General features: G+C 39.6%; 4 protein-coding genes across 4 annotated transcripts; 2 read left to right on the top strand and 2 right to left on the bottom strand.

Annotated features, from left to right (window-relative positions):
• Positions 1-5,667: 5,667 nt before the first annotated feature.
• Positions 5,668-7,315, top strand: LOC109419016 (uncharacterized). The gene is made up of 2 exons (XM_019693234.3): positions 5,668-6,684; positions 6,752-7,315. The coding sequence occupies exons 1-2, from the start codon at positions 6,615-6,617 to the stop codon at positions 7,141-7,143; spliced, it is 462 nt and encodes a 153-aa protein (XP_019548779.3). The 5' UTR covers positions 5,668-6,614; the 3' UTR covers positions 7,144-7,315.
• An 8,068-nt stretch (positions 7,316-15,383) lies between these two features.
• LOC109419023 (mite group 2 allergen Der f 2-like) lies at positions 15,384-16,230 on the top strand. The gene is made up of 2 exons (XM_019693241.3): positions 15,384-15,770; positions 15,833-16,230. Exons 1-2 carry the CDS (start codon positions 15,566-15,568, stop codon positions 16,222-16,224), a joined length of 597 nt encoding a protein of 198 aa, XP_019548786.3. The 5' UTR covers positions 15,384-15,565; the 3' UTR covers positions 16,225-16,230.
• Positions 16,231-35,081: 18,851 nt separating this feature from the next.
• LOC134287848 (uncharacterized protein K02A2.6-like) lies at positions 35,082-38,907 on the bottom strand. The gene is made up of 2 exons (XM_062850886.1): positions 37,272-38,907; positions 35,082-37,208 (listed from the first exon to the last, which is right to left on the bottom strand). The coding sequence occupies exons 1-2, from the start codon at positions 38,905-38,907 to the stop codon at positions 35,719-35,721; spliced, it is 3,126 nt and encodes a 1,041-aa protein (XP_062706870.1). The 3' UTR covers positions 35,082-35,718.
• Positions 38,908-39,201: 294 nt separating this feature from the next.
• On the bottom strand, positions 39,202-41,510 carry LOC115254828 (uncharacterized). The gene is made up of 2 exons (XM_062850887.1): positions 41,439-41,510; positions 39,202-40,494 (listed from the first exon to the last, which is right to left on the bottom strand). Exons 1-2 carry the CDS (start codon positions 41,483-41,485, stop codon positions 39,213-39,215), a joined length of 1,329 nt encoding a protein of 442 aa, XP_062706871.1. The 5' UTR covers positions 41,486-41,510; the 3' UTR covers positions 39,202-39,212.
• Between the last annotated feature and the right edge of the window lie 30,579 nt (positions 41,511-72,089).

Raw genomic sequence — 72,089 nt, 5'->3', positions numbered from 1 at the left:
TGACAGATAACTTACAAACACTATCAACTATAGTTTGTTTTCATCGTGAAAACAATTCTTGCTTGCAAAACTCTAAGAATCTGGGACAGAGTGTGTAAAATTCGAAGATTCAAAATGAAAATTGACATTCTCATTTTTTTTCATTCGTGTTTCGCCCAATTCATTGTCAATGCCTCTCTTTTTTCCATTCAATTCCCTTTTATGAGTATTTTCTTCCACATCGTAAAATAATCTATTTCCGTTTACAAACACAAAATTCGACTTAACGGAACAGATGGTTAGAATTCCAATTGATTGCTATATCCAAGTTTTGTGGTGATTGGAAGTTTAATTAGGAGTTACGGTCTAGTTTTCTTTCTTTGTGAAAATTGTGAGTGACAGAAAAACGATTGAATAAGTGAAAAAATTCATTTATCATTTTTTTGATCCCTCAGTTGTGAATTTTCAAAATTCAAGTTGACTTCACTCATTGTAAATTAATATTTTCAACTCTGATCTGTAAAGAAAAAACAAATCACAAAAATTTGGCATAAATGACGGTTTTTTTTTTCAACGGGCCGATTTGAACGTGCCATTAATTGCTAGTCTTAATTTTGATCCATAAGATTTGTTTTTATTTTCATCAGGGAAAAAGCGTTAGCATATACGCTCCTTCAGTTAAATTGTTAGTGGTTGGGTAATTATCGTGTAAATCTCTGAAATAATTAGGAAACACGTTTCAATGTGTATTAGGCAACCCACTGGCAGAAATCACTATATGCAGAACTAGGTTTCGGCAATTCCAGTGTTAATGAGTAGCATATTTTTTGGAACTATTTTGACTGAAACTTTGGAAATACAAACGACCATTTCTTTGAGAATTCCTTTAGCTTTAGCATTTTTCATTTAAGAACTGTTTCAAAAGTTTGAATTAAAAAAAAACGCTTCTTGAAATTCTTTCAGCAATTTCTTTGAAAACCTGTTTTTTAAACTTCTTTGTAAACTTCTCTGGATACTTCTTTGGGAATTTTACTATTTTTATGGCAAATTCTTTTTAACTCCTTCTTTAATTTCAAATTACATTACTTTAGAAAATCTTTCTGGATTTTTTTTTGTGAATGCCTTGAGAAGTTCTATTGGAATTTGAACGTCAGTTGTCTGGATACTTTTTGGGTTTTTCTGTGGCAAATTCTTATAAATTTCCTGAGCAATTTCTTTCTGCAAAACATTGCCATTGTTAGATCATTTCATCACTTTTTTTTTTGAGAATTTCTTTAGTTCCCTTATGTAAATGTAAATGCCACTGAGGCAATTTGTTTGAATGTTTGAAAGTTCTTACGGATATTTTTTATATTTCTTCGACAATTTATTTTAAAATTCTTGTAGTAATTGATTTGGATTTTTTGGATGGTTTTTTTTTTTAATTTGCTAAAGCATTACCGAAGGCATACAAAAGTCATCGATATCCGAAACGGAATTTTAGAATCAATTTTCATAGAAGTTTCGGAAGAAATGAAAAAAACAACCTAAAGAGATCTTACATGAATTTTAAAAGAAATTTCTATTACAATTTCCATTTCTTCAGTAGTTCCATTGTTATTTGTTTGACAATTTTGGTAATTTATTTTTTGCAATTTCTCATCGTAATAGGCTATTTTACCTCACGCAAATCTGCCAGGAAAAGGCCTACTTTCCCACACCAAATCAGCAGTGCTGTAATGGTTCATTACAGCACTGATTTGCGTTGCGTAATGAACCATTACAGCACTGTTTTCAGTTTTGATCAAATTCTTGATGGTTTCTGGACGCAGGTTTGAAAAATTGTGACAACTGCACAGTATAACCTGCTATGATCAGACTTTTTTAAACATGACTATGAACATCAGTGTGCAATTTGATGAACAATTTTTGTTAGAAACTATCCTCAAGTGGTAATTTAGAAATTGCAAAAAACGTTGTACGCAACTCGGTGCAGAACTCGATTTTTACAGCATTCGCCGTAATTATCCAACTCGGCAAGCCTCGTTGGATAAATGTACGACTCGTGCTGTAAAAATCTTTATTCTGCACCTTGTTGCGTAAACTACTATTACAAAGATGGCAATTTATTTGAAATTTCAGCGCTACGTTGAAATGGTTTTCGGCTTATGCAGTCGGAAGACCAGCTAAAACGTTATTTTTAATTCTGCACTACGTTCCATTGTGGATTTCTTCAACAGTTGGCAGTTCCTTGGAAAATTTATTTTTCTAATTCATTTTGCAAACAATCAGCCAATTATTTCAAAATCTATTTGGATTTGCTTTAGGATTCGTTACTCGCACCTGCCGAGCCCATAATAGAATGGATCATAGGAAAGCAACAATGGAATTTATTTGCCAGAGCATGTTTTTCCTATTGATTGTCTTCGTTTTTACCTTTGAATGGCAGTTTATACGAATGATAGTGGTTTCTACAGCCGTGGCCCGTAAATTAGAAAGTGAAAATGTATTGCGGTTTTGCAACACTCATCTCTCTTAGCAGTTTTATGGCAATAAAGTAGCAGTCATGATGCCTGTTAACCAAAACTTACCGTGTATTTGAAATGATACGCAACTGCTAACAGATTTTAAGTAGCATTTAAATTGTTAATATAGGGCAGTTTAGCAGCCGACTGCTAAGCAGGTCGAATGCAGATATGAAACAGAAATGCGGCTGTTTCAAATGCTTATGGGTTACCTGGGTGTACGTGCTGTGAAGTGGAAGAATTGAGTTCCGGTTGTGATTCTCGGTCGTGCAGGAACTTAAATGGCATCGAAGGTCACCATGATGACTGGGGTACTTGCATAATTTCCGGTGAACGTAGAGAAGGATCGTGATGGGTGAGCTCGTTCCATATTATTGTTAAACATTCATGTTTGGATTTAAACTATCAATACTTTTTCTGCTGATGTTTATTATAATATCTGTTTTTTATTCGTATATCTCATGTATATATTTGACAATTTTTCATCTAAATTGTTAGGTTCGTCACTATGGGTATCGACTGGGCCCATATAGCCGAGGTGGTAAACGCACGGGTATTCAGCATGACCATGCTGAGGATGGCGGGTTTGATTCCCGGTCGGTCCAGGATCTTTTCGTAAAGGAAATTTCCTTGACTTCCTTGGGCATAGAGTATCTTCGTGCCTGCCACACGATATACACATGCAAAATGGTCATTGGCAGAGGAAGCTCTCAGTTAATAACTGTGGAAGTGCTCATAGAACACTAAGCTGAGAAGCAGGCTTTGTCCCAGTGAGGACGTTACGCCAAAAAGAGGAGAGAGGAGGGTATCGACTTGGTTTCTGTTTGAATGAATAAGTATTGGAGTGGTGAGGGTTATACTAATAATTAGTAATATAAACTCTGTTTTCTCATCTATTTGTATTCTCTTGTGCTTTTCATAAAATTTACCTATACATTTGTATAGTCCATCACGGTGCTGGCCATAGTATTTTTATTTCCTAAATTATGTTTCAGTATTTTTCATTTAGTGCAACTGTCTTTATCGATGTCAGCATAAAGTTTTGTTTAAATATCTTGATTTCATGGCAAAAGTAGGTAACATTGTATAATGATTCACCAGGCCTCCCAGTTGCGAGGTGACGCAAGATCTCCTGTAGCATAAGACAATTCCCAAATTGTTATTCTGATTCTTCAGGGTCTCGTCATTCTTCCAAATTGTGAGGCGACTCAATTGATTGTATATGTGTTTTGTTAACCTAATGAAGTTTGAGCTCTCAGAACGTACACATTGAGGATATTGTGCTAATCCCAAGTCTCATCTGCTGGTTCTCTGTGCAATTCCGATGGATCTGGTCAATCACGGAGTAGCAACTACGAAGTGTATAATCACCAATGCTTATGCTCAAATTTCCAAAGGAATTTTCAAACGCAATTTGTTTATTTACTTCGTCTTCAACAAATGTTGTAAAGACTGATTAACTTAACCTAATATTACATACATTATCGTATCACACATTGACATATTTTGCGGTTTACATATCGAAATCATCACATTGCGGGGAATTTTCGAAATATTGTTACAATATATAACCGAATGAGTATTCCAAAGGAAATTCTAAATTATTTGCTGAATAATTTGAAGAATAAAGCATTGCTTGAAAAATTCCTAAAATAATTGGCGACAAAGCTCCCTTCTTCTTAAAAGAATTGTCGAATTTTCGAGAAATTTTTAAAAGAAGTGCCTACTCAAAGCATATTGCAAAAAGTTTTTTGATAAAATTTCTAAAATAATTGGCGATTCAATTCCTAAGATAATTTTTGAAACAAATTTCAATGAATTCGGCAAGGACTTTCTAAAGTTATTATTGAAGAAGTGCCGATGGCATATACAAATTCCGAATGAAATTTTCACAAGAACGAAGAATTCACAAAGAGATTATTTTAGAAATAATTTCCTAAGCTATCCAATTCATTTCCGAAAAAAATATGGAGGGAGTTCCAACGGAATTACTGAAGAACTTGCCTGGAAAAATCCCCAAAAGAATAACCGAATATATTTCCAAAAAATAGCACATGGAATTTCCATATAAATTAGCGAATAATTATCAAATAAATCGACAAATGAATTACTGTTGGAATTAAAGGATTGTACAGGATTTGTCATGAAGTTGTTGGTTCTTCTTCTTCTTCTTCTTTATGGCTCTACGTCCGCACTGGCACTTGGCCTGCCTCGCTTCAACTTAGTGTTCCTTGAGCACTTCCACAGTTATTAATTGAAGGGCTTCCTTTGCCTGCCATTGCATGAATTTGTATATTGTAAGGCAAGTACAATGATACACTATGCCCAGGGAATCGAGAAAATATTCCCGACCGGAATGGGAATCGAATCCGCCGTCTCCGGATTGGCGATCCATAGCCTTAACCACTAGGCTAACTGGAGAAGTTGTTGGTATCCTGGCCGATTTCACGAGGAGGTAGAGAAAGAAGTCAGTTGTTTTACCAGAGACTGATTATGCCTATTTTACAATCATTCTACCATGGGCAGGGTAGAGAGGTGACAGCAGCGCAAAGGCAACCAGTTTGATATAGTGGAATTAAAATAGAATACATTTAGGTGCTGTACAAAGTGTAAGTGCAGTTGTCCATTTTAATCGCTCACGGTAGCTTCACTAACTTTCACAGAGCGTTTCAGAGGGTGTTTAGGGGGCCTCACAGGCTTTTCGATGATTTTCAGAAGCTTTTAAGGCGTTTCAAGGCCTTAAAAATGCCTCAAAATCGTTTCAGAGTTTCAGAATATGTTAGATGCTTTACAAGTTTTTAGGTGTGTTCTTGGAAGAACGCTGAGGTGTTTCCCAGCGTTACAAGTCATTTCAAAACGGTCCAAGAGGTTTCACAAGCCTTTGAGGTGAGCTTTAGGGGGTTTTCATGTGAGATTCAGAGGTATTTCAAGGAAAGGTAGTTCACATAAAAAATGTTGACACCAACTGAAAGAAAGTGTAAAGTTAAATTATCTGTGTTTCCATATTTTCGATAAAGCTTGAAATTGTTCAACCGCTCGTACTTGGAAATCCAATACAGCATCCGCTCGATAACTGACTACTGTTAACTGGACTGCTTTTAACTGGGCGCTCGATAACTGGGCCAAAGTCCAGTTAAAAAGCAGTTGTCTATCAAAAATAAACGTTAAACTCACATTTTGCAAATCAGTAAACAAAACAAAATATAACAATAGCCTCCGGCTCCGGGAGCTCAGTCCAGTTATCGAGCGGCGACGCTAACTGAACTGTCGTCAAAACCCAGGTATCGAGCGGAAGCTGTATCGCCAATTTGGCTACACTCACACAAAAATCAATGAGCCACACTGCTTGGAACGAACAAGCATCTTCTTGGTGTGAGTGGTTGTGATCATCTATTCTTAGGTGAAAATAGCGCCTGCTACATCTGATTGCATTTTACACTTTGCTGTAAAATTGGAAGAAAGGGAACAGCTCTTTCAACTCGTTTCTGGTTCTAGCGAGGGCTATGAACATTTTCATTAAGTGTTTATGTAAAGAAGAAAGAGAAAGTCGATGGAAAGATACAAAATAGGAGCAAAACGGACGGGCCAGGTGTTGAACCCAGGACCTCCTGCATACAATTTAAAAGCGGTAGCCACAAGACCATCAAGCCCGTCATTGTGTTTTTCACATTTCGGTTAACCTTGAAGAACTATAACGGCAAAAGTCCGTATTACGCTTCAGAATATTCGTAATACATTTTGAAAGATGTACGTGCTTCTGGATGCGTAAGCTACACAGTTACGAAAACAAGTCCTTAACCTTTCAGGGTTGAATTCAGCAAGCCCTGGGTTTGAGCTTTCCATAATAAATTACTTTACTGTTAATCAATGGATCGTTGTTGGGATTCAACTTGCCGTTTACCAAACTATTAAAAGTACTGCACACGCCAACGCATAATTCGCCCCTTACATCTATGCACATGTGACGGTCTGTACAGTGTGCTGCGACACTATCTTATACATACGCGTCTTGCATGCTGTCGACGACTGCAAAAGATAAGCCGATCAGCTGTGATCCGCACGCGTAGATATAAATTGGACGCCGACACCGATCGGCATCTTCAGTATACCCTAATCCAAGTTAGTTCCAAAATGTTCAAGTTGTTTCTATTTGTTGTCCTAGTGCCAGCCTTGGTCCTGGCCAACGTGAACTTCCGTCCTTGTAAGTGTACACCGGAATACTATTTTATAGCCTACATATCATGTTTTAAACTCGTTTAATTGTTCAGGTCCAAACAGGGCTCCAACGCCATCCCGATTGAGGGTGAATGACTGCTTCGGTGACAAATGTGTCCTGGTTGCCCGAAAACCTCTGAATGCTCAGGCCAGTGGAATTACTAGCCGCTATGACAGCGCGACGGCCACCACCCGAATCATTGCTCGATTTCTTGGCAAGGACGTCGGTTACAGAATTCGACCGGAGTTGTCCAATGCATGCAATGGAGGAATCGAAGGTGGCTGTCCGGTTGTTGCTGGGAATACGTATGATTTCGTTCTGATTGATGAGGTGCTGGAGGTTCCGGCGATTAACATACCAGTCGAAATCGAAGTCAGTGTAACCGGAGATGGTGGTGTGGTGTTGGGCTGTGTTAGGTTCAATGCCAGAATTGCGAGAGGTTGATGACTCTAATCTTCATCTGTAACGCACATGAACAACAGTAACACCATAATACCCTTAGTAAAATAATGTGAAAATGAAAATTGTTTGAATAATTAATGCTTAAATTCATCAAATGTACGTAAATGTATAGTTTTATTGATGATGACACGAAAAAGCACCGGTGCAGGACTTGCTATGTTGTATGATTTCTCTCTATGTGATTTATTATTATTATTATTTTTTATTCAATTTTATTTTTATTTATTTTATTCCTTATTATTTATTTATTAATTATTATTTATTATATTTATTTTTTATTTATTTTATTTGTTATTTACTAGCTGTCCCGGCAATTGTCTTACCAAGCTGTGGCGGTTTGACAACTGCTGAGGTCATCATAGCAACGCACTCTAGATTGATTTAAATTCGATCACGCTGAATGTCCTCCCGGCCCATAAGAAAATCAGTATTTTCACTATTTTCATGCTTTTTTAAATGATTGTCGTAGCTTTTTGTACATATAAACACAGCCACCACGAATACGAACCGAACCGTGAAAGAGTCTTTTTTTTCTTAATCACTTAACCTAATTTACAGCTCTTAACCTAATTTACAGCTCTATTGCCACTGGGGCACTACGTGAGCAATTTCAATTGACAGCTGCACCTAAATTTTGTACAGCGCCTAGATTCTATTCTACTTTATCGAACAGGTTGCCTTTCTGCTGCTTTCACTTTTTCTACTTTATACCTAGTAGAATGATGAGCACAAGGATGATGATGGATGGCCGTTGTTCCTTTCCAGTCCGATTGGGGGTCCATTATGAGAAGCAGTTCGCCGATGTCCAAGTATCCGGGTACGTTTGAGCCATGGGGCTCAGAAGAGGGTCAGTGTCAGTTGCTCTCGGAGGAAAAGCAACTGACGAAAAATTGCAAGTGCCGGGGCTGGGAATCAAACCCATGACCATCCGCATATGAAGCGAACGTGTGACCAACTACGCCACGGGCCCCGGCTGTTGTATTTCTTTATCACTATTGAAAAGGTATAAAGCATTTAGGTTTGTTGCAGTCGTCATTTTCAACTTATTCACAAGGATGGATTCTGACTGATAGGTTTCGCTTATAACACGATCATTTTTCAGTCAAAGTCGGATCCCTTGACGAAAAAGTCAAGAAATGATACCAATATTGACGATGTTTCAAGATCCATCTCGGCCACATGCAAACCGAGACCTATCGTTTTTAAAAAAGTATGACATTCAATTGGTTATGAACTAGCCATCTGATCTAAAAATCACCCTAATAAAGAAAAAAAAATTCAATAAGGACCAAAGTTTTTCCTTTGATTACTAAAATATGCAGTTTCATAGTTAGAAGCAGTTTGGACTAGGGATCGAGTGGTAGATCTTTCGCCGTACCGCAACCCAAAAAAGTGATCTACCCATACCCACGCTACGGGCTCCGTTAAATATCGAGCATGTTTTAAACCCCCTCAACCAATTATCCCTCAGCACTGGTCGCCCCCAGACCTTGGATTGGGGTTACCTGTTTGGTAGACTTTTAGCCCCGAAACAGGTGGTCCGTATTGCTATTCTAAGCTGGCAACTACACGGGCAATATTTTTCTTAAAAAAAATGTTTCAGCAATAATAAAAAGATCTCAAAAAATCACCTCAAAAAATCGGTAACGCAAGTGGGCTTCAAGGCAAAATATAAGCACATATATTGCGTCGAAATGGCTATCTCAGTCTTCATTTACGACGATTTATTTTATTCTACCCGACGTTTCGGCCATGGGTTTTGCCCTTTTTCAAGGGAAAAATTGTCTATCGTCCTTGTCTTTGTTACAATTTGCATTTGCGTTTGTCAATTTATCCGGGTCATTGCTTTTTTGTACAATTTTAGGGTAATTTAAATGATAATTTTGGTCGGAGTTTTGCTTACACATATAACGACTGTTTCAAAATGTCGTTATATGTGTAAGCAAAACTCTGACCAAAATTATCATTTAAAATTATACAAAAAAGCAATGACCCGGATAAATTGACAAACGCAAATGCAAATTGTAACAAGGACAAGGACAATAGACAATTTTTCCTTTGAAAAAGGCCAAAACCCATGGCCGAAACGTCGGGTAGAATAAAATAAATCGTCGTAAATTAAGACTGAGATAGCCGTTTCTACGCATTAACATCGAGTTCCAGTCGAAATATCCCAAATCTAAGCACATATAAGTGTAGAGATGTTCAAAAACATAAATTAGAAAAATCAAAAACCAAAATTCACAAAATCGCGAAAGAATGAAGATCGTTGAATAATGGTTTTAACCCTTCAGGACGCGCGCCGTTGTGAAAAGTACAACACTACCAAAAAACCTCGCTCGTTGTATGCAGCGCAAGCGCGGTACAGTTTCAGCTGCTTGATGGCGCGCGTCCTGAAAGGTTAATGAGAATATTATAGTAAACTGTGTACCTGTACCTATTCGTTTATCTTGATAGCGCTGATACATTCAACCACGCTTCTCTAAAACAAGCGGGAAACCCTCATCGCAACGTCTACGCCAGCAGATATCATTTCCAGCCTCAACAAGCTCATTGACCTGCCCAACAACAACGGCCGGCCTAAAAATAAACAGCCTCCAAACCCAAACATCTAAAAATAAACACCCAATGCTGCTGCTGTCGTCTGTAATGAGGTTAATTCGCATTTGATATCTGATTCTCGTGCAAGCTGGCACGTCGGAGGTATTCACAATTACGAAGATAGTGTAGTATCACAGACAAACAGACGTAACTCTTAGAGGCAATCTATCAAAAACTTTTGCCCGGTGTCATTTTCATGAGCACACTGCCACCTGTTGGTAGAACCGTGCGCGACACTGTCGGCCATGATGGATTTCGATTTGACGTTTTGCTGACACGCACACTACTACACAAATTGCCTGTAATTTTTGTTTGCATCATTCAGCAACGTGTACACTGCAAACGTCAAAGTGATCGAACACTAGCGCATCTGGTGGAACAATCACGCAAATCAAATGAAATTTGAATTGATCGTTAAATGCATGTGCCAAGCCGTTTCGAAGAGTGTTACGTCTGTTTGTCTGTGGTAGTATGATTGTAGTTTTTGTTTACGGACCAAGACGTCGCAAAATTTTCAAACGTCAGCGTCTGTACTACTACGAATTAAGAAACGTGACGCATTCACCCACCGCGAAGAAGGTAATTTTCTTAGTAGGGGATTTTTCTAATTATTCTTGAGGCTAGAAGCACAAAGTCTTAGTCTCTCTTATAATTTCTGTATTTTAACTTTTAGATTCTAGTCCTCATTTACCTTACTTAGGTTTTTAATGTCTGAACTTCTAGCTTCTAGTTCTCAGATGAAAGTCAATTCCAAGTAACATTTTTTTTAGTCAAGTAGACTACACACTTAGAAAAAATCACCGACTTCGGTATTTTTTTATCGAAATCTCAACCGTTAAGTTTTTTACCGGAAAAATTCGGCAACGTTTACTGAACTTCGTTAAAATTTGACAGATAAACGATAAAAGTTTACCGAAATTTGGTAATTTTTACAGGATTTCGGTAAAAATCCATTACCGAACGCTCAGCAGTTGAGATTTCGGTAAAAATTACCGAACGCGACTAGCTGTGTAGAGAAGGTTCTTACAGCCATCATGAAACCAAAATAAATGGTATGAGGTTTAATAATGGTTCCTAAAACATTTAAAAAACTAGTTGGTCATAAAAACCCCAGGCAACAATTGAATGCTGCACAAACGTTTTTCCAACCATTTTAAAGCAGCCTCCATTTGAACAAAAGCTGAACACAAAAGGTACAATCCTTTATTTAGCTTCATAAGATCTCATCGAAGGGCCCATATAGCCGAGGCGGTAAACGCACGGGTATTCAGCATGACCATGCTGAGGGTGACGGGTTCGATTCCCGGTCGGTCCAGGATCTTTTCGTAAAGGAAATTTCCTTGACTTCCTTGGGCATAGAGTATCTTCGTGCCTGCCACACGATATACGCATGCAAAATGGTCATTGGCAGAGGAAGCTCTCAGTTAATAACTGTGGAAGTGCTCATAGAACACTAAGCTGAGAAGCAGGCTTTATCCCAATGAGGACGTTACGCCAAGAAGAGAGAGAGAGAGAGAGAAGATCTCATCTTGGTGATTTTATTCCTCCTTTGGCCAGCTGGTTTGAGGGTAATTGACTGCTTAAAGCTAAATGTGCGTTTGATCTGTAATCAATCAAATTTATTTATAGTGATTAAAAACAATAAAAAAAAACTTTCGTAAGCTAATTTGTTTACCATTTGCGGCTTGAGATGTTAAGGAATGTATAAATAAATCTACGGGAAAACTGAGCATTGAATTCGGGTTCTTGATTTATAGCCACTTACCTTAGCACCTACACCACACACAATTGTATACATAACCAAGAAAACGAGAGCATCACTTGTTGAGGCTGAATAATCAGGAACATAAGTTAAACTAAGCCTGTATTGAGGCAGAAGAAGCGATGAGGACTATACGAAAACTTGCTTGGGTCAGCTGTAAAAATATATTTGATTAAAAGATGAACAACAGATGTAACTCTGCATGTTGGTGTATGTTTTAACCTTCCGGCAGTCGCGTGGTTGGCTACTACCTGCAGCACCACGCTAATGCGGAGTACAAAAAGCGATTATTTTCAACGTGTTGTACAAAATACAACAGAGCGATCGCTCGAGGGTTAAAGCTGATTACACAGATAAATTATATTCTACTCAACTTGGTATCAAGCCATCTATAGATTGCTCATTGAAGAGGTTGAACAAGCTATTCTTCAGACCAATGTACAGCTGTCATAGCGTTCAGCAGCTGACAACATTAACCAACCAATGTGCACCTTATACTTTCACTACTTACCATTAATTGTTACTTGTATGTCTTTCAGCTTCTGGATTACAAGTTTCTGGCTGTCAATTACTAGCATTCAGGTTCTGGTTTTTAGCTTTTAGTTTTAGGTTTATGCACAGCAAATAATTTTGTAATTTCCAGGCGCGTAACTTTTGGCAATGTATCCATTTTCGGACGTAATCTCACTCGGACACATCGTTTTCCAACAATTATCACACTCACCATGTACACTCTGGTTGGCACCGGAAAGTGTCAACAAACCCATTCCAGCGGTTACTTAGAAGCAGTATCAAATTTATCACCTTCTTTCTAACTTGGTGAAATATCCGAGAGGCAAGGGATATGCCCTCACAATCAACGGATCAGTGTACGAATCCATACCAATATTTAACTTATATATGAATCATCTATCGTTCCGGTTCTAGCGATTGCTAGACTCACTTTTAAGCCACGGCAGCTAATTCGCTGTGTGGAAAGGATGTAATTTGTACATCACTTTTACGACGCGACTGATGTGCAGGGAAAGTGACGTGATATCACAAGAATTTTTTTGCTGTGTTCGACTGTCAGCAGCAATGTATTCAAAATCAAGTTTCATACACATTTAGAGGAAGGAGCAAGGTATCTTCTAATTTTCCTGGTGAAAAATGTTTTTCGATTTTATACAAGCCATTATTGAACAAAATTTCGAAAATAAAAAAAAGGAAAAAAATTAAAAAAATATATAAAAATAAAAAACCAAAATAAAAAGCATCGAGTTTTTTAGTTTTCAATATCTGGCTATTGGCTTTTGGCGTGTGACCTTCAACTTCTGATTTTTAGTATCTTGCTTCCAGTTTCCAGTACTTCTGAATGTCAGCTTCCAGCTATCAACTTCAAACTTTCGGCCTTTGCTTTTTCAGTTTCTGGCTTCTACCGTTTGGTTTTCTGGTTTTCTGCTTCTAGTCTTAAGTTTTTATTATGAAGCTTTTAGCCATTTTTTGATATTTAGGGGTGGCACGAAGGGTTTACGTGAAATTTATGCTAGAGGCAACATTCAGAAAAATCAAAGATAACTTTTCTAGACTTAAGCTTCTGGTTTTAAGTTTCTAGTGTTTAGCTTGTGACTTTCAGTCTCTTGCTTTTAGTTTGTGCTTTTCATCTTCTGGCTGTTAGCCATCATGTCTAACTAACTGTCTATCTAACTTTAGATTCTGCTTCTTTAGCTTCCGTATTTTAAATGCTGGTTTTTATTTTTTGGCTTTCAAATCAAGTTTTCGACTTTTACCGTCTGGTTTTCAACTTTCTTGAAATTTTGGCTCTCATTATCTACATTTCAGCTATTTTTTCGCTTTGAGTCTATATCTTTTCTTTTTTGGCTTTTCCTTCTGACTATTTGCTTTTAGCTCTCAAGATCTGCCTGTTGGCGGCTGGCTTTCAGCTTCTGACTTTTAGTCTCTTGCTTTCAGTTTCTGGTTTTTAATTTCTGGACATCAGCTTCAAACTTTGAGCCTCTGATTTTCAGGTCCTGGCTGGTTTTCTGCCTTCCTGCTTCTAGTCTGCAGCTTTAATTCATAAGTATATTATAAGGATTTTAGCTTTTAGCATCTAGCCTTCTGCTCCTGATTTTTAGCTTCTTTCTTCAGAGTTCTGTCTTTAAACAGTAGGTACTGAAAATGTCATTTTGACATATCTAAATTCAACCATTTACAGCTCAGAAGAGCTCAGATTGTAGAAGCTGATCCTGAGAATATGGGATATGAAAAACTTGTGCGGATAGACCAGTTGTTCAAGAAATTCAAGGAAAACCCGCTCTTTTTTTGAAAATTTATGGTAAATTTTATGTCACGGACTACATACGCACAGGTTCAGCTTCTGAAATGAGCTGTAAGTGATTGAATTTGTCAAAATGGCATTTTCAGAACTGGCTTTTAGATCCTTGCTTTTATTTTCTGACTCTCAACTTTTAACTTTCCGTTTCTATTTTTTAGGCGCAGAAGTTCATGTGGTGGCTGCCAGCTTTTAGTTGACTTTTCGCTTTTAGCTTCAGAATTCCACCTTCTGTTCAAGTTTCCTGGCTATTTGATTCTGACTTTTAGCTTCTAGCTTACAAGTCTGACTTTTGGAGCTTATAGCTTTCAGTATCTTGCTGGTTTTCAGCTTCTCTGGCTTCCAAATTGTTTTCGTTTTTGGCTTTCAATTCTATCTTTCAAACTTAAACTTCTGGTTTTCAGCTTACGTCTTTCCGCTTTTAGTCTTCGGATTTTGATATTTAGCTTCTAGGTTCAAGCATCTAATTTGCAGCTTCTGGGTTTCAGTTTCCAACTTACTGTATTTAGCTTTCAGCTTTCAGCTTCTTGCAACTGGCTTTCCTTTTGGTTTTCAGTTTTTGAATTTCAACATCATCGTTTTTGGCATCTGTTTTTTAGACTGATGTTTTATTTTTTTTCCGGCCGTCGGTTTCGGGCTTCTTTATTTTAGCTTCTGGTTTCTGGCTCAAGGTTTTTACTTTTTGACTTTCAACATCTAGCCTTTAGCTTCCGGATTTTACTTTGTGTTTTTTTTTTAATTTTGGTTTTCTATTTCTGGATTCTATCTTCTGGCCTTAAGCTTTCAATTTTGAACTTTAAGCTTCTTGGTTTTAGTTTTTGACTTCAGTTTTTAGCATTCCATTATAAACTGTTTTCATCTTCTTGTTTCCAGTGTTAGCTTTTAGGTTTTGAACTTCAGCTCTTGGCTTTCAGTTAAGATTTCCAGTTGCTGGCTTTCAGCTTTTGGCTTCTGGGTTTCATATTATTACTTTCAGCTTCTATCTGCTTTATCTTTAAGCTATTTGCATTTTGATCAAAACTTCTAGCTTTCACTTGTTATTTGTTGTTTCTATCTTCTAGATCTTATTGCTAAATTTTAAGCTTTTGTTTCTAGTTTTTATTTTTAGCTAAAAACTTTGAGGTTTTTGTACTTTTTATCTTTATTTCATATCACAAATGTTTGGTGGCCAATTTACTTTTAGTCTCATTTAATTTCAAGAAAATATCACTTTTCCTGCTTTCAAGAAACCCACAGAAAGGTTTTCCTTTGGTAATACGTGCCAAAGGGCTCGTGTGGGATGGATGTTTCGTCACCGGCTCGTATCAAGAACACAAGCTGGAGACTGGTGACGTGCATCGTGCAACGTAGGAAACATTGTCGCGCAATGGCGGGTACCTGCCTATATCTTGGGGATTTGATAATGCAGAAGGATCAGAGGAAGTATTGATTCTTACTCGATTGGAAAATTGTCTGTCGTCATGATAAACTTAAATTACTGAATTGTTTGAGAATTTGTCATGTTAGTTTTTAAATGTTAGCAGAAGCCTGAACGCTTAAGCAGAAGTCAGTATTTCGAGGAACATGGTGGATAACAGATGTGAGCTACTGAATCGCTTCCAGTTCAGTTAAGAAGTTCTATCGATAAAATCAATGCATCGTTTGACATTTGTGAAAACTGTTGACATAACCGAAACGCTTAAAGGCGGTGAAGGGCGGTCCTGAGAGAGAGAGGATCTTATCTACACGTCATGAAGGCTGGTCCATCACTGATAAGCAGTTCAGCCTCCGATCCGAGCATAGATATAAAATGGGAACCAACGCCGACCGCTGTATTCAGTACTCGTTTCTCGATAACTCGTACAAGCAATTCCAAATTGTTCAAGATGTTCAAGTTCTTCTTGATCGCTGCCCTGGTGCCAGCAATGGTCCTGGCCAACGTGAACTTCCGTCCTTGTAAGTATCTATGCTCAAATCCAACAACATTCCCGATCAAATTATCATCTTCCCCCCGTTAGGCCCAAACAAAGCTCCAACGCCCACCACCCTCAAAGTAAACGACTGCTACGCCGACAACTGTGTCCTGGTGTCCCGAAAGCCCCTGTACGCCGTGGCCAGTGGGGTTGTCAGTCGGCACAACAGCAAGACGGCCACCACCCGGCTCGTGGCCCGATTCCTCGGTATGGACGTGGGCTACAAACTACCGGCTGAGCTGACCAATGCCTGTAATGGTGGGATTTCCGGTGGCTGCCCGGTCGTTGCCGGAAAGACATACAATTTCGTTCTGGCTCATGACGTTCTGGAGATTCCGTCCATTAATATCCCTGTAGAAATTGAAGTCAGCGTGACCGGCGACAGGGGTGTTGTACTGGGATGCGTTCGCTTTAATGCCAGAATCGCGAAGAGATGAGGGGAGTTTTTGTAAGCTCGGTGATGATTTTGTTTACAAATGAGGTTTGTAAGTAATGTAAGAGTGAACAATAAATTATATTTAGGACCCTGAAATGTTCGGTCGATTTTTTTAATAAAGCGAAAGTGATCACGACTACTGTAGTTATTATTTCGTTGTGCTTCTTGGATCGTGTTTTGAAAGGGCCTGTCCATAAACTACGTAGACACTAAGGTAAAGGCCAGAGAGTCTGGTCAAAGTCTACATTCCACACAAATTTAAAAATTGTGTTTGCACAAAAGTTTGCGAAGGATGTTTGAGATGGACAAATATGAGGATCAATCACAGAGAGCACTCTTGGAGACATCAAAGAACTTCTTGAAAATCTCAGAAGGAACTCCTTGTAGAATCACAGGAAGAAATTCCTGGAAGAATTCCGGAAGGAACTCCTGGATTAATTTCGGAATTATCAAAAGGGGGAATCTCAGAAATAACTCATTGAAAAATTCCACAAGACTCTTGAAGAAATCCTAAAAGGTAGGAGTGAATTCCGGAACGATTTTATGAAGGAACACCGGAAGAAATCACCGTTGAAATTCCCAGAAGGAAGAAATCCTTGAATCCTTGTCTACTTCTGATTCTTAAACATTATTTGGGTTCGAATAGTTCATCACCATGAGTATCGATATGAATTGTTGTTTCACTGTGTCACTAGAGCACTGCACGCCGCGGTTGCCGAGGAAAATTCTTCAAGGTCTTTGACGAGAGTTTCTTTAAGGAGTTCTTCACGCAATTTCGGAAGCAGTCCCTGAAAGAATCCCGGAAGAAGTTTTTGAAAGGTTCCGGAAGTTTTTGGAGGATTCCAGGTAGGACTCAAATGAATAAGGTCTGGGACACTCCACTTATTGCAGCAGTGCAGCTCATATATTTTAGATCAATACTGGCGCTGGCCAAATCTGCGCAGTCAGTTGGGAAGGGAAAGGAATGTTATGGTTGTTAATACTAGAGACCGAGAGCACACTGCGTCCCCTAAACCAGCACGGATGGGGTATTTATTAGTAGGGTAGGATGTGAGATCTAGAAGTCACCTTTGGTCGGTGATGCGATCCATGGATAGAGGATATATTTAGTTGATGGACTGTGTGTTGTTTACTCTAAAGAGGAAGTGCTACACCTCGCTTGGTTGCATATTATGCCTCTCAAGAAAAATCAGAATATGGCGATTATCTGCCTCTGGCTTCTGATATAAGCGCGACAGTCACTAATCATAACAGCGTCACCAGATTTAAAAGTATCTAATTCCACTATATGGGGTTTGACAGCAAGAACACTCATTCCACTGAGCTACTCTTGCCGTTCGTCACAAATACATTCAAAAACATCTGTCACTTCGGGTAACCCACGTGCTTTTGTTTTTGGCGGGAACACTGTTTATTTTGTTTTGCCTTGCGACTGTCATGCGGCGGTATGCCTTGCGAGCGTACGACCGCCGCAGGACTCTAATAAAAGATAAGCGCGACAATACTGCATTGCTTGAAGGCTATCCGATAATTTGACACTGTGCTGTGGAAGTTGGAAGGAAGGGAACAGGCTTTTTAAACCCGTTTCTGTTCTAGCGATGGCTATGAACTTATGAATATACATGAGTTGTATAAATATGTAGAGAAGAGAAAGAGAGAAAATGGATAGAAAGATACAAAGTAGAAGGCGAGGGACGGGCATGGGATTGCACCCAGGACCATCTGCATACGAATCAGAAGTGGTAGCCACTAGACCACCATGCCCGTTCTGAAGGAATTTTCAAAGAATTCTCAGAAAAAAAAGCCATAGAATTTCTAGAGGAGCCCTTTAGGAATCCCTGCAGGGATTTTTGAAAGCAGTTCTTGAAGGAATCCTGGAATGAATTCCTGAAACAATGCAAAAAATAGTTTCTGGAAGAATGCTGAAAAAAGTCCCTGGTGATGTTCCATCAGGATGAATCCCAGAAGAAACTCAGACGAAAGTCCATGAGGAATTCTAGAAAAAGTAATGGAAGAAACCCGTAAAGAAGTCCTCTAGCGGAATCTTAGATGGAACTGCTGGAGTAATTGCACAAGAACTTCTTTAGAAAATCCCGAAAGAAATCTCTGGAGGAATTCCGGGAGGATTTCCTGGATGAATCACAGGTGGAAACTGTTTAGGAATCTAAGATGAAATACCTGAAACAGTCCCAGAGGGAGCTTCTGAAGAAATTTGCTAATAATCCCCCAGAAGAAACTCATATCGAATTTCTTGAGAATGCCAGAAAAAAAAACTGAAAAGTGTGTGCGGAGAAACTGCGATGGAATTCCTGTGGAATTCCAGGAGGAGCTTCTAGAGGGGTACCACTAGCAAGTTTTCCACCAGAGTACTTTCGGAAAAAAAAAATCTCTGTATGATTTCAACACTCATGTAACGCCACTTGTCAATTTCTGTTGTAGAACACCTTATTACGATACCCGAGCAGGAGGGAATAACAACAGCATAAGGAGCGGTGTTATTTGGGCAAAATAACTGAATAATAAATTCGATTATTTTAAATTATTATTAATATTTATTAAAGACACTTTACCACTTATGTGGCATTCGTGTCTGATTATTTTAAAGTTATTAACATAACATATTGTGTTGTAAACTTGTCTGTCATAAGCGGCAAAATAACAAATTCCATAACAAAAAAATGTTCCTGGAAAACCATTTCAACAACTTGTTTTGTTAGCTTCAATAACAACTTAATAGCAGTGAATTCGTAAAATATTTCAATAACAAATTCAATAATCGGAGAGCAGAATTTGCTATGATATCAAACTCGTTACTAAATAAGTTATAATACTTATTATACATAAATTATTCGCTTTGTCTCACAAACCCGCCAATAACATGAGGTCCGTTCGTCTGACGTAAGAAATATTTCCAAATGATCGAAAAATACTATATTCAGCTTTTATTTCATTCTAAGAGATTTGAAGTCGCAAGATAATCGAACTTTAGTATCAAACTAGTATCGAACTATATTATCAAATACGACGAGCTTCGATTTCCACCTGTAATTTATAAACTGTTCAACTTTAATTGTTTTCGGAGTACGGCTTTGAAATCAACACATGTACTTGAAAAAGTTTGATCGTCGATAGCAATTTGTGATTTTTCTTTCGTTTTTTTTTTCAGCATAGAAACTGGAGAATTTTTAGAATGCTCAACAGTTTTGCAGAAAATTTTTGGGATATTTGATATATTATACAGATTATTATAATTTTTCTGGAAACTTTTTCGATTTTTCCCAGGATTCAAGAATTATGTCGAATATTCCTCCTGGATTCTACAAGGATTCCTCCAAAAATTTCTCCTGAACTTCCTCTGATGATTCCTACAGGACTTTCACCAGAAATGTTTTCAATATTTTTTTTCTAAAATTCCTCTATTTCTCTAAGGATTCCGTCAAAAACTCCTTTTATGTTTATCAAGTGACTTTGTTATAAATTTCTTCCAGAAATTCGTCGACAGATTTGGTCATAAGCTTTTCCATGAATGACTCCAAAAATCTTCCAGAAATTTCTCCGAGAGTTCTTCGATGGAATCTTTCATGGATTTTCAAAGACTCCTCTAGAAATTCCTCCAGAATCCTGCATAGAATCCCTTCAAGGATTCCCTCAGAATTTCCTGTGGTCATTAGTCCTGAAGTTCATCTTAAGATTTCTCTGAAAATTTGGAGTTTTTCCGAAGGATTCTCCAGGAGTTTTTCAAGACTCTGCCAAGAATTCTAATAATTGTTCAGAAGAATTACCTTCGGAATTTCTAAGAAAATTGCGCCAGGAGCTCTCTTGAAGACTACTCCAGGGTTTTATCGAAAGGTTCCTTAAGAATTTCCAAGTGCTTATCCGAAAATTATTTAAGGAATACTTAAAAGGAGCCGTTCAGAAATTTCCTTCTTAACTGAATACAAGAATGGAACAACACAAAGGGACAGGTCATAATTGCCATAATTGTTGCTGTGATTTCAAAACATGTTTCTGTTGTGCTATTGCTGATAAATTGATCAATAGTACAATAATAACTAAACTTGTACTTCAACGAAACATGTTACTTAAATGTAATTTAGTTAATGTATATCAATAGCTTGATTATAACAAAATGAGATTGCCCAATAAAATTTGTTATGGAAAAGCTATGCCTTGATAATGTAATAATAACAAAACAAGATATAAAAACAGATTATGTAATTTCGTAGTTATTGACTTGCTATTCTCCTCTGCTCGGGTAGATGCAGAATCGATCCCAGAATCTCATGGGAGGTTAGCTAGTTTTAAATTGCTAATGCAATGTATGCACTGTCATCATGTACTTGCTGATTTGGAACATTAACACGCATTAAGTGAGCACAGCTTTTGAACAGATCATCAACACATGACGTTCAAATGCATCTCTGGTCCCAAGCTCCATTCGTTGGTTCTCTGTACAGTTGCAATTGCTTCGGTCAATCACGTAGTAGAAACTATGAACATGTTCATGCTAAATAAATAACATCTTTCAATCCCATAACAACACCTCTGAATCCTCCTGAAGACACTCGAAATGCATAAGTTACTTCAAGAATCTCCTGAGATTAACAGAAACTTCTGTTAACCTCTGGGAATCCTTCATGAAGGCTCTGAAACACTTTGAAGCGCTTCGAATACTTTGAAACCTATATCTAACCTCCTTGAGAGCCGCAGGATGTTTCTAGTTTCCCAGGAATCCCCTTTGGAATCTTTAAAGTCACCTTATACGTATTGAAACGCCTACAAGCGCATTGAAAATCCACCGAGACTTTTCCCCTGAAGTTCCCTTGAAACTCTACAGAAACCCATCTCCCCTTGAAGCCCCTTCCCTAATAGAAAAATATGATACAACGTGCTTAACAACCCTTTCGGGCTATCATCTTGATCATACAAAGAATGATTCAATCATTCACCCTATCAGAAGTGTATGATACATTTTTATTAGGGTTGGCTTCTTCTGAAATCAACATGGCATCACCCAAGAATCGCCTAGCCACTCATCGTACTTAAACTCCTACGCAACCTTAATTTTAATATTAAACTGATTCCATCCATAACATGGAACGTTAAAGTCATATTTTGGATAAATTTACCAAGTGCTATGTTATGCAAATTTTAAAAATTGTGAATGATGAAGTGAAAATCATATTTCATTGCTTGAATATTCCCTTTTAAAATGCTTGTGTCACCTTTCAACATGCTTGTCAGAAACTCGAAGATTTACGATTCTTGTGTAAACATAAAACATCTCATTTATAAATAGCTTTTGCACTTTGGATTCCATTCTATTTGTTGTGACCAATCCATGATTCTAAACGAAAACTGTTGTGATACCTATTTAAAAATAATGCTCTCATATTAAAGTTTGTCGACAAATAAATGTTTTTAAAATAAGTGTAGGAATGTTTACACAGTTCAACAGAATAAATTTTCCCATCAAAACCACTGAACACCACATTATTCAATCAATCCCGTTACAACATAAAAAAAACTTTCGATATGCATCAGTCACGAATCAATCGTAAACCAAATCTCTAAACCACCTGTAGACAACTCTATCCAACCAACTAAGCCACAACCCATGGCCACTGCAAGCGGGAGTGATAACCGAGAAGCATGTTGAATCAAGGCCGGAACACATAAAAATTAGATTACAACCATAGCAACAAGCTCGTAAAAATAAAATATAAATGCACATTACGGCAAACCACCTCGCGCCGCATACCGGTAGCCGATCTGCCGCCGGCCACTGACTGCTGAATTCTAGGGCTTCGTAGCTGACCGTGATAATCGCATTCCACCCGATGACGACGATGACGCCAGCCAACAGCCAACAGCATTCCTCCGAAAATGCAACCTGTTGTTGAAGCCACCATGCCCCAGCCAGCAGACATGGGGCCAAAGATCACAACGATACGCGATACCTAATGAGATTTGATTCGTTTCCCCCCTTTTTCTCGGAGATTTATCTTGGTTTTCTTGCCGTGTTCTCGGAAATCATTGTAACGGCGGCCGAGCCTCTGGCCAAGGGTTCAAAAGCGGATTTCTACGATCAACAGCAGACGGACGGACGGACGGTTTGGTGGTAGGTACCTAGCCCACCTGGGTTTGACGTGCACCGTCTTCCGAGTTTGCTGTAAAAGCTGTTACAGTTTGAGGGTCGAACGAATGGCGGTTTGTGAGGTTTCTCGTTTATCCACGGGTGTCTGTGGCACGCTGATGTAAAAGCAAATGTTTTACGATTTCATTATTAATTCATTTATAGTTCCGATTTATGCGATTTGATGGCCATTGAGCCCGAGTGGCGCTTGGATTCGGTGCGGTAATCTAAGAGAAATGCTCGTTATTTTTGGTTGCCGTTTTGGGGCTGTAAATACATCTGGAGACTGTATTAGAAATGTAGGAATGGTTTTTTTTGGATAATGGTTTTCATGGTTATGGACAATGTGCAAAATTTGATGTGGCATTGTGTTTATCCTTTTAAGTCGTTTACGTAATTTATTGCTGTGGTCGTTGATTCCCACTTTTCGTCCAATCATGTAAGTTTGAAGCTATTGCTGTTTGTTACTTTTTATGGAGAATTGAAGTTGACAATAGTTACGCATACACGTAATACTTTCATTTTGCTCAACTCAAGTTCATTGACTTTTTTTATTATTTTCAAAAAAACATCTCGGAACTTTTATTAGTATTACTATTTTTGCGTGTAATCGTATAATTCAATAGCAACGTGTAATCTGTGTGATTAAAAACGAGAAAACTAGTTTTGCCCTAACCCAAACACCCTAGAGTAAACGAAAATTGTTGACAGCAACAAGTGACGTCGTAGACAGTGTCTAATCTCCTGATGGGCGGCACGTCGCGCAGTCTATTGCGATAAAAAGAAGCCTCATCCATGTTATCATTTTCCTTCCCATTGCGAGAAGGATGGACACACCCCCATGCTTATCATAGCATCAGAATCATAAACATTGGTCTTGAACCGTGTTAAGGTGTCAACGTATCGGTACGTTGCGAAATAATGTATCATAGGTAGGGCTACGTGCGTATAGGAACGTTCAGATTTTCGCTAGGTATATAGAATAAATTCCACGTATCAAATAATCAATTACCAATGTTAAACAATGCTGTGTTGAACCTGAAAATCATGTTTTTAAAAAATAGATCGAACAGTTTATTTCTAGTTCAATAGCATTTTTTAACATAATCATAGACACTAGGTTTAGATTGCTGACAAAAATTTGAGACCTTTCAAGTAATCAAAAGTATCGTTTGAATCGGTAAAATCAATTTGAAGTTCGAATAAAGTAATATGTAAAACTTTCTAGTTGCTGAAGAGGCTAAATTGTGCTCACGAATAATTTCAGGCAACATCAAGCAGCATTGGCACGGTAAAGGCTGGGTATGCTGCGCAATACAGATCCCATTGCAACCCACTAGCCTCTGCCCAGCAACTCCTATCCCTACCTCCTCGTTGTACAGGCCGGAAACTACGAGCAACCTTAGGGAAGATCGGGTAACCAACCCAGGTAGGAACTTCGTGGATTCGTGGTCGTGCGGCTAGTGTTACCAAGCATTTTAGTCGCATCGTGCTGAGGTTTGATTCCCGCCGCAGCCGTCAGGTAAAGTTTTCGGCTGTTCCACTGAGCGTTGCATGCTAGTCCGTTGTCTAGTGTCGTGCTTCCTTCAAAGAGCGAATAGCTCACTGGATGCATTGAACGTGTCTGTGTCTTAAAAAAAATTGGCCGTAGGCTCACAGGGAAAGAAGGGTTTGCTTCGGCAAACCTGAGCGTCTGTTCTCCTGGAGAAGCGGCTAACAACAGCGGCTGATCTACGACCGAGTGCCAGGGAAGGAGTATAAGCTCAACTGTGCACTATGGTCCTTCGGAAAGTAGGAGGTTGGTGTTCGGCCCTACGAGCCAGCCGTAAAAACCCATTGTAACGAAAAATCAGCAACACAATAATACGAACCGACACCAACGGCAACGACCCCAGCGAACAAAAAGGGCTTGCGATTGGAAACCCGGTACGTGGAACTGCCAATCTCTCAACTGTTGGAGTATCGCACAGTGGACAACACAACAGCGGACGGAAAACGAACACGGCGGGCGGATTTCACGGACCGGGACGAAAGCAAAAAACACCGGTGTCGAGACCGGTGTACTTCTTAACAGTACTCGAACGAATGATTTATTCACAATAAATATTTACATAAACAATGACACGATTCGACAACACACACTCACGGTGTATCTACATTACATAAAGGTCGTCTCGATATGAGGGTTGTCTGATTGCACATTTCATACACTCTCAACACGCCCCCTCAAGTCGACAACCCGAGTACTTATCACAGTCTCTATATCACAGATCTATCAATGACAGTCCAACACAAAAAAAATCGACAACTTGGTCTCTCACAAGTTCTTTACATCATCTGAACTTCAGTCTTGTCAACTTCTACAAAATATACCACCGCTTCCAATACACATTTACGGCATCAAACGTCAAAAAACAATTCTTCTTCACTCGGCCGTTTCTGCTCGCCAGAGGTCACACAGGTTTCTTATTGCTACGTCATGCTGCCAGCCATCTTCTTTCTTCTTTCTAATTCTCGCTCTCCATTTACGATGTACTCCTACTGGCCAGCATGGCTGCAACCTCCCTAGCTTTCTCGCACTTGCACAAAACATCCAACACATACTGTTTGCCATTGTGCTGTCCAACGGCCATCACCATTCCATTTCTCACTATGTGTGTCCTGTCGCCGACGAACCTAACCTCCAATCCCGCTCTTGTCACTCGGTTCACTGACAGTATGTTACAGTTCAATCCGGGGAGGTACAACACATTCCGAACTTCACATTTCTTTTTCTTATTTCCTACTGTCGCGTACAGGACCACATCACCACAATAATCTGCTCTCAACTTCTCGCCGTTCGCTACCAGCACTTCCACAGGTCGTTCCAGCCGACGCATCGCACTTAATACGCTGGAATCCTTCACCATGTGGTTCGTCGCTCCGGAATCCAGGATCCACTCCGCATTCCCCAGCTCTTCTTCTTCCTTCGACGCCAAAAACACAACATCCGCACCTCGATCCGAGCAACGGTCTTCCTCATTTGCAATATTCACTTTACGTTTTTCAAATTTCTTCCATTCATGGTCACTCGAATCGGGATCCGCCAACAGCCTCACACGACAATCGGCTCGCTTGTGCCCAAATTTGCCACACCGAAAACACGTAATCTTCCTCCTGGTGTGCCTGCTCACCATGGCAACGCCGTCACCATCGCCATCATTCTCCACAAGATTTCTTCTTTTTAAGTCTACATCGAGTAACCGCTTCTTTACGAAAGCCATCGTAACACCACCAGGAAGCGTCTCAATCGCGGTCACCACCGAATCGAACGACGACGGGAGGGTCAACAACAAGTGACAAATCGCATCCGAGTCTTCTACTGCTGCACCACTTTCTTTCAACTCGCGAATCAGCCTATCGAATTGCAACAAGTGTTCCGGCAAACTAACACCCGCCCCCTCAACGTAACGCAAGGTGAGGAGCTGTTTTCTCACAAAAAGTTGCCCGGCAACACCGCGACGCTCAAACACTGCCCTAAGCGTATCCCATATTCGCTTCGGGGTCGCGCAATCCTTCACCAACTCGAGCTGATTATCAGCGATGGCCGAAATTATTAGCGCCTTACACTTTTTCTCAGCACCAGTTCGCACAGTTATTTGCTTTTTCTTCGCTGCTTTCACTTCAATCGTATCGGCAGCCATCACTTGCAAATCTTCCATTTCGGCAATTTCCCGGTGCACACAATCCAGCAAATCGTACGTGTCCAACACGGTCTCCATCCGGAACTTCCAATTGTGGAAGCCGGTACCGTCGAACGCGGCGATTTTCATTTTCTCGTCCATGCCTGGGACCCACAACCTGTTGGAGTATCGCACAGTGGACAACACAACAGCGGACGGAAAACGAACACGGCGGGCGGATTTCACGGACCGGGACGAAAGCAAAAAACACCGGTGTCGAGACCGGTGTACTTCTTAACAGTACTCGAACGAATGATTTATTCACAATAAATATTTACATAAACAATGACACGATTCGACAACACACACTCACGGTGTATCTACATTACATAAAGGTCGTCTCGATATGAGGGTTGTCTGATTGCACATTTCATACACTCTCAACATCAACTTCATTGGGAGCACCCGCATACTCGTCAGTCTACTAAAGGACCGCGGGTTCGGCATCGTCACGCTGCAGGAGGTGTGTTGGACAGGATCCATGGTGCGAACGTTTAGAGGTAATCATACCATCTACCAGAGCTGCGGCAACATACGTGAGCTGGGAACAGCTTTCATCGTGATGGGTGATATGCAGAGGCGCGTGATCGGTTGGTCTCCGATCGACGAAAGAATGTGCAGGTTGAGGATCAAGGGCCGATTTTTCAACTTCAGCATAATAAACGTGCACCGATGATGACAACGACGCATTTTACGCGCAGCTCGAACGCGAGTTCGACCGCTGCCCAAACCACAACGTCAAGATCATCATAGGAGATTTAAACGCTGAGGTAGGCCAGGAGGAGGAATTCAGACCGACGATTGGAAAGTTCAGATTCAGAGCCCACCAGCAGATGAACGAAAACGGCCTACGACTCATTAATTTCGCTACCTCCAAAAATATGGCCATACGTTGCACCTTTTTCCAACACTGCTTCCCTTGTCGTGATTCCTGGAGATCACCATAGCAGATTTGGTATTACGACCACGTTCTGATTGACTGACGGCGCTTCTCCGACAATATCGACGTCAGAACCTATCGTGGTGCCAACATCGACTCCGACCACTAGCTGGTGAAAATTGTAGTGTCCACACTACTACTATTGTTAATATCTTGTGTAAAAGAATCTTAGAGTGTATGCTGTCACCTACCCGTAGTCGAATGACATGTAAATAAATAATGTTCAGTTCTGTTCAGACCAACATCGCGTGAAGACGTGTCTCTGCAATCGTATCCGAAGACCAACATCCAACATTACATTTGGCTTCGAGGATAATTTTTTCGGTGTTTTGTTTATGAAGTGAAAGATTGTTTTGCGTGCAGAATGGAAATAGGATTGTGGGGAAGCAAGGAATGTGGAGGTTTCAGTGCAATTTGTTGTAACGGAGGCTATCATGATGCTGCGCATACTGCACCAACGTGGATGGTAGTGTTAAATGAGGGAAGAGTGAGAGTAGCGAGTGTTGACACTTTGCTCAAATGTGTGCGTGGATACTTCTGACTGCTGCTGAAGATGTCAATGATTGTGTTTTATTTATGTTTAGAAGAGATGCGCAGACAAAGGGGATAAAGGCGATAGAGGCTTGTAGTAGAAACCAAACCTCATGTTTGTTTTGAGGGCAAGGATGGACCGACGCTGAACGAGAGAAAGAGAAGATGATAATGACACTTCACAAGCTCCCATTAGGAAATGTAGAAAGAGACGAAACATATTTTGTTATATGGAAGTGGTTGCGTTCCAGTAGTGGTATTGTTTTTCTGAGCGATATTAAGGCCGGACGGGACGGTGGTTGAATCGTCCGCCATTGCTCTGTTGCTAGTAAGATGCAAATCTAAACTTGTACTTCATATTATTGACTAGAAATTTGATCGTTCAAATTTCGTCTCGTGCGGCCTTAACAGTGGTTCCCACTTCGTTGCACATTGTGGTTCATAATTTATTTGCAGTGAAATTTTAATGGAATTATTTTTTGGCATTCATTGCAACAAAACAGAGAGCACTGTACATGGTCAACACAACATTGTAATTGCGGTGGAGTTGTGATGAGCGTTTATTTTTTTTGTGTTCCATTGCAAGGCGAGTTGTTCATTCATCGACAAACAGTGGGTAGAAATTTTGTATATTTCTAGCCTTTATTTCATTTTCAGCATTGAGAGGATTCTTACTGAGTTGATACAGATGCTTAACAGGACATATTGTGGAGAGAGGTTGGGAAGAGGAGAGTACTTTGTAATTGTAATTGCACTAGATGGCTTTTCTTGTCTTTTATGGGTGAAATAAGTGAAGTCTTTGCAGGGTGGAAATGGAAATAGTAACTTTGGTCTGATATTAGTATGTAGAAGCGAGTGTAGACGTGGTGGGGTGGAACGATTCATCACTCAGCAATTACAAGAGAGGTAAATGACTTTAAGATAGCTTGAACACCGGAGTGCAGTGAGGTGTATACTGAGAACTGGATTAACTTGTTCGTATTTTTGATCGATTAGAGTGACAAAGCATACATTATCAATTTCGATAAAAATCAAAGTCCGATCGCAGCTCACTTTGGAAGCTGCAAAATTATATGCACTTTGACGGTAAAGTACCCAAATCTAAGTAAAAGAATGTCGAAATGTTTTACACAAAAAACAAAAACAAGGAAATTTAGGCGCATATTCATTGTTGAGATACTTTTCAATTTAATTCATAACAGTAATGTTCATTATAAACAAAATTGAAACTGTATGATGTGCAATTTGTGCAAATAAAATGTCTGGTTGAATTCCTAGTTCCTGGTTGAACAATATTTTCTTGAAAATTGCCCTTTTTAGATTGGTGTGTAAGGCATTCCGTTGACCTGTTTGTTTACGGTTTGAGGACGTAGCTATGACGACGCCGCCGTCAGTCCATTGTTTTAACTTTGACATTAGCTTCGCATGAGATAACTTCGCAACTCTCAAGCAAGTCGCGATTTCGATTTAGTGGTTCGAAGATAATATTTTGTTATTCGTCTGCTGAGTGCATTGAACATGGCCAAAGTGATTACAATTAAATGAATAGAATTTGGAATTCATTGATAGATTTTGTGTTTGTGGTTCATTGTGTGGAGTATAATGATTGATAGTCGTGGAAGTGATCGTGTGAAAAACAGTTGAATGGGTCGTGTAACGAATTCACTGATGGTAGGGCGCTATGGAAAAAAGGGGTAAATGGTGAAATGAGTCGAGCATTCATCGAGGATTAATTGATAGTTGTTGATGGGTGTGTTGAGAATTGCGATGGGTCGATATTTGGAATCATTACCTAAATGCATTGTAGACAGTTGTTATGAATACAGTGAAATGGGTCGAGTACCGGATTCACTGGTGATTCTTACCCTTATAAAAATGTATTATACACTGGTGATTGGGTGAATGATTGTATCATTCCGTGTATGATCAAGATGATAGCCCGAAAGGGTTGTTAAGCACGTTGTATCATATTTTTCTATTAGGGTGGTGAAAGGTTGAATGAAGTAAAGTGGGTTGAGTATTATTTTTTTTTACCGTATTCGACTCCCTGCAGAAGTTTTTTGTCACACCACAATGTGTTCCCACCAATTTCAGCAAAATTGGTTCGTTTCACTGCTGCAAATGTTGCGCGTCGGTTACACTTTTTGGGTGGTGCATGGAATTATCGGTTTGTTTACTTGCTGCTTTCCTTGGTGTTTGACGTGTGAACAAATATTTTGGACGATTGAACATTTACACGGTAATCTATGAAGCAAAGCAAGATGCAGTGTTTGATTCACTATTTAGACTTTGTGATGAGAAACGAGTTTAGTTCTGGATTCATTGGAAATTTTGGATGGGTTTGTTGTTGATATGGATTCATGAATGCATTTGAATCAGTCATAATAAATACAGTGAAATGGGTCGAGTACCGGATTCACTGGTGAATTTCGTTGCGGGAAAAAATGGATGTGATGGAATTAAATAAAGTGAAATGAGTCGAGTACTGGATTCACAAGTGGTTAGGCGCTTCGGGGGTGAAAAAAAGGAATGGTGAAATGAGTCGAGTACTGGATTCACCAATAATTGCAGATGAATTTATTTAGGATGAGATGGATTGATTACCGGAAGACATTTGAGACAGTCGTGATGGATGCAGTAAAATGGATCGAGCACCGGATTCACTGGCGACAGTTGTTAAAAAAATGAATGAAGTGGAGGGGTTGAACAGCTAACTAAATAAAGTGAAATTAGTTGAGAACTGGATTCACTGATGTTACAAAAAAAGGGTTATTGGAAGGGGATGGAATGAGTAAAGGGGAATTAAGTGCCAGGTGTCAAGTGCCGAACTTATAGACGATTATAGATGGATTCTGTATGGAGTGATGTGGCATGAGTGCTGTATTGGGTGTCGGAAATGGTGAAAGTATTGTAACTGTCAGTAGCAGGCATGGTATGCGAATGCGTTTCGTGGCTGGTGTATCGAGTAATCGGTGTTCGCGTGTGAAAGGACATGGCACGATAATCTGTGGAAGGAGGAAAACAGTAGCTGCAATGGACTCGGTTAAGTGTTGGCTTCTTTGCCGGTGTTGTGATGACAAGATGTTCTGAGTCTGCATGCCAGGCTGGGCCAAGGTTCGGGTTTCCATGGATTTTGGGACCCGGGAACCTGTTTGTGGGTCGGTTGGCTGATTGAGTGGAGGTAATTTGTTGCATCGCTCTCGTCGGATTTTGTACTGGGCGATTCTTTAAGATTGATTTTGGGTGCCAAGGTGAATTTCTGGAGGGCTAAAGAGAGTCATAATGGCTAAGAGGGAGGTGCTTTTGCGTATAAAATTTAGGAACCATTAAGTTTTTTTTTAAATTTAAAACCCCAATTGAATTTACTTATTACCGTTATTGTTCATCAATATTTTGATAGAGCAAATCTTGATTAATTATTTGCAAGGTTTTCTACAGTTTGACAATAATGAGGGTAAATATAGGCAAAATCGATTTTTGTATTAACTAATACTCATGAGGAATGTTTGGTGAAGTTGAAGTGGATTCATTGAAAGCGTTGGCGAAACCGGTAGAAGAGTAGAGCATTGAATTACCTTTAGGTTGTTTGAAAGGGAATAGTTAATTCTACGTGAGAATTCGATTATTCATTATAACTGATTTTCGATTGAGCGTCACTCCTGGCGTCTCTCAATGTTTTTCATTTAACAATGTAGCATTTTAATTCGATGTAACCAGTACAACCAAAATTAAATAAATGTTCTCATATCGAGATGTACCCGAAATAGACAAACAAAGAAAAACAATTGAATTTCTCAGAGTTTTTGCTTTATATTGTTATTTTGAAATACTAACACCACTAATTAAGGTGCCACAGAAAACTGTATAACTGAGGTTGACGCTAAATTGTATCAACAACAGTTGACCTTAGAATGAGAGAATAAGATCGTACGCTGGTGGAAAATTATAAAAAGTAGGCAACAATGTAGGATAGTAGGAATATGTAATTGTCGTCCGGAACTCAACATATTTTCTAACTTTGTATCGATGAGTGTACAAAAGACTAATTTTTATTTACCACTCAACATCATGGAAAGCATTTACTTTGAAATGGAATCTATCAAAGACTTAGGTGTTAGTAGATGAGAACATCCGTTTGAATTCTGGAATATCTTGATTCGATTTTATATAGGAATTATCATAATCCTTGTACGAGTGAGAAACTTCATTGGCTAAATACCAAACTACTTCTATGAACAAATAAGACTTTCATATGTTTCCATTAGTTTGGTCGACGTATACTAAGATATCAGCCTAGCGGATATTGCACGGAGTGGTTGAAGAAGAGATCCAGCGATAAAGCAAGCATTAACTGAGTCTTCTACGGAACGGAGTAAGGAGGTAATCATTTAGGTGAAGAAGCTAATGTGATTCCTGCTGGTGCAGTGTGATAGCCGAAGTAAGCTGAAGTCATACAACTCAATCATGTAGAACATATGGTGCTGGAAAAAAATACTGTATGTTCACAAATGCAGGCTGGAGATAAGGAAAGTTTCAGGAGAACAGTACAATTATGTGTAGGATTAGTTTCAGTTCACTGTAGTTCTGTTCGTTTGGAGTATTTTCTTAGAATGCTAGGAGTTTGATATTTCTTTGATCATAGCAGTGCTGAAGTCTCTGGAGATATTTAATTAAACCAGTGTAATAATTGTGAGTAGGATCCAATCGTAGAAAGGTTAAAACAATTTAGGAGCAGTACAGCGTGAAATAAAAAGACCCTTGTTCCTAGGTTCTGATATATACTAGGCGGAAAGACAATATAAAATTTTTGCTTTTTTTTCTGATAGTAAACTTTAATTATTTTTATATTGTAGAAAAGTCTTCAACTGTAATTCATGAAGCGGTTTACATAAAATGATATACATACATACCAATTTAAGTAGAGTTTAAAGCAGATAGTGAAATCTTCGCAAGTGCTTTTCTCACTTTATAAGTCAAGCAGTTGAGCTCGATAACAATGACGTAAAATATTATTCAATTAGCAATTCCTTAAGTAAAGACGACATCATGAAGAACTGCAGGTAGTTTCGTGCTTATTTAGTTTTGAGATAAAAAAATGAATTGGGCAACGAATGACTATTCATAAAAAAAAAACAAATTACGAATCCTAATAATGTTACATTAGTTATATAATTCCAAAATTTTTAGACAAATAGCGATTACGTAGAAAGGAATTTGTTGACCTTCGTCTTTCGTTCACAAGACGCGACGCGAGACAAGACATAACACTTATCGTTCTTACAGTCGTCAAGGATTTAAAAAATTACCTTTTCGACAGAAAAGGTAATTTTTTAAATCCTTGACGATTGTAAGAACGATAAGTGTTATGTCTTGTCTCGCGTCGCGTCTTGTGAATGTCAGTTTGTTCTTACGTTAGCGCAAAACATAAAAATGAGTGTTCGTCTTTCGTAATGATAGGAAAATAGAAGAAAAGAAAGGCGAATGGCTTGGCCTAGTGAAGCCTGTAATGATCTGTAGAATATTTGAGTGCAACATACATACATACTATGGGAACTTATTGCTGCTGATTTTGTTGGGCTCATGCTGTCTGATAATATTCTTCCTATTTTTTTAGTTTTGCAGCTAATTTAACGAGGTCGGACAAGAAGCGGATAGCCATGCATCATCCCTTAACGTGAACTATTTAAGATGCCGGACTGCAGGAAACTAACAATTGCCCACAATCATTGTCAAATTGTAAATTTTGATGATAATGATTAACCTGGGCTTGTTAGGGGAATATCTGTTAAACGGATTAGGTGGTGATTCATCAACAATGATTCGACATCAAGCATTGGACTGTCTTCACACATGAGGTGGCCAAGGACGTTAGTCGTGGAGCAAAACCGAACCAGGATCGAGAAGGTAGATTTTGTTGTCATGAAGGGAAAGTGGAAGAGAATAATGCATTAAGAAACTGTTAGAAAACTCAAGAAGCATAGCCCATAATGAGCCTGTTATAACTGAGAGGATGTTACAAAATCAATCTATTTAAGGATAAACGGGACTGTGTAGACAATAACCGCCATTGCCCTGTTGTTACCAAGATGTGCGTAAGCTGATTGTTTTTCAGCCACTCCAGTATGATAGAAATTGAATACCGTCTTCAAAATCGGAAGGTTGATAGTTAGAAAGAGAGAAGAGATAGGAAAATTAACACGGCATCCCGTATCACCTTAACTGTTTGCGATGAAACGACAGATGGATGCAGTGGAGTAGATTAAAACAGCAAGGCAAGCATTCTTGTGACTACAATGAAAATAAAAATGGTTTCTTGTTTGTTTATAACAAGTTTACAGTAGCTTAAATAAGCTGTGTCAGCAATTTCTTGAGAAATATTCATTGTGTCAGCAATTTCTTTTTTTTTATAATAATACGTAAGGGTCCTCTCGCCCCACTGATTTAAAAATAATTTATTCTTCTTTTTTTTTTAATTTTAATCTTGGGTCCTCACGCCCATTTTTTTTTTAATTTGAGACCTCTCGCTCAAAGAATGTTCTGGAGTCCTCTCGCTCCATTGATTTTTTTCTAATTTACCTAAAGTCCTCTCGCTCAAGGTTTGGCTTTATTTGTTGTACCCTTTAATCAAGTCATATCGCTCCCTTATCTTCTGTTCTTCTAAATCAATAGTTTGCTATTTAATAAACCAAACTCGAGGCCCAAACTATTTCGCAGTCCACACAAACATTTTCCTTTTTTTTTTTACCGTGCCTCTATTTTGCCTAATTCAATTTCAGTTACAGCAATTCACAATCCCATTTGAAAAATCCCTTTTCTACCATTATCAATCACTATTACGTTAAGAAAAAACTTGACAAACCACTTCGTTGCTTCTAGAAAAAAAACCCGATCCTAGAATTTTATCAAATTTCCTTCTTTTACCGTGCCTCTATTTTGCCGAATTCAATTTCCCCCAGAGCACTTCACAATCCTTTTCGTACAATTCACTTTTCTTTCATTACCGATCACTATTACGTTAAAAAAAATCTTTACAAACCACTTCGTTGTTTTCAGAATGAAAAACTACTTCAAAATTTTACCAAATGTTTGATCGAATGTTAATTGCTTGCTCCTTTGTGTCGCCACGTGGGTTGTTCGCCATTTTGTTTTCGTAGTTTATCATTTTCACACCCGTACAATGTCCGCCATTTTTTCTCTACCAATTTCTTCACTTTTCCCGGAAATAGCCACTCCAGAATTTGCGTTTCAAATACTTACCGGACTGGAGCGTCCACTGCGCCATTGTCGTGCCGCTTACTGGCCATTTTCCGCAAATTAGGAAATTTGGCTTTCCAAATCCAAAGCTCCAAATCGGAATATAGAAAACGCCGATCCACCACTTTTCCAATGCACCCGCCAAGCAGAAAATTTCCACTTTTCAAAAAGCACCCGCGAATCCGAAAAACGTGCTGTCGTCTTAACAATAGCCAACAGAATGACGATCGACTTCGGCTTCAGCTATCGCGAACCCCACCGCTTTTCAAATCCGAGAGCAATTCTACACAACCCAATGCTGGACGTTTCTCACTCACTCGCGCCCGCTCTCAAACCGCCACACCATCGCCCCGTCGGTTTCACTCTCGGGCGTTTCTGGTTCGGTGTAAGAAGCGCGCGAATGTACGAACAGGTACGACTCACCCCGAACAGCTCTCCACTCAGTACTGTACGTCGTGTCTGTGGCATTGGGAGAGCGGTGCTCACAAGAATGCCGGGCATACCCCGCCGATCGCTCTCGGGTCGTATTATGCGACGAAGGCTTTCCTTTCGCTCACTTCTTCTTGCCGTACTAAAAGCGCGTGGATCAACTTCATTTTCATGTTGAACTGTTATACTTTCTCTCACCCATTGTACCCATTCAGAGCAGTATTTGTTTTCTCTCTAATTATCACTCATTTCTATTCGTTCGGTTTTCCGATTAGTTAAGGTGATCCCCGAGGAAACTTTGAAGTATACACCGAAACGAATCGCTCGCTTTCATTTATTTGTTACCAAGATGCTTTTATCCACTACAATATCCCCCGCCTCTACTCTTCTATATATATGAACACAAAATTCTACAGTTCTCAAATTTATTTATTATCTCTCATATTTACATAACCATTGCCGGCGAATCTAATGAAAATCTTTTCATTGATAAATGTTGTAGATGTAACAGTCATTGAGTCTGGCAGGTCTTTTTATGTTAGACCGCTGACGAAGCGAGATTCCGCTGCCGTTTCCACCCTTTTCCTGAGGGCGATTCCCACGCAAGTTGTCAGAGTTGTAATCCGAAATTGTTACCATTCCGCTATCTTCCCATGGTACGTTATCCTGACCTGTTCCGGAATACGCGGTATCCAGCTCCTTTGCAGGTGGTGCCAATTTAACATCCTGCACGTTTCGTGCATACTGCACTCCATTCTCACTCACCACAACTACTTTCGCCCCGTTGCGTGTAACAACCGTAAATCTTTCTGAGGAAAATGTCGGATCGCTTTTGGAGTTTTTCTGCTGGCTTACCAATACGACATCGCCGACATTGATGCGCGATTCCTTCGCTCCTCGTACTTCGTCCGCGTAATGCTTGCTGTTCAGTTTGGTCTCCGCATCTAGTTCCCGTATGTTCTCTCGGTCCAATTCCTTTGGATGTACTTCGTCCCAAAGACTGGGAAATTGTCCCCGATACTTGAACCCGACTAAGAGCTCAAAAGGCGTAACCTTGAGCCTTGCATGTGGAATCACAGTGTTGTGATTATGTACGAACGTTTCTAAGCTTTTACGCCAGTTTGTTCCGTCCAATGTGGAAGCTGATACTGCTTTAATTATGGATTGGTTTTGTCGTTCCACGAGCCCGTTAGATTGCGGGCTCAGTGGAATCGACTTGCGTACCTTTACCCCCTTATTCTCCCAGAATGAACAAAACGTCGAGCTATTGAAGGGCGGGCCGTTGTCGCTTTGCAAAATACGAGGACAACCCCATGGTTTGAAAATTTCACTGAGCGCAGCATTTGTGGCTTCTGCCGTTTTGCGTTTCACCTCTACGACTGACAGGTAGCGGGAATACGTGTCCACTACTGTTAAAAAATCTCCTGACCCGTAGCCCGGAATGGAAAGAAAGTCCGTTTGGACTATTTCCCAAGGGCCTTCCGGAAGGTTTCGAGACGAGATGGGCAATGGAGGGTTTCTTCTGGATAGCATACAACAGGTTTCACAATCCTTGACGAACTGTTCAGTCTCCGAGGCCATGTGCGGCCACCAAAAGAACTCACGCATGATTCTTTTCATGGCGACCTCCCCTACGTGTCCACCATGAGCCGATACCATGGCTCTTTTGCGCAAGGATTTTGGCAGCACTATTTTATCATCTTTGCACAGCATTGACCCGAGGTGATGGAGGCTATTTCTCTGCGCTTCGTATTTCCGCAATACTCGCGGCCAATCGTCATTTTTCAGAGCTTCAATAACCTGCTTCAGTTCCTCATCCTTATCAGCCTCGCATTCAATATCGGCCAAAGAAATATCCATGTTTCCCGTATCCAAAGCAAACAGAGCGTGGTTTTCACAGTTATCTTCAAATGGTACTGGTGACTGGTTTCTTCGGAATAATCTCGATAGGGCGTCCGCGACATTTTGTTCACCTATGTTAACAAATTTATCGTTGGTATTAAGTACCTGGTTTAAATAGTGCACAAGAACTTTACCTGGGACTCTCTCAATAGTAAAATCAAACGGCTGCAGCCGTAGAGCCCACGCTTCCGCTCGAGAAACCGCCCTTTTTCCGATGCGATGCTTTCCCCCAAAGATAAATTGATTCGCCTCCGCGTCGGTCCTAATGACGAATGATCTGCCCGACAAATAATACGCGAACCTCTCGACTCCCCACACAACTGCTAGAGCTTCCCGATGTGTTTGCGGGTATCTTTGTTCGGTGGTCGTAAGTGCTTTCGAAGCACACGCAATGATTCTCGGTGCTCCGTTGTCGTCGAACTGAATCAAGACGGCCCCTAGACCTACACCCGAAGCGTCGACGAATAGCTCTGTCCTGTCGGAAGTGTTGAAATATCCCAGCGTTTTAATTGTCTTCAGGGCCTTCTGTTTAAAATCTTGGAATTCCAAATCTTCAGCCTCAGACCAATAAAAGGTATCTGCATTGGCCAGCGCACGTAGCTTCTCAGTTTTCGTTGCTCGATGTGGCACAAACTTATCCACAAACGTAACAAGCCCCAAGAAGCTTTTCACCTCTCCAACGGTTTCCGGTGTTCTGAACTCTTCAATCGCTCGCATTTTCTCCTCCTCAATCTGCCATCCGTCCGGGGTAATCTTGAACCCAATGAATTTTACTGTTTGACTCTTGAAAACGCATTTGTCCTCGTTGATCTTTACATTATGTTCCCGAAGCCGAGTCATCACAGCGGCAAGGTTCTCATCATGTTCTTCGGGTGTCTTGCCGAACACGAAGATGTCGTCTAGATAATTTTTCACCCCTCGACAGCCTCCAAGGATCTTGCGCTCAAGCACCTCCTGGAAGATGTCCGGTGCGTTACAGAGCCCAAACGGCAACCGGACGCACCTGAACATACCGAATTCGGTGCAGAAATTGGTCAGATGGCGGCTGTCTTCGTCGAGCTCAATGTGGAAATACGCGTTGGTCATGTCTATAGTAGAGAACCATTGTGCTCCATGAATTTCCGCCAGAATTTTCTCCAGACTCGGCATTGCGAACGGGGACCTTTGAATGTAACTGTTAGGTCCTCTTAGGTCAATTACTAGCCTAATATCTTCCTTTCCTTTCGGTATTGCTAGCATTGATGAACAGAACAAGTTTTCCATTTCTTCAGTTACCTCTTCAATAATCCCCGCCGCAAGTAGCTGTTGTAATCGTTTCTCCACGATTGGCTTTAAAGCTACTGGGATGTTCATGAAGACGTTTCGGCATGGTGACCTTGTCCGGTCGTAATTAATTTTTACCGGCGGAATATTAAACTTGGGAAACGCTTCGTTCGCCGTCACCGTTGCAATTTCTGTAGCTTCGTACCAAGAGTTTGACAAACATTTTTCCGAATTTATCGGGACTTGCAAGCCCAGCAATAGGACACTATATCTGGTGGCGGTTGCTCGTCCTAAAAGAGATCGGCCTTCCTTCACTACATAGAATTTTTCTAGTAAAGTGGGTCGATTGTCGGAGATGTGCATGAAGGCTTCAAAGGTGGCTAGCACCGGGATCTCCCCCGATGTCGCGTATGCTTTTAAAGGATGATCTGCGCTGTCTCGAACATTGAACAGTTCACTTCTATACCTTTCGTCTCCGCACAGCACGGCAAAACGCTGGTCCGTCATAGTATTTACTTGAGCCCCCGAGTCAATGAGAAACTCACACTCCAATCCCGCTACAGTGGCTTTCACAATACCTTCATCAGTTGCAGTATCAGTCGCCGTAAACGCCGCGACTTGCAACTGTAAAAAAAAAGATCATTAAATCTATGGGAACCTATGGAAACGTATTGTTACAATGATATACTAGGAAATTCCCGATATAAAAATCAATTGTGCTTTATTCCAGTTATCGAATTCAACATATTGAACAATGAAAAAGAACAAAATCAAGATTTCCAATGTAAATCATAGAACTCAACGCGGGAATTTTACTTGGGAATGTCAACACCTACGTTCTGCTCATCCGCGTGCTCTTCTGCTTTGGCGACGACGTCCACTTCGATAGATGCCACCTTCTCGGGCTTGACGCTTCGATCCTCTTCTCCTGGTCTGCGAGATTGTTCAGTCTTGATTGAACGGCAGGCTCTTTGAATGTGGCCTCGTCGACCACACTTCAGGCAAGTCTTGTCAATAGCATAACAAGCCTCGGCTTTGTGGTAGACGCTGTCGCACCTAAAGCATCTGTAAGCCTCCTCCTTGTGGGTACTTCTCTCCCCTTCCCGATTCGATGAACGTTGTGAGTCAAATCGTGAGTGACCAGCATACGGGTGTCCAAATCTTCCCCGCGGAACCGAGCGACGGTTGAAAGTAGGGCGGTATGATTCGGCTTTCGGGAAAGCAGCGCTCACCGCCGCCACCGCCTTTTTCTCCTGCTTCTCGTGCTGCATACGATAGTATTCCTCATTCATTTTTACCGCTTCGATTTCACGGACTGCATCCACGAGCTCGGTGAAGGAGTCCTGTCGATTGAGCATTTTCAGGGCCACGATGCGAACATCCTTGTCTCTAGCGTGAGTGGCGACCGTGCTCACGATTTCTTCGAATTCCTTCCCCTCTTTGTAGTCGCACAATCGAGCAATGGAATTCACTCTCATGATAAACGACAAATCCGATTCCTCAGTACCCTGAACCATCAATGCGAGTTTCCGGCGTTGCAGCATTATGTCCGATGCTGAGCCAAAGTACAACTTCAATCTGCTTAATGCGTTGGCATATGGGAATTCTTCTTCCTTCGGGCTTTCCGGAGTCGATTTTGTGTTTTTGAATACGTCCAACAACATCGGACCCGCTTTGACCTTGAAAACCACAAATTTCGTCGGTTCATCCTCAACGCCGGCTAACTTCAGCGAATCCGTAAGAAGGTCAATCCATGACTCGTAATCGCGTCGTCCAATTTGCTCTCCGGCTACGGAGGGTTTGCACTCCGGGACGTTAATTGACGAGAGCGACATTTGGTTAACGGACGTCAAGAACCGAGATCGTTCCGCTTCAGCTTCGTTCCTGCGTCGCTGGGTACTAGACGGGCCTGCTTGTTGCGAGAACGCCGCGCTGTCCACGCTTTCGCTCCGTGGGGACCGCAGACTCATCTGTAACGCCTTTATCGTTTCGTTCGCTTTTTCGAGCTGCTTGCTCAGCTCCACTCTGGCCGACTTCTCCTCCGCTAGCTCCTTCACGATCGTATCCATCTTAGGGTTCTTCTTCTTCATTTTCCTAAAAAAATGAAAGAACAATAATTCTGCTCAGTTATCTGTTCAATTCAATCCTTTTTTTTCATAATACGTTTTTTTTAATTTCTTTTTTTTTATAATAATACGTAAGGGTCCTCTCGCCCCACTGATTTAAAAATAATTTATTCTTCTTTTTTTTTTAATTTTAATCTTGGGTCCTCACGCCCATTTTTTTTTTAATTTGAGACCTCTCGCTCAAAGAATGTTCTGGAGTCCTCTCGCTCCATTGATTTTTTTCTAATTTACCTAAAGTCCTCTCGCTCAAGGTTTGGCTTTATTTGTTGTACCCTTTAATCAAGTCATATCGCTCCCTTATCTTCTGTTCTTCTAAATCAATAGTTTGCTATTTAATAAACCAAACTCGAGGCCCAAACTATTTCGCAGTCCACACAAACATTTTCCTTTTTTTTTTTACCGTGCCTCTATTTTGCCTAATTCAATTTCAGTTACAGCAATTCACAATCCCATTTGAAAAATCCCTTTTCTACCATTATCAATCACTATTACGTTAAGAAAAAACTTGACAAACCACTTCGTTGCTTCTAGAAAAAAAACCCGATCCTAGAATTTTATCAAATTTCCTTCTTTTACCGTGCCTCTATTTTGCCGAATTCAATTTCCCCCAGAGCACTTCACAATCCTTTTCGTACAATTCACTTTTCTTTCATTACCGATCACTATTACGTTAAAAAAAATCTTTACAAACCACTTCGTTGTTTTCAGAATGAAAAACTACTTCAAAATTTTACCAAATGTTTGATCGAATGTTAATTGCTTGCTCCTTTGTGTCGCCACGTGGGTTGTTCGCCATTTTGTTTTCGTAGTTTATCATTTTCACACCCGTACAATGTCCGCCATTTTTTCTCTACCAATTTCTTCACTTTTCCCGGAAATAGCCACTCCAGAATTTGCGTTTCAAATACTTACCGGACTGGAGCGTCCACTGCGCCATTGTCGTGCCGCTTACTGGCCATTTTCCGCAAATTAGGAAATTTGGCTTTCCAAATCCAAAGCTCCAAATCGGAATATAGAAAACGCCGATCCACCACTTTTCCAATGCACCCGCCAAGCAGAAAATTTCCACTTTTCAAAAAGCACCCGCGAATCCGAAAAACGTGCTGTCGTCTTAACAATAGCCAACAGAATGACGATCGACTTCGGCTTCAGCTATCGCGAACCCCACCGCTTTTCAAATCCGAGAGCAATTCTACACAACCCAATGCTGGACGTTTCTCACTCACTCGCGCCCGCTCTCAAACCGCCACACCATCGCCCCGTCGGTTTCACTCTCGGGCGTTTCTGGTTCGGTGTAAGAAGCGCGCGAATGTACGAACAGGTACGACTCACCCCGAACAGCTCTCCACTCAGTACTGTACGTCGTGTCTGTGGCATTGGGAGAGCGGTGCTCACAAGAATGCCGGGCATACCCCGCCGATCGCTCTCGGGTCGTATTATGCGACGAAGGCTTTCCTTTCGCTCACTTCTTCTTGCCGTACTAAAAGCGCGTGGATCAACTTCATTTTCATGTTGAACTGTTATACTTTCTCTCACCCATTGTACCCATTCAGAGCAGTATTTGTTTTCTCTCTAATTATCACTCATTTCTATTCGTTCGGTTTTCCGATTAGTTAAGGTGATCCCCGAGGAAACTTTGAAGTATACACCGAAACGAATCGCTCGCTTTCATTTATTTGTTACCAAGATGCTTTTATCCACTACAATCAGCTCTCCCCGGTGAGCAACCAACACACTATAGTCACTGTCATTCTGAGATTGTGATGTGCTTAAATCCAATATTCTTACCCAGATCCTTGCAAGTTCTACTCACAATATTCAACATAATATTCAGAAAGTCATCCTGCATGAAATTTGGCACTGCGACGAGGTGATTGGGTGTAATAATCATCTCACTTACTTCACTCAGCACACCGCCACCAATCGCCACTTGCTGATTATGTCTTGGTACATATACTGGAAACGTTCTATCAATTATATTCGGGCAGTCCTTGGGATGTTCTTCGTTACCGAATAAGGACGCATAATAATTCCCCCATGGGCATTGAACATTTTCCGCGACGACGACGATGGACGACGACAACGCAACGGCGGCACGTACACTCGATGCAGGACTTCTGTTGTAAACAAAACATGCCGTAATTACCGCAATTCAAACTCGCCATGAGTTGTATATGTTGACAGTTCATATTTTGGTATATCATATATCAGTATAGCAACATGACGAAAGGAATCGCAATGACTTATGAAAAATTACAACCTAGTCTTCATATCAACCTTAATGTAGGAAAGCAAAGGCAAGTTTTACATGTAGGTTAGAAGACTCAAGTTTATATTGGTCAAAATTTATGCCTTATTCAAGATTGATCTATTAGTACACTGGTATGAGTCTAGACTCACAATCTCGAGATGCCGTGTTTGAGGCTGGGTGTTTACATATTTTTTTGTTCATGTTTCGGACATCGTATTACTAATCATTGGAAGTCGTATTTTCTTTCTTTCGATCGATTGTTGGGGCATCGTAATATTGTTCATGAGAAATCGTGAAATATCGCCAGAAGTATGTATATCGCCTCCACTTTGGTACGTATATAGCAGTTTTGTGCAGTTTATACGATTGAATAGGTTCTTTTATAGTAGTGTATTACACAAATTATACAGACTAAAATGTTAGCTGGGAGGTGCCTGGGGCTGGGACAAAACCTCTAGCCAAATGGTTCACCTTTCTACGAATAAATCTCCACACAACGTCTATTCCAAGTAATCCTAACGTTTCTCCCGAAGCATCCATCCACACATCCCAATCCCGCTTGATCGATTCCCCATCAAAAACAGAGGCCATTTCACGTCGTCGTCGTCGCCGTCGTCGTTGTCGGCCAGAATTAGCATTGCAACGACTCGTGTAGACCACAACTTCTCGGAACGATTGCTTTGGGTATTTGCATTTCATTATCGAGCCATTGGCATTCCCGTACCATACTGCTACCGTTTTTTTTGCTGCTGGTTAAACTCTGTTGCAGCAAACATCAACAACCGACAATTCTTCTCTGAAGTGGCGGCTGCGGTGGCGACGACGACGACGGTAGAACTGTTTATTCAAATTGCTGTGCTAACCGATCAGACGCCTTAAGATGGATTTTCACACTTGCATTCGCTTTTTCGCGACCCGGCCGGGTTTGTTGTAAACAGACGATGCGATGTGCTGGAAGATTCCAATGTGTGATTCGGTTCTGAGCTGTTACGGCTATTTTGGCGAACAATATGTACATCTCGAAGCATAAAGTTTAGTTTATCTGACTCGAGGGTGCATCGGTCTTATTTTATTGATACATGGATGTAACTCATGTTATAATCCCTGCATTTGTAGGTTTGCAGAGATTAAAAGCATAAATCAGGCCTGCCCAACTGTTTAAGAATGCGGGTTTTTGCTCTTTGCTCATTCTAAGAATTTTATTCTAAAAGCAAAACTGATTACTCGGGACGTAAAGGTAAACTTATATAAAACTAAATATTCCGTTTTTTTTGTCTTGAAATTTTTGCTTTATTTATTTTTTTTAAATATTTTTTTTTGTATTTTTGTTGTTTTCTCAGGTGTTAATTGTGTTTGCTCAATTTTAGTATTTCAGCTGCGAACTCATATTTTCAGTTCTGTGGATAAATCCGGAGGCTCCTGAGCCTGCCACAAAAACTACCAGTTTTTTAATTTTTTGTCCTATTTTATTTTATTTTTTTTTATGTTTACCAGAATTTTTTTTAATATCAAGAAATTCATCTATGAGTTTCTGTTGGTATCTTTTTGTTTCTACTATAAGGCCGGAACAAATCTCACTTTCTTCTTTTGTCACTTTGCTCGTAGACTTGTCAAGGGGGGGGGGATGACAAATAATAAATGTATATGATGAAAAAATACCCAAACAAATAGGCAAAAACATCAAACTCATCGAATTTGTTAAGAAATTTTCTCGGCGACTCCAATTTCACTCTAAAGTTTTAAAATTTCTTGAAAAATTAATTTATGTCCTCCCTGAAAATGTGAAATTCCGACCAAAATTTTCCGAGGGGGGGGGGGGGGTGACATTAGAGAAAATCGAAATTTGTGTCAGCCTAATTGAAGTTTTAGATATTACTATTTTTATTCCACCAGATTCCTTAAATGGTTGTCTAGCATCGTAGGAATTCAAAATAACAAAAAAAGATATACAGATCACCTAAATCAAATTTCTTCGTACGTTTGGCATACATGCTATATGAGCTCCACATTCTAATATTTCATTCCCATTTTCATAACTTGGCAAAAAAACTTCCCCAACGTTGCCCTTGTCAGAGTCTTCAACAGCTCGTAAGACACGTGCAATCAACTTGAACTTACCTCTAGTTGCTTATCGATTAAACAATCTTCGACGAAGAGAGTTCATTGCCAGCAGGCTGAATTGCAGCATAGAGTATGGCAACTCAAGTTCGTTATCTTGGCAGTTTGTTTATGCTTTCCATACGTAGTATGTTCCTGGAAATTGTTTTCCAATCAAACCCAGTTGGATGGCATCTCTCATAGCAGCACAGGCACTAAAATAGCACCGCAACGTTGAAGGCTTCAAATAATTTTCCTAGAATGGATCGTTCCGAATTGCTGACGTATGTACAACTAGAACGCCTACATAAGAAGCCGTCTGTCACGTGCACCTGTAGAAACAGATTGGTTTAGGGTGAACTCGCAACTGGATTTTTGGAGGATTTTACAAAATTTGATATTCTTGATACTTAACTTTCTCTTTCCTTGCAACTATTTCAATCCTTTACATATTTTTTAATTTTCGAAAATATGTTTCGATTGGTTTTCCAAAGAAACATTAATTAGTTGGTTGATATTGGTCATATATTGCTAAAAATAAAATGAAATAACGATTTTTATCGAATGAAAGATAGAACGTTAAAATTGAACACCAGGTTTGAGGAACAAGAGATTACTGAGACATAAAAATCTTTTTTTTTTAAACAAAAAGTCTGTTTGTCTTAGATTGACCATAAAAGTTACAACAGCACACTTGTACATATCACACTCTATTAGTGCAGTGCTTCCCAAACTATGCGCCGCGGCGCCCTGGTGCGCCGCGTACATTTGTCAGGTGCGCCGCAGGCTGGTGAGCCAAAACAGAAAAAACAAACTCGTGTAGGCGGAATATCTTTTATGTTTTCGTTTTATTTAGTAAAATTAGTGTAGCCTCAATCTTTCTTGTATTGTATAGCAAAGTCTTCACTTTTAAACCTTCCTTTTGCATCACGTTAGCAGCAGCTCACTGACGTAGTGTACGGTTTTGGTCAGAAATGACCCTAATGCCAAAGGAGGGGATAAGGAAGACTTCGAAAGAGAGGTACTCAATGGAGCTTTCCCTCTTCCAAATTTTCAATTTAAAAGTAATTACTCCTAAGTCTTTTAAAGTATTCCGAAATTTCTCATATCCTGAAACTTTTAGATTTTTTACCAAATTTAATAATTTCTGGAGGTTTAAATTGTTTTTCGCTAAAACATTAAAATTTGTTATTAATTTTTTTTTATTTCGCTTAGATTTCGATTTCATAAATTCCTTGTAATTCAGAGTAAATATTTCAAGGAACTTCTTTCAAGTTCTTTCCAGAATAATTATTATCAATCTCCCGGTCTTCACTGTCTCAAAAATTTCGGGACGACAAGTTTAGTTTCATCACTACCGTAAATTCTTGCCTTTATTATTGAGATTTTTAGCCGTCGGCTGTTTCATCTTCTTATCGTTAAAAATACGGAAAAAAAGATTAAACAATCAATTTTTTATACATGTATTATATGTATCTTTTATGTATTTATATGTATCTTTTTCTTTAAAATAGGGTAAACTATATACTTTATTTCTCAAATTTGTAAGTTTTGCTTTGACTTCCTCTAATGTTATTTTTTAAAGATCTAAGAATCTTTAAGCAATTTTGATTTAAAAAGCAAAATAAAACATGACATTGAGTTTTTGAACTTGAAGGTGTTAAAACCATCAAAATTCGTTGTAAAAAGTTGTTGGTGCGCCGCGACATTTTTGAAAATTTCAAAAGGCGCCGCAATAGCAAAAAGTTTTGGAACCTCTGTATTAGTGGAAAGTAATCAGTATCGTTGTTTTCATTTAGCAGTATTTTGTGAGCCATTCGCGATGATTGCTGTTGAAGTAGCGTGAATAAAAAAAAAGAAAACTTACTTAATGGAATAGTAGAGTATGAAACTTGAAAAAGTGTTGAAGCATTTGGAGACATAACTTCAAAATCGTGTCTGGTACCATCCACCTTCTCAATCCATCGCCCCAATAGGAAATTGAAGACTTCTAATAAAATTATTTTCCTGAATATTTAATCATACGACGAAACAGCCATAGCACTTCCTCCAATCAAATTTGCTGACGGTCACTTTGGGGGTTAAATTTATGAAATGTAGGAACCATTTATGCTTCCTTCCCTATGTAAAGAAATAGAACATAGCGTTGCGTAAAGAGAACGGTCCTCCGCAGAAATGCCAAATTTTCTGATAACGGACTGAATGCTGCTGTCGGAAATGGGTTGGTCCGTCGTTCCATCTCCATGTCGGACGGCGGCGGTGAAGCTCTGACCATGGCATGGCAGATAATTAGGAATTTTAAATGAATGAAGCGAAAACGGGGAAGCTAATTTGGGCATGTTTATGCGTCGTCATGTTTCAAGGAAATGGTGCAGAATACTGCCCGAGCTTGCGGACCCGACTTTAAAGGGGAACTCAAAAATAGAGCAGTACAGAAGTTTTGCAAGCTTTATTGATTGCTTATCAAACGAGGAGTTCGTTATGGGGGTAAATTGCGTGGTAGTTATTGATACGATTGTCATTTTTATTACACAGCTAGCCAAGTTGGATTCCTTCACAAAGCTTGCAAAATACATTCAAAACACTTTCAGATTTTATGAAAAGCATTTCCTATTTTTTTTTAGTTTTTGATTTTTAATCAAATAACGGAGCAATACTTTCATATTCAGTTTTTAAATACATATACAAAGGACGAGTTGCGATGGGGATCTCGATCGGATTGCATTGTTCGATGGAAAAAATGAAGTGACGCGTGTTTGGGGCAGCTGCGATGGGGATCTCGATTGCGTTGCATTGTTCGGAGGAAAAAGTGAAAAGCGAAACACGTAACGTGATGAAAATGGATGCATACTTGGTAAACAACGGTATTGCTGAAAAATTGCGGCCATCCGACGGCATGGAATTGAATGAGATCATTCCGATTTTTTTTTCTTAACATCCTAGAAGGATTTGGGGTAATTTCGCTAATACGTTTTCATGAGGACTCCTGGAGTCTGCTAATTTTTGCAAATTAATCTTGCAACTCTGGTGCTGACCTAACATTGATGCTATAATAATTTTAGAAGAAAGCTACGGCAGCTCAAAATAATCATTGAGAAAATTAAAAATATTTGGCTTATTTACATCAACGGCCGTCGATCGCAGGTAACACATGGAACTACTCGTAGTATATACACTTTTGCAAAAATCTTTTAAATGGGCTATAAAATTCATCGATTTCCTCCAAAACTTTTGTATAAAATTCATGAAAAATTCAATCAGATAAGCCAGAAATTCATACAGAAATAGAGTCGAGCATCCCGCTAAAGTTTCTTCAACAGTTTCCAGAATTTCTGCTACAAATGCAATTATAGAATAGCGATTCATGGAGGTAGTTTTTAGAGATCATGGTTTTTTTGTTCCATTTCGGATCCTGAGCAATTGCACAAAAATTGAGCGCGATCAGTTATGCATGCACTTTGCGCATCACGATTGAAATTTGTTCATTCATTTATTTAGTTAACATCAAATTCATGATAATACTGAATCAAAAATTGCCGCCATAATACTCGATTTGCAGCTGCAGCTCTCCAACCTCGGTCACGCCCAACACACGCCAGATCACGCTCCACCTGGTTCGCCCATCGTGCTCTCTGCGCTCCACACCTTCTTGTACCAACCGGATGGTTAGCAACCACCAACTTTGCAAAGTTGTTGTCCGGCATTCTTGCAACATGCCCTGCCCACCGTATCCTTCCGGATTTGGCCACCTTCTGGATGCTGGGTTCGCCGTAAAGTGCATCGAGCTAGTGGTTCATTCTTCTCCGCCACACACCGTTCTCCTGTACGCCGCCGAAGATCGTCCTTAGCACCCGTCGCTCGAAAACTCCGAGTGCTTGCAGGTTCTCCTCGAGCATCGCCCATGTCTCGTGTACGTAGAGAACCACCTGTCTTTTTAACGTCTTGTACATGGTACATTTGGTGCGGGGGTGAATCTTTTTTGACCGCAGATTCTTCTGGAGCCCATAGTAGGCACGACTTCCACTGATGATGCGCCTTCGTATTTCACGGCTCACGTTGTTGTCAGTCGTTAGCAAGGAACCGAGGGAGACGAATTCTTCTACCACTTCGAAAGTATCCCCGTCTATCGTAACATTGCTGCCAAGGCTTTTCCTGCCTCGCTCGTCCCACATACCTTTGCTGCTTCACGTTTCAGGCGGGTGTACAGTTCTGCCACCGTTCCAAATGATCTAGCAATAATATCCATATCATCCGCAAAACAGACAAATTGGCCGGATTTCGTGAAGATCGTACCTCGGCTGTTGAATCCGGCTCGTCGCATCACACCTTCCAGAGCGATGTTCAAGAGTAGGCATGAGAGTCCATCACCTTGTCGCAGTCCCCGGCGAGATTCAAATGAATTAGATAGTTCACCCGAAACCCTTACGCAGGTTTGCACACCGTCCATCGTTGCTTTAACCAGTCTAGTTAGCTTGCCAGGAAAGCCGTTTTCGTCCATGGTTCTCCATAGCTCTGCGCGGTCGATACTGTCGTTTGCCGCTTTGAAGTCGATGAACGGTGATGCGTTGAGACCTGGTATTCACGGCATTTCTGGAGGATTTGCCGTACGGTGAAGATCTGGTCCATTGTCGACCGGCCGTCGTTGAAACCGGCTTGGTAACTTCCCACGAATTCATTTACTTTAGGTGAAAGACAACGGAAGATGATCTGGGATAGCATTTTGTAGGCGGCATTCAAAATGGTGACCGCTCGAAAGTTCTCACACATTAACTTGTCGCCTTTCTTGTGAATGGGGCAGATTACCCCTTCCCCAAGTAACACAGCTTGTTATAATAATGTATATAATACATGCTTCATACAAACGACTATGTTTTGTTCTCACTATGGAAAACTTATTTTTGTACACCTATATCACCGAAAAAGCGCAAAAAATGGCGGCTTATAAAACATCTTCATGATGTTACAAAAGATGTTTTTCAATACATTCTTATAACATAACATTAAGTATCGAATATGTTCTCAGGAACATCGTAAGGACTTAGTTGCTGGTAGCAGAAACATCACGATTTATCAAATGAACACTGCAAATAATTGTGACACCTATTATGTGTTATTTAGTAATGGCTGAAAATAATGTTCAAGCCTTTCATTTCATTTGTAATGTACCATCTTGATGTTCGGTCACTATGACTTAATTCCATGTGCCATTCAAAATTTATGGTGAAATCAGCACATTCACCTTTCATGCATTCTTTCGCTTTCCATCAGATAGATAACAAGAAGGGAGGTTTTGGTCATCTCTCTGGTTTTTGTGAAATTTTTCAACAAATTTTCAGACATGCAACATGGTGGCTACTTGACACAGCACCGTCTGGAAGTTTTGAAATGCTACTTTTAATCATTGTACTAAAGATGTGCTTGTATTCGTTATATTAATAAGGAAATTAAATCACTTCATTGAATGTTTGAACTGCCTTAGATAAATATTTTTTGGATAGGAATCTGTACATGATCAAACGGCTATATATACAAATATTAGTGTGAAACATTTTAGCAGGCACTGTAATAAATCAGTCCTGATAGGAAAGATTCCAGAATATTAGAATTACGTTTTAATAACATCGGGTGTACAACACAACAACATGTTTGTCGAATACTACTTGAATCGAATGAAATACATTGAAATAACATCATAATAACGTTTTTGCAACATCTTTTTCCAAATAGCATACAACGATGTGATTGTTGTTTTTGAATACCTGTTTTAAACATAGGTATAACAATAACATAGTTTTAGTGCAATTTCTTACTCCAATCTAAATATTTTGATTTTTAATGTATCGCGGAGTCAAAATTAGCGTTTTTAAGTGAGATTAAGTTGTCACGTAAGTACTCGAAGTGATTTTTAGATAACATATAAGGCTTGACACTGTGGTGAAGTTCAATGGTGACTTTCCTCTGCTGACCCATTAGGACTAAAGCGATTTCCGCAATCCTAAGAATTTTAGAGAATATTCTTATACCCATTAAGCAAATTTGGTGCCTGGATGACACGAAATATTAACTCCAGGCAATCAACAATCGCCAAGCATTAAATATTAGTGTTGGATTAAATAGAAAGCTTCGAGTGCAAATGATTTTTCATAAAAACATGTTCAAATGAATGAAGAGATATATCGAATTGATACACCAACGTATTTGATACGTAAACTTAACGTATTCTTAAAATACTTCAGCCCAAAGGTTATAACTATGTACTGTTGATGTTTTTCATATCATCTTGAATTGAAGGAAGACAATGATACAAAACCCTAGTGCAATTAACGTTCAACTTACGTTACTCTAACTTGTGCTTGGGTTGATAAGATTTTTCAGTGACTTGTTATTGCCAAACATAGTTAAAACATGATTTTAACATAGGATGTGTTCAGATTCGATTATAGTACTATACTACAACGTCTTTTTAAAATTTAACTTTCAAAGATGTTTTCTGTGTTACTTGGGTCCTTCCACTCCTCCGGTAGCTGTTCGGTTTCCCAGATCCCGAAATCAATGAGTCGTAGGCCGTTTTCGTTCGTCTGCTGGTAGGCGCTGAACTTACCAATCGTCGGTCTGAATTCCTCCTCCTGGCCTACCTGAACGTTCAAATCTCCTATCTTTGGGCAGCGATCGTACTCGCGTTCGAGCTGCGCGTAAAAGCACCCTTGTCATCATCAGTACTTCCGGAGTGTGGGCTGTGCACGTACATTATGCTGAAGTTGAAGAATCGACCCTTGATCCTCAACCTGCACATTCTTTCGACGATCGGCCACCAACCGATCACGCCCCTCTGCATATCACCCATCACGATGAAAGCTGTTCCCAGCTCGCGTGTGTTGCCGCAGCTCTGGTAGATGGTATGATTACCTCTAAACGTTCGCACCATGGATCCTGTCCAACACACCTCCTGCAGCGCTACGATGCCGAACCCGCGGTCCTTCAGTAGATCGGCGAATATGCGGGTGCTCCCAATGAAGTTGAGAGATCGGCAGTTCCACGTACCGAGTTTCCAATCGCAAGTCCTTTTTGTTCGCTGGGGTCGTTGCCGTTGGTCTCGGTTCGTATTATTCTGTTGCTGATTTTCCGCTACAATGTTTTTTTACGGCTGGCTCATAGGGCCTGACACCAACCCCCTACTTTCCGGAGGTCCATAGTGCACAGTTGAGCTTAGAGTCCTTCCCTGGCACTCGGACGTAGATCAGCCGCCCCTAACTTGGGGATCAGACGCTGTTGTGAGCCGCACCTCCTGGAGAACAGACGCTCAGGTTTGCCGAAGCAAGCCCCCTTTTCCCTGTCAGCCTATGACCAAAGTTCCCACCGGGGTTGGTTACCCGATCTTCCCTAAGGTTACTCATAGTTTCCGGTTGGTACCGCGTGGAGGTAAAGATAGGAGTTGCTGGGCAGAGGCTTGTGGATCACTCTCTCTCTCTCTTCTTGGCGTAACGTCCTCCTGGGACAAAGCCTGCTTCTCAGCTTAGTGTTCTATGAGCACTTCCACAGTTATTGACGGAGAGCTTCCTCTGCCAATGACCATTTTGCATGTGTATATCGTGTGGCAGGCACGAAGATACTCTATGCCCAAGGAAGTCAAGGAAATTTCCTTTACGAAAAGATCCTGGACCGACCGGGAATCGAACCCGTCACCCTCAGCATGGTCATGCTGAATACCCGTGCGTTTACCGCCTCGGCTATATGGGCTTGTGGATCACAATGGGATCTTAATTGCGCAGCATACCCAGCCTTTACCGTGCCAGATCTGCGAGTTACCAAGACTAAAAAAACTAAGACCGATTGTAAGCTATTTTTTATTCGTCCATATTAGATAAAATCGTCCACACAATGTCCTTGATATATAGAGATGCCGGAATTTGGAAACCTTGAGTAAACAACTCTGATTTTAAAATGACACCGCAGCTTTCAAGTTTACTCCAGGAGATTTAAGGGGCATTCCAAGGGCCTCAGAGAGTTTCAGTGGTGTAACAAGAAAATGCAGAAGTATTCCAGGAGATTTCATGTGGTTTTAGAAGGATTCCAGATGGTTTCAAAGGGTTCCCGGGGCGTTCCAGGGGGTTTCGACGGTGGCTCACTAAATTTTAGGGACTTTAGAAGGGTTTCATGGTAGTTCATGGGGTTTCAGGGGGCTTCGGGAAACTTAAGGAGGTTCCAGGGGTGTTCTTGAGGTTTATTGAGGTGGAAGAGGCCTCATAAGTTGTTTCAGGTATATTCAAGAGGTGTTCCAGGAGGCTTCAGGGTGTTTCAGAAGCATTCTAGGGCGTCTCAGTCGAGGTCCTATTAGACGGGACAAGTATTAGGTCAAACAAGTCCAACAAATGACCAACACAACGTATAATAATGGCAACCTTGGATAAATGCCGGACTTCAATGGTAAAAATTTGGCATAAGGGCAAACCGGCTAATGGCACCCATAGTTTTAGGGGGTTTCAGAGCTAACTCCACACATATTCTATACATCTCATGAGGATCCAGGGGCGTTCAATGAAGGTTCAAGGGTGTTCCGAGGAGTTTCAGAGTGTTTCAGGAGCGTTCCAGGGGGTTCAGAGGTGTTCCAGTGGCGTTTCAGGGTTTCATGAAGTGTTAGGGACGTTTCAGGGGCTTCAGAGGGGTCCCCAGATGGTTCCAGATGTTTTCAGGGGTGTTCTAGGGCGTTTCAAGGGATTTGACCTGTGCTGAACCCAACGCTTGCTCACCCAGAAACGTCCAACTTTTGACAGTTAAATAAGAAGAAAATCTAAATACGTGATTGCCTGATTGTTACATGTACCTAGAATAAACGATATGTTTCACTAGCTCGGTGGACTAAAAGTAAGTTTATGTTTTTTCAGCCAGTATTTTTTACTTTGCACTGGTTAATTGTCTTAAACGGCCACCGGTCTCGAGACTCAGTCACAAAAAAAAAATAATCCCGTAAAGGATTTGTCCGACTCCAGCACCACCTGCATTGACTGGAAAACATCTACCTACAAACATTGCATTGGAATCGGAAAACTTATGCTTCATGTGTGAATCGAAAAGCAACTAACACGGTCGATAGATTTGGCTCCTGTAAATGTTAGCTGAACGGATTCGATGATTTCAACAACAGGACGAGGTCACCTAGTTACAGAAAGGGAGCACCAATTCAGGTCAATGAGAAAAAATGCTTGACTTGAACGAAGTTTATGTGCTTATAAACACAAAATATACTGAAAATTGAGTATTACATCGTTCAACACTAAATTTAGTTTTTGGACACGAATGCCAACTTATTTGGTAAAGTGTCTTTAAAAAAAATATAATAATAATAAATTTAGTTATGGGATGAGAAAAAAAAAGAACAGGGGTTTGGGACCCTAGAAGTGTCATAGTGAAAGAATTTTTGAAAAATATTGGACCAGGCCTTCACAGTTTAAAGCCGAAGTTTGCATGGAGAACTTGGGGTGTTTAATTGATATGTGCATTAGAACGCGATGTGCATATATTTAGGCGTTAGACAATAACGAAATTGACCCAAATACCGAAAACGTCTAAAAATATGCACGGCACGTTCTAATGCACATATCTATTGGACACCCCATGCTATCCATGCAAACTTCGGCTTTAAACTGTGAAGGCCTGGTTCAATATTTTTCAAAAAATCTTTCACTACGACACTTCTAGGGTCCCAAACTCCTGTTATTTTTTTTCATCCCATGACACCGAATTTTGTAAAATTTCGTTGAGCAGTGTTATCTAACCATTTTTTCTTTTTTTTCAATTTAATAAACATTCTAGTAATTTCTAATGAAAGCGTTTTGTAAGTTCGAACAACTCTTGGTTTATTTTCCTGTTAAGTTCAAATTCAGGTGAAAAATAAACTTAAATTTGTTTGGAATAAACCAGAAATGGCGGTTGAATATGCTAACAAAATTTTGTCAAAATAAAAAAACGGAAAAACAGTAATTTCAACTAAATATTTGTTGATCATAACCATCCAGCAGTCGAAGAAACTAGCTCAAGTTTCTTTCAACTAACACAGGTAATCAAATTTACCTAGTTCTCCGGATGCGCACAATTCAATATAAGATTACGGTTGATTTTAACGAAATCTTGGTTGTATTTACTAATTATTTTTCTCCGTGAAGGATGCGGTTCAGGCAGTAAAGTATTTTAATTTCTCTTGGAAATTTGAATTTAAGGGAATTTAAATTCAATGGATATTTTTATATCTTGATATTCTAAACAAACCGGCGTGTTGTTTATGCGAACAAAGCTCACACTACAGAATCAAACGTGAGAAAAAGGACAGCTGTCGCGAGCCGGCACCGGATTCACTGAGCTGTTACAAACAGGTTTGCACTTTTTCCGCACCGTATTTAGATCTAAATATGCATGATTGCATTTTACACACAACAACAATGGACCGCTCACATTTACCAAAAACAACGAAAAAAAATTAACAATCACGTTAATGCCTGTTCGATTTTCAGATGAAAATCGTTGGAAGTATTGGTGACAAATGCCCCATTGAAGCAAAATATGCCTTCAGCTTTATCTAAGTACTAGTTTTTTTTTCTTCTAGTTAAAATGTTAACAAATACTGGTGATCATTTGTGTCAATCGCGAAAGATGATGCATTCGCTCGCATACTATAGGTGGTGCATATCGCTGTGCGCGAGTCCATGCGGATGTTGATTTTTGATTTTAACGATATGAAATATCATTAATTTATGAATATTTTAATAATGCAAGAAAATAAGTGAAACTCTATAATAACGAGTTTTTTTTTGGACAGGGAATTCATTTCATCTCACTCTCCTCGCATCAAACACGCGTCAGGGCACTGCCTCTGGTGTCACTACACGGATTGCGTGCAGCTGATTCGGATTGAATCCAAAATTGTTTTCAGTACGTACGTATAGCGGCTTTCGTCGAACGCATTTGCCACTCGAATGGGCCGCGGTAAACTGCAACTTTTGTCATTGCGTTTATTGTGCGTGCACATGAGATTATGGTGGCATACCGCGCATGGAACGCGTTGAAAATTGAGCTCGCGTGCCTTCGTTGTTGTGATGTACACGAGACGAGCCCACGCCCTCGCACAAGCAAGCACTAGGTCGGTAATTTATTTAAAATTGGGTTTAATTATGTTGCCGAATGAAACCTCATACAGTCTAGGGAGGGGGCACCCCCTAACCCACCGCCGTCACCGCTGCGGGGAGATGAATTGTATCATTTTACCGACAATTGGATTTAACTGTTTATTCGCTCCGGTTTTCCGTGTTTGAGGCCGAGCCAAACGACGTGACTGACGGTTTGCAGCGTCGTCGTCGTCGTCTCATAAATGTTCCCACGGGTTAATTCCGTCGCTGCTTTTGTTCTCTTTTATGATTATGTGTGGTTTTTTACTCTCTGCGTTAATGTGCTCGTTCGTTATGTTGTGTGTCTCATGTGCACATTTTCACCCATTTCTGCACATCGCTTTGTTGGTGGTGATTTCGTTAGAGAGGTTTGCAGAAAACGATTAATTTTCAGCTTAATTATGTGTCGGTTGGAGAACGGTTCTTACTTAAGCTAAAAGAAACGTTTTGTTCCCAACATTGGGTTGGAAATATGTTCGCAGATTGTTGAGTCATGTTTCAAATACGCAGTTTGGAAAAACATTCTGCTGTAAAACAAATGTCTTAAAGCGAAGTAACTGGGATCTTTTCTTTGTTTTTCCTGTCATATCTTGTGTATGGATAAAATCGACAAATTTAACGTTTTCAAAATAGGGTGACTTATGATGATGAACCTGGGCATGTTAGGCTGACTTAGGTCGATTTCAGCGGTGATCCATTTATTTTGGTCAAAATTTAGAACAGGTCTAAAAATTTGGAACGCCAAAAATAGACCAAATTTCACGCGCTTCCACCTGTATTTGTTTCAAATTCCAAATCCCGTATGATACGTCAACTTTTCATTGTTATCTCTCAAGATGAAACTTACTTTCGAAGATACAGGGGATGGCCAAAATGTTTGGGATAGGCAACTTTTTTTTCTCTCACAAAAAAGTTCAACATGCTATAACTTTTCATAGAGCGCATCAAAAAATCTCAAATTTTGACTGTTTGTCAACCTATTATGTGTGCATCATTGGTACAAATTTGGGCTCGATTGATTAATCTTCCGCAAAGTTAGAACCGTTCGGGTAAAACACTATTTTTCAGATATCTCATTTTTGAGCTGTCATATCTCGGAAACCAGTGAACCGAATTGCATGAAATTTTGAACGTACACTAACAACATGTAAATGCTTCACAAACTATTAAAACATTGGTATTTTTTAAACGTTGAAAAAAGTTATCATGGATTGACACTTTTTGGATTTTTCTCGAAAAAAATGTAATTTTTTCACATCAATGTCAATAAATTTTAATGTTGATATCCAAAGATTTTCCACTTCTGTTCTCAAATTATCTCTAATCAGATATATTAGAGCCTATTGAGATTGAAGGAAGAACACATTTAATAATTTTTGTGTGGTATTGTAAATTTGACTATTATCCTCTATATGGGTAAAAACTTCAATCCAGTATAACTTAATTCGCCGTGAGAAAATATTACATTTTATAACATCGTATTAAGTATCAATATATTGTTGATAAACGTTTAAAAATTCATTCAATTCGGTTCACTGTTTTCCGAGATATGACAGTTCAAAAATTAGTTGTCTAAAAAATAGTGTTTTACCCGAACGGTTCTAACTTCGCGAAATATTAAGCAATCGAGCCCAAATTTGTACTAATGATGCACATATAATAGGTTGACAAACAGTCAAAATTTGAGATTTTTTGATGCACTCTATGAAAAGTTACAGCATGTTGATTTTTTTTGTGGGGGAAAAAAAGTTGCCTATCCCAAACATTTTGGCCATCCCCTGTATATGACATTCATGGTATTCTGAGCAGTTCTCAGGAGTTCCATCTAAGAATTTCCTAGAATATACATCTGAGATTAATACAAGAGTTCCACATGAAATTCCTTCAGGGGATCTACATAAAGTTCCTGCAGGAGTTCTACTAGGACTTCCACCTGGAGTTCCTTTGATAGTTCCACCTGGAGTTCTTGCAGGAGTTCTACCTGGAGTTCCATCTGGGATTCCTCTAGGAGTTCCCGCAGGAGTTTCAGCAGGAGTTCTACCTCAAGTTCCTCCAGGAGTTTCAATTGGAGTTCTACCTAGAAGTTCTACCAGGAGTTCCTTTGGGAGTTCCCCCTGGAGTTCCTGCAGAAGTTCTACCGGAATATCCACCTAGAATTCCAGGAGTTCCATCTGGAGATCCTGCAGGAGTTCTACAAGGAGTTCCTGCAGCAGTTCCACCTGGAGATCCTCAAGGAGTTCCACCTGAAAGTTCTTTGGGAGTTCCACCTGGAGTTCTTCTATGTGATCCTCCAACTGTTTTACCTGCAATTCCTCCAGGAGTTCTACCTGAAGTTCCTGTAGCAGCTCTATCTGGAATCCCTCCAGGAGTTCCTCCTGCAATTCCTCCTGGAGTTCTACCTGGAGTTCCACCAAGAATTCCACCAGGACTTCCATCTGGAATTCCTCCAGGGGTTCCACTTGGTGTTCCTGCAGAAGTTCCACCAGGAGTTCCTGCAGGAGTTTCACCTGGAGCTCCTTAAGGAGTTCCTTTGGAAATTCCATTTGGAGTTCTTCTAGGAGATCCTCCAACAGTTTTACCTGCAATTCCTCCTAGAGTTCTACCTGAAGTTCCACCTAGCATTCCAGCAGGAGTTCCATCTGGAGTTCTTGCATGAGTTCTGCCCGGAGTTCCTGCAGCAGTTCCACCTGGAGCGCCTCAAGGAGTTCCATCTGAAGGTCCCTTGGGAGTTCCACCTAGAGTTCTTCTTGGACAGTTTTACCTGCAATTCCTTTAGGAGTTCTACCTGAAGTTCCTGCAGGAGCTCCATCTGGAATCCCTCCAAGAGTTCCTTCTACAATTCCCCCTGCATTCCCTTCTGGAGTTCTACCTGGAGTTCCACCTAGAATTCCACCAGGATTTCCATCTGGAATTCCTCCAGGAGTTCCACCCAGAGTTTCTGCAGAAGTTCCACCAGGAGTTCCTGCAGGAGTTTCACCTGGAGCTCCTCAAGGAGTTCTATCCAAGGAGTTCCTTTGGGAGTTCCACCTGGAGTTCCTCTAGGAGATCCTGCAACAATTGTACCTGCAATTATTTCAGGAGTTCTAACTGAAGTTCCAGCAAAAGTTCCACTTGGAGTTCCTCAAGGAGTTCCACCAGAAATTTCTCCAGGAGTTCCCCCTGGAATTCATCCAGGAGTTTCACCTTGAATTCTTCCAGTTTTACCTGAAGTCTCTGCAGGAGTTCTACCTGGAGTTTATCTAGGATTTCCTACAAAAGTTCCACCTGAAGTTTCTATAGGAGTTCCAACTGAAATTCCTCCAGGAGTTTTCCCAGGAGTTCATCCAGCAGATCCTTGAATTCTTCCTCAAGTAAATCCAATGGAAATTTCTCAAGAAGTTTCACTTTGAACTCCTCCAGGTCTTCCACCACCAGTTTCTTTGAGAGTTCCACCTGAAGTTCCTGCAGAAATTCTACCTGGAGGTCCTCCAGGAGTTCCTACAAAAGTTCCACCTGGAGTTCCTCAAGCTGTTTCAACTGAAATTTCTCTAGGAGTTCCTTGGAGAGTTCCCCTAGGAGCATCTCTGGGAATCCCTCTAGGAATTTCTCCAAGAATTCCTCTGGCAATTCCTCTTGGAATTCCTGTGGCAATTCCTCTCGGAATTCCTGTAGCAATTCCTCTCGGAATTCCTCCAGCAATTCTTCTAAGAATGACTATTACAATTCATCTAAGAATTCCTCCGGTAGATCCTCTCGTAATTCCTCGGAATTTCTCTCGTAGTTCCTCCAGGAGTTTTTCTGGGAATTATCTCGGGAATTCTCGGGAGAATTCTTCCAGAAATTCCTCTGGGAATTCCTCCGAGTATATCTCTGGAAATTTCTCCGGAAATTTCTTGGGGAAATTTCTAGAGGAATCCCCGGAGGAATCCCTGGACAAACTCCTAGAAGAATGCACGGAGTTACTCCTAGAGGAATTCACGGAGGATCTCGTAGTGGACTTTCCAGATGAATTCCTAGAAGATTGCACGGGGGAATGCCTAGAGAAATTCCTGAGGAAACTCCTAGAAATTTTCCGGAGAAACTCTAAGAGGAACTCCTTGAGGAATTCTTAGAAGAGGAATTCCCGCTGGAATTCCAAGAGGAATTCCCGAAGGAATTCCTTTAAGAACTCACAAGTAGTGCTCGGAGGAACTCCTAGATATATGTTTCGGAGGAACACCTAGAGAAAATGCCCGAGAAACTCCTATAGGAATCCCTGGAAAAAAAATTCTAGAGGAATTTTCGGAGGAACTCCTAGGCGAATTTCTGAAGGGACCCGTTTGAGAAATCCTGGATGAACTTCTAGAAGAATTCCCGGGGAAACTTCTAGAGGAATTCCCGGAGGAACTCTTAGGGAAACTTCCGGAAAAATTACTAGATGAGTTTCCAAAGAAACTCCTAGAGGAAAATGTCCAGAAGAACTTCCAGAGAAATTTTCCGAGGAGTTCCTAGAAGAATTTACCGGGAAATTACTGAAGAAATCCCTGTGGAAACTCGTAGAGGTAATTCCAAGGAATTTCCGGAGGAAATCCTTAAAAAATCACAAGGAAATTCCTAGAGGAATCAACGAGGGAATCCCTGGAGAATTGTCAAGCGAAATTTCCGGAGGAAGTCCTAGAGGATATCCCGAAAAAAATCTGACAGAAACGCCCGAAGGAACTCCGCAGAGGAATCCCTGGAGAAACTACTAGAGATATTTCCAGAATTTTCCTAAAGGAAATTCCCGGAGGAGCTCCAAGTGAAACTCTTGCACTCATCAGAGATACTTTTTGAAGAATGCCCGGAAGACTCTTAAAGAAATCCCCGGTGGAACATCTTGAGGAATTTCCCAAGTAACTTCTAGAGGAATTCCCTGGAGGAACTCCTTAAAGAATAACTGGAGGAACTCACAGAAAAATTCTTGGAGAAAAACTATTACAATTGCCAGATGAACTGTAGTGGCTCGCCACGCCAGTATTCTTAAAGAATAAAGCAAACTACAATGATCTGGGCCCATATAGCCGAGGCGGTAAACGCACGGGTATTCAGCATGACCATGCTGAGGGTGACGGGTTCGATTCCCGGTCGGTCCAGGATCTTTTCGTAAAGGAAATTTCCTTGACTTCCTTGGGCATACAGTATCTTCGTGCCTGCCACACGATATACACATGCAAAATGGTCATTGGCAGAGGAAGCTCTCAGTTAATAACTGTGGAAGTGCTCATAGAACACTAAGCTGAGAAGCAGGCTTTGTCCCAGTGAGGACGTTACGCCAAGGAGAGGAGAGGAGGACAATGATCTCGCTCTGACGTTTCGGTCCAGGATTGGGACCTTCTTCAGGAATCACAATCCTTGAACGAAACGTCGCAGCGAGAACATTGTAGTTCGCTTAATGTTTTAACCCTGGTAGGATATTGGGGTCAATATGAACCAGACAGGCACGCTGAACGTGCTCTACATTATAATGGTGCGAAAAACCTAACATCTAAGGAGTGTTAATAAGACAGCCGAGCCGCTACCATTAGATGATACCCAGTCGAAAATACCGCCCGAGGAACTCTTAGAGGAATTTCTGGAAGAACTCCCAGAAGTATCCGGAAATAGCCGTTGTATTATAATTCTCCGACAATTCATTTAGGAATTCAATTAAAGGTTCTACCAGAATATCTCAAATTTTCTTTGATGAAACTTTTAAGAATTATTCCCGGAAAATCTTCAGTTTTGTATTTTAAAATATCTCACAATTTCTTTCATAAAACTATTAAGAATTTCCCTGCAATTGCCGACCAAAATTGGGTAGCGAATAAAATGTTGCTGTTTTCAACAGCATAACTGAATGTGCCCTTTCACATGTCTATGTTGATTATTCCTAAAGAAATCTGATATTTTTCAAGGAACTGTTTGCAATTTGTTTAGATATTCCTCCACAGTTTTTTTTTTAATTCTCTGAAAATTGATTTAGACACTCATTCGAAAATTTCCATAAGGGGTTCCTTCGGAAACTTCTCCAGAAACTTCTGTAGTAATATAAAAGTAGTAATTAAAAAGTTTACAGAAGTATTCATTAAGAAATTGTCAGGCTTAAAAAGTTTGCAGATTCCTTAATTCATTTAAAAAAAAATTTAGAAGGACTACATGAAAGGGAAATTCCGGAAAAAATAAAGCGGTAGAAACACTTGTAAAAAAAATACATTAAGAGTTCTTCAAGGAAATTCAGATAGAATATCTGTAGAAGTTCCCTGAGAAATTCGTGAAAAAACTATTGCATCTGACAATTTCTTTGGAAATTCCTTTTACCTTCTCCTTCGCCATTTCTTCAGAAATGTCCTTTTTGTTAAATTTTAAAAAATATTCTCCACCAGGGAATTGATTGATTGATTTGTCTTTATTAGAGAGACTTTCAGCCCTTGGCTGGTTCGTCTCTCTCCACCAGGGAAAAAAATCAGAGATATCTTGAACCTATCTCAAAATGTGTATGAAAACCGATTTTGAAAATCGATATTCAAAGAAAAATCAAAATCCAAAAAAATGAGGAAATGCTTTCAGTTTCACCTTAAAAAGGTCTCCGGGTTTTTGATTAATTTTTAATTTTTTCGGCAATTTTTTATAAAAAAATCCTCCACTAATTCGTTTACAAACCTCTCCGGCAATGCCTGGAGCTGGGAAATTTCCGGGAGAATAACTGTACAAAATTCTGAAGAAACTCCTGAAAAAAAAACCAAAGAATTGTCGAAGAAATTCATAAAAATAGATGCGGAGATGTCGTGAGGAAATTGCTGTCTCAAATAAAATGTTTTTTTTAATTATTCAAAAATAATGAACTCGAAAAATTCCTTGTAGAATTGCTGGAATAATTTTCAAATACCGTCAAGGCACCATTCACCGTGGATCTAAGAGGATTCGGGGCAAATAAGGGCTGTCATTCGACACCAGTCTTATAAACATTGTTGGTGCCACTTTTAATTGCCTTCATTATAGGTTAAAATTAAAGCAATATCCACAGAAGTAGAAAATTTTTCACAAAATTTGGTGATATAGTACAATTAGTAAAGGGTAGTAAGGTCGCCTAATTCCGTGGTAGGTCACCATTCACCGTGGTAGTATGGACCCATTCACCGTGTATGATAAATTGTATTCTACTTTGTTTAAAAATGATCAAAACAACCCAGCCAAGGGAATTTTCTTCGTTTAAATTCATTTCAAGTAATAACTTGCAATATTTTATTAGAAAAACGAATGTTCAAATTTTCGAATTTTTCTAGATGTTGTGGTAGGTGTGATGGGAGTTCTTCAGCAATGACCAATAAGACCAAATTAGGTGTGATCAGCTTAAAGCTAGGAAAAATTTTTATTTAGGATTAAGTATAATAACTAATTTTAGAATTACTCACAATTCAATCTCCGCTCGTATTAACCTTACACTACACACAACTGGTTTTAAAGATTCAATGTTAAGCCTGTAATATTTCACAACATTTTAATTGCGTTTTCAATAATTCAATAATATAATTCACCTTTCGGACTTAAAACAAATTAATCGAATTAGCAAATATCGAGAAAAAGATAAACAATTTTGGTAGTCTACGATATCGGTTTCACCATCTATTCCAATACGCTATCGTTTGTGGACTATTATATTTTGCTCGTCATCGGGTTTGACGGCTCACCGTAGTTTGACGATCCATGTTCGACTGACAGTGGTTCACGGTCTCGCTCTTTGTGGCTCACGATGGAAGAGCCTAAAACGAGGGGCTGTTGCGGTGAACACTAGATATATGGGACAATATGGGGCACGGTGAATGGAGACCATTGATTTTTAGGGTACCCATTTACCGTGCCTTTTTGTTTCAATTAAAAAGTACGAGTAATCGTACTTTCTTGTTAAAGTTACTTCGGTAATGCAAAATACATACCTGATATGTGAATTTAATTGCTTCTTGGTGAAATAAATACTTCATGTAAACACACTTTAGTGTCAAAATGATACTTTTAAATGTTTCTAATAAGCGTTTTGACATGGTAACAATACATTAGTGTTGTATTGGTGAAATTGAAGGGAAATTGTCATATCATTCAATCATAATATGGAAATAATGAAAAAATATTCGAAGGCACACGGTGAATGGAGCCCCCACGGTGAATGGCGACTTGACGGTACTACGCTGGAAGAATGCCTAAAGATTTTGAAGAAAGTTTCGGAGGAATTCATCTACAAATTTCATAAAGAAATTCAGATGGAAGTTGCGGATGAATGCTCAAGGAAATTTTTGAATGAGTTGCAAAACAAACTTTCTAATTCTTTTACGGAGAAATTTGTTTTGAATTTGCCATGAGAGTTTTTTCATAAATTGGCCAAAAATATTCCGGAGGAATTTCTAAAGAAATTGCCTCAGGAATTTCTAAAAATAAACTGATGAAAGAATTCTTAAAAGGGACCTAAAAAAAAGGGGAAACTCATGAAAAATATATTTTTAAAAGAATTTTTGGATAAAATATAGTAGGATCTCCTGAAAATTATAAGAGAAGATTCTTGAGAAATTCCGGAGGAATACTTGTAGAAATTTTTCCAGAAGAATTCTTATTAAAATCGCGAAGGAATTAATAAATGAATTTCTATAGGACTTCCCAAATTCCCTGGGGAATTTATTTTTTTTTTATTGTTTTTTCATCTGTATTAACAAGATGTTTAGCCCTAGGCTAGCTCATCTCAGGACTCTCGCGTGAGTTTTTCGGGAGCGTGATTCGATCCCAGGTTCTCGGCGTGAAAGTCACGAAATTTTATCATCACACCTGATCCGGAACACTGGGGAATATCTTAATTAACTTCTAAATACACTTCTAGAAGGACGCAATGAAAAAAATAGCCGGGAAAGTCCTCACAAAATTAAACACATATTGTCAGAGTCGTCAGGGACTTTTTTTGTGATAGTTTCAAGAGAATTTCCTGGAAACATTGCCGTATGAATACCTAGAAAGATTACGGGAAGAATTCCATCATAATCTGTTGGAGGAATTTCTGAAGGAACTGCCGTAAAGTTTCTAATTGTAGGAGAATTCATAAAAATGCTACCTTAAATGCTACTGTAAGAATTTCCGAAAGAAATTTTGAGGAAAGTAACCGGAGGAATTTCCGACGAAAGTCATACAAAATTCCCAAAGCAATCTTCAAGAAGTTGCCGGAAGAATTTCTGAAAAAAAATTGGAGGGATTTTAAAAAAAATTCGCAGACAATTTCAGGAGAGTATAAGAGATGTTGATGAAGAGGAGGTACTTCAGAGGGATTACAAGACGTTCCTAGGCGTTCCAAGAGCTTTCATGGGATTGAGGGAGAGCTTAAGATAGTTTTAGTTTACGGGAGTCTCAATGGGATTTTGAGAGGGGTTTGAAGTCAATTTGAAATATAAGAAGTTTCAGAGCCTTCCAGGGGAGCATCTTGGAGATTCAGGGGGAGCTCATGAGAAGTTTACGGTGATGTTAAGAGGGTTTCAGATGGAATCCTTCTTCGTTTCAAAAAATATCAAGTCATTTGAAGGCATTTCAGTGGGTTTCAAAGAACTTCGATAGACTAATAGAGTTTACGAGAAGTTTACTTGGAACTTATTGGGGTTTTAGAGGGTTTCAAGAAGTTTCAGGAACGAAGTTCACAGGGGCTTTTGGTGTGCTACACTGCCGTGAATCGCATATCAGCCCCATCTTTGCTGGATTTTCTATGCAAATGGGACTGATATGCGATTTACGGCAGGTCAGAAGTGTTAGAGGGACTTAAAGGCGTTTTTTGAGATTTCATGGCGTTTCAGGGATCCCCGAAGTTTTAATGGTCGATTCTCGGGTGTTTAGAAGTTTTTTGAAGGATTTAAGAGGAGCTTCAGGTTGTTCAAAAGCGTTTAAGACGGAATCATGTGGTTCTAGTGAACATCAGGAGAGTTCTAGAGAATTTTACTAAGGTGTCAATGGAGGTTTCGAAGGGGGTTCAATACATTTCAATACAACATGTGGGTATGACCCTACCCAAGTAACCGTCATAAAACCTAACCTCTTCTTGTGAGGACGGTCTCCAGTTAGCCTAGTGGTCAAGGCTATGGATCGTCAATCCGGAGACGGCGGGTTCGATTCCCGTTCCAGTCGGAAAAGTTTTCTCGACTCTTTGGGCATAGTGTATCATTGTACTTGCCTCACAATATACAAATTCATGCAATGGCAGGCAAAGGAAGTACTTAAATTAATAACTTTGGAAGTTCTCAAGGAACACTAAGTTGGAGTGAGCCAGATCAAATCCCAGTGGGGACGTAGAGCCATAAAAAAGGGGAAGAAGAAGAACCTCTTCAAGTTTGTTTGACTTAAAAATGTTACTTAGGTATGCACGGGATCTCTCTAGCTAAGCTTGTAGATTTTTAATTAAGATCCGAGCAAATTCTTGGAGACAGTGATCTCGATACTTGCCCAAACATATATAATTGTATGAGGCTGGGTGAACATGAGCTTTGTTTCATTGTGCTTCATGATTTATACTCAAATGAGTTCTTGGGTATCCTTCTTGGAGTAAGCTCCTATGCTAAAAAAGGTGTCAGGCCATTCGGCCGAAGGTCATTAGGCCGAAGGTCATTGGGCCGAAGGTCATTAGGCCGAATGGTCATTAGGCTGAATGGTCATTAAGCCGAATGGTCATCAGGCCGAATGATCATTGGGTCTTCTTCTTGCCGTTACGTCCCCACTGAGACAAAGCCTGCTTCTCAGCTTAGTGTTCTATGAACACTTCCACAGTTATTAACTGAGAGCTTCCTCGGCAAATGACCATTTTGCATGTGTATATCGTGTGACAGGCACGAAGATACTTTATTGATGCTGAATCTACTGATATTTTACCCATGAATTTTTCCTTCTTTTAAACATAGACTGTTCTTTCTAGTATCATTGCTAAAATAGTTTTTGGCGCAGAAACTGCTGATATTCAATTCATAAATTTTTCCTTCTTTAAAACATAGGCTATTCTTTCTAGTTTCATTGTTAAAGTAGTTTTCGGCAAAAAATTTTTGGAAAAAGTAAAAACAACAGATCTCTTTACAGGCTCATAACGGCTGATTTTCTATTCGTCCTGATGACCATTCGGCCTTATGACCATTCGGCCTAGTGACCATTCGGCCTAATGACCATTCGGCCTAATGACCTTCGGCCTAATGACCCAGCATCGCTAAAAAATATGTTTGACTATTGTCGCTAAAATCCTTAATCACGATGCTAAAATGCATTCAAAGATTTCATTTGTTTTGCTAGCATGAAAACGACTGCATGACATGATTCCCATGCAGCTTATTATTTGAGCTTCAAGAAATAGTTATAGCCAAGTTATGAGTCTGTACTTCTCGCATAACTAGACGAGAAATAGTAATTTCAATAGATACATACAATGTTATACAATTTTATTTCTTTTCTGACTTATACAGTTATTAACTGAGAGCTTCCTCTGCAAATGACCATTTGGCAAATGTATTTCGTGTGACAGGCACGAAGATGCTCTATGCCCAAGCAAGTCAAGCAAATTTTCATTCTGAAAAGATCCTGAACCGTCCAGGTATTGAAACCGCCCCCTTAAGTGTAATTTGATCGTTAATACCCATTAGTGTCTAATATATTAATTAGATCAGAGGTAAAGTATGTCTAATTAACTTATAGTAATCACAATACAATAAACTGATAAATGCAGATCATCAACGGCACACAATACCACGCACGGATAGCTTTCGTGTGACTGCATAAAGATTAAAGCATTAATACACCTTCCATAATCTACCAGCTTTTACTTTCTATAATCATATCAATTCCTATGCGTGTGACTAATTTCCCATATTTTTCCATCAAACATGCCTATCATCGCTTTGTGCAGCAAGTGAAGCTTGTAATTACGATCGAACCATGCACTTATCACTTTACTCACCACCGCACCGGCAAACTGTGTAACGGCTGTTGTTTATTCGTGCGATGATTTGATTTTATTCAAACACCCTACACCATCCTTCCCCTCCTCATCCTCAGCGTTGTTGTAAAGACACTGAACCAATCGAGCATCGAAACTAAGAAACTGAAAGGGAAACTCCATCAGACCCACTGCACTGGCTGTGAAAAGCCACCTTCAACATGCTAATCGACGAACTCATTCGAGCATCACTCGCTCAAGTGTGTAATCGTTTAATTTTCGATTCAACTTCAATTACAGTAATCAATTCCGTCCGACTCATTCTCGGTTGGTTCGGTCGGATGGAGTGCCTTTGAGTGCGGGCGGGTGCGAACTATGAATACATGCATAAAAGGACTAGGCACCACGCTCGACTAAACTTCTTCTGTGAGCTTTTGCCGCCGTCCGAGCGCGTCAACTGCGTGCAATAATCGACTGCACGCCCCATCGATAAGTGAATCGCTGAGTAGCAAGTTGATGCGCTTAAGGGTGTGCGATATGGTTATCATAACCCATTCCGTCACATGTAGAAGTTTTCTCCACCGGTTCAAGTGGGCTGATTCCCTGAGTGTCATTAGAGAAACTACTTGAACTTGTGGGTAACAAAGTGCTTAACAAATTCGACCAGAATACAGCGCTGTCATGGTAAAATAGCTGGTTACTCAGTTTTCCCAATTTCAGCACCACCTATACTGATATGTCCCCAAGGAAATGATTTCCCTTTTGCGCCTAATTAGTAATTATTCAAAAAAAAACACCTTTGCAAGATTGTTTCACTTTTTTTGTAATTATCGCAGAAGGGACATTCTGAAATTCCTTTTATGAGTTTTGCAAGAACTCTTCCTTAATATTTTAGAAAAATCTTAAGGATTACCTCCAAAGATACCGCCAAAATTTTCTTTTGGGATTCTTTGAGGACTTATAAAAAAAAATCTGGATTGTTTACTGAACGAAAATTCTCGAATCTTATAGCGAATGATTATAGCAAAAACACCTGTATAGATTTCTATTAGTATCCTTTCAAAATACATCCATGTCCATGGACTTCTTTGAAAATTCCTCCAGGGATTCTTATTCTTTCAGAAATCTCCACAGTTATTGGTACTTAATCAGAATTTTCTCGTGAAATTTCTTAAAAGATTAATATTGAAACTGGTAAGGAAGCGTCCATAAATGAAGTAGCATTTTTGACTGATTTTTTTTACTCCTCCTAAAAAGCTACATAATTTATGGACGTTCCCCAAACGGATCTCTTCTGAAATTTCTTCTGTGATTCCATAAGGGATTCTATAGGAAAATCATCCATTGCTACATAAGCACATTCTTGTAATCTTCCATGTATTTCTTGAAACATTTCTGAAGGAATTTCTCCACAAATATTGCCAGAGTTACTTACTGGAGTTTTTCTTTGGGATTTAAAAAAAATCTCAAGTTTTTTTCAGCAATTTATCTAGGAGTTTGCCCCAAAATTCCTCCAAACGTTTGTTCAAAAAATGCAGTTCCTGAAGATTTTTTCACAAAAATTTGAATATTCTTTCAAAAGTTCTTCTAGGGTTTTAAAGAAACTTTTTTCAGAAATTGTTGTTTAAATTAATCCAGAGTATGTTTCAGGTGCTACTCCATTTTGACAGGAATTCTTTTGGGCATTTATTTGAAAATTTCTCTAGAAAATTCTCAAGAGATTCTTCTGATCTTACAAAAGTTTCTCCAATAGTTCCTTCATGTATTTCTCCAAGCATTTCTCTACATTTGTTCAAGCCTTCCTTCACTACCGTAATTCTGCAAAGTAACGTGAGCGCCATTCAAAATTTCGAAATTTTTTTATATATTATATGTAATATCTGGTGTAAAAATAACACTGCCCAGCCATATCGTAAATTATTGTGTGGGAAAAATCGTATATTTTCATATACAGGGGATGGCCAAAATGTTTGGGATAGGCAACTTTTTTTATCCTACAAAAAAATTCAACATGCTGTAACTTTTCATAGAGTGCATCAAAAAATCTCAAATTTTGACTGTTTGTCAACCTATTATATGTGCATCATTGGTACAAATTTGGGCTCGATTGATTAATTTTTCGCGAAGTTAGAACCGTTCGAGAAAAACACTATTTTTTAGACAACTATTTTTTGAACTGTCATATCTCGGAAACCAGTGAACCGAATTGAATGAATTTTTTAACGTTTATCAACAATATATTGATACTTAATACGACGTTATAAAATGCAATATTTTCTCACGGCAAATTATGTTATACCGGGTTGAAATTTTTACCCATATATAGGAAAATAAGTCAAATTTGCAATACCACACAAAAATTATTAAATGTGTTCTTCCTTTAATCTAAATAGGCTCTAATATATCTGATTAGAGATAATTTGAGAACAGAAGTGGAAAATCAACATTAGAATTAATTGACATTGATGTCAAAAAATTACATTTTTTCGAGAAAAATCCAAAAAGTGTCAATCCATGATAACTTTTTTCAACGTTTGAAAAGTACCAATGTTTTAATAGTTTGTAAAGCATTTACATATTGTTAGTGTACGTTCAAAATTTCATTCAATTCGGTTCACTGGTTTCCGAGATATGATAGTTCAAAAATGAGTTGTCTAAAAAAAGGTGTTTTACCCGAACGGTTCTTACTTTGCGAAATATTAATCAATCGAGTCCAAATTTGTACCAATGATGCACATATAGTAGGTTGACAAACAGTCAAAATTTGAGATTTTTTGATGCGCTCTATTACAAGTTATAGCATGTTGAACTTTTTTGTGAGAGAAAAAAAAGTTGCCTATCCCAAACATTTTGGCCATCCCCTGTATTCAATCAGAATTGTATAATAATATGTATATTTGTTGACAATGGTTGCGTAAAATCGCATTTCATGCCAAATTAAATTTCAATTGCGATTTTGTTTCATATAGTCGTCTCTGATCATAAAAGGTGCGAGATACTATCGGTAGGATTGCACAGAATCGGATAGAATCGTGAAAAAAACTAACATTCTTAGTGTCAAGCTGCAAGTTAGCTAACATCGTATATATAATTTCTTTGAATCGTGGAAATCGTCGCTTCACATCTTATATGAATCTGCTAAGTCAAGCTTGCTACCTAAAGGTATGATGAAAATCGGTGAAATCGTTTACAACTATAACAATGTTGTATATTGATCGTTTGCGTCACACTTGCGTCGTATACCAAGTGAATGAAATCGTAGAAATCGTACATTCATTTTTACAGTCGCATATGATTGTTTCCGCACTTTTAATAGTCGAATCTTAATCACGGAAATCGTAAATGGTTTTGTTTACATATTTGTATGATGGAGGAAAAGAAAAAATGGTTTTCATCACAAATTTGTATTTTTGTTGTTGTTGACACATTCCAACCATGGAGGCAATAATTTCAACCAAATATATAGGTTTTCATACTAGCAGATGACTCACAATAAGTGATGTATAGATTCCAACAACGATGTGAATTCCGGGCCTCTTGCACGGTACCACTTTTGGTGCCACTCAATGCACAACAACAACGCTCCCACCACAAGTCTCGCACCGTACCATGCTAATTTTTATTCGTTTCATGCCATTCGCTTTGAACTCTCTATTTTCAACTTGGCAGTATAGCCAATAGAGATAACGCGCAGTTCTCAATCAAGGACCTATGTTCGATTTCCACTGAACGCCAATTGGTTTTTTTAATTTGAAAAACTTGAGTCGTATATTGGTACTCTCAATCGTAATAAGATCATGCATAATCGTATATTTAGACGGATAAAATCGGCGGAATCATAGAAATTTTTCGAGAAATCGTAAATTATGTTGGATTGAATCGCAGTAATCGTATATATGTTTCGATATGGCCTCCACTTTAGTATGTATATGCCTGTTTCGTGCATTGAATACGATTTCTTTGGTGCTATATATGTGTGACTATTTCAGTTGCAATTTCGATATAGCAACCAAATTGCTGGCTGGGTGTGGTAAGCCCGCTGTATTACAATGCAAGATCTAGTCGTAATCTATCATCTATGGAAAGAAACTTTGAGGATAACCGAGAGTTTTATGCATAATAACTAAAAAATGGGCCAAAACGTCAGTTTG

The sequence above is a fragment of the Aedes albopictus genome, chromosome 2 (genome assembly GCF_035046485.1).
Source record: "Aedes albopictus strain Foshan chromosome 2, AalbF5, whole genome shotgun sequence".
Lineage (NCBI taxonomy): Eukaryota > Metazoa > Arthropoda > Insecta > Diptera > Culicidae > Aedes > Aedes albopictus.
The sequence above is the reverse complement of the archived record's forward strand: the minus strand, read 5'-3'. Positions and strand labels throughout refer to the sequence as shown.

Bases quoted from the DNA above. Each gene is read 5' to 3' on its own strand.
- LOC109419023 (XM_019693241.3), top strand. From the start codon at position 15,566: ATGAAGGCTGGTCCATCACTGATAAGCAGTTCAGCCTCCGATCCGAGC. The intron at 15,771-15,832 runs GTAAGTATCTAT...TCCCCCCGTTAG, and splicing joins CAACGTGAACTTCCGTCCTT to GCCCAAACAAAGCTCCAACG.
- LOC134287848 (XM_062850886.1), bottom strand. From the start codon at position 38,907: ATGACGGACCAGCGTTTTGCCGTGCTGTGCGGAGACGAAAGGTATAGA. The intron at 37,209-37,271 runs GTAAAGTTCTTG...TTGTTAACATAG, and splicing joins TACTATTGAGAGAGTCCCAG to GTGAACAAAATGTCGCGGAC.
- LOC109419016 (XM_019693234.3), top strand. From the start codon at position 6,615: ATGTTCAAGTTGTTTCTATTTGTTGTCCTAGTGCCAGCCTTGGTCCTG. The intron at 6,685-6,751 runs GTAAGTGTACAC...TTAATTGTTCAG, and splicing joins CAACGTGAACTTCCGTCCTT to GTCCAAACAGGGCTCCAACG.
- LOC115254828 (XM_062850887.1), bottom strand. From the start codon at position 41,485: ATGGCCAGTAAGCGGCACGACAATGGCGCAGTGGACGCTCCAGTCCG. The intron at 40,495-41,438 runs GTAAGTATTTGA...TCATTTTTTTAG, and splicing joins GCAGTGGACGCTCCAGTCCG to GAAAATGAAGAAGAAGAACC.